Source organism: Arvicola amphibius, chromosome 3 (genome assembly GCF_903992535.2).
Source record: "Arvicola amphibius chromosome 3, mArvAmp1.2, whole genome shotgun sequence".
Lineage (NCBI taxonomy): Eukaryota > Metazoa > Chordata > Mammalia > Rodentia > Cricetidae > Arvicola > Arvicola amphibius.
Genome location: NC_052049.1, coordinates 143,321,299 through 143,392,773, shown reverse-complemented (window position 1 = coordinate 143,392,773; position 71,475 = coordinate 143,321,299). Strand labels below are relative to the sequence as shown.

General features: G+C 46.4%; 1 protein-coding gene across 12 annotated transcripts; it reads right to left on the bottom strand.

Annotated features, from left to right (window-relative positions):
- Positions 1-17,463: 17,463 nt before the first annotated feature.
- On the bottom strand, positions 17,464-70,052 carry Onecut1 (one cut homeobox 1). Of its 12 annotated transcripts, none has more exons than XR_005284588.1 (4): positions 66,976-67,793; positions 66,734-66,813; positions 58,973-59,118; positions 55,618-58,632 (listed from the first exon to the last, which is right to left on the bottom strand). XR_005284588.1 is itself a non-coding variant. In XM_038321510.2 (3 exons), exons 1-3 carry the CDS (start codon positions 53,509-53,511, stop codon positions 24,462-24,464), a joined length of 1,476 nt encoding a protein of 491 aa, XP_038177438.1. In that variant the 5' UTR covers positions 53,512-53,939; the 3' UTR covers positions 17,464-24,461. The 12 variants fall into 12 exon arrangements, 3 of the variants coding, with proteins under 3 accessions (XP_038177438.1, XP_038177439.1, XP_038177440.1); XR_005284589.1 differs by having other exon boundaries at positions 55,618-57,404; positions 66,976-67,792; XR_005284591.1 differs by lacking the exons at positions 55,618-58,632; positions 58,973-59,118 and adding exons at positions 69,410-69,683; positions 69,873-70,052 and having other exon boundaries at positions 63,005-66,813; positions 66,976-67,053.
- Positions 70,053-71,475: the final 1,423 nt, after the last annotated feature.

Below are 71,475 nucleotides of genomic sequence, written 5' to 3'. Positions count from 1 at the left end.
TACCCAAGAGATGCCCAATCATACTACAAAAGCATTTGCTCAACTATGTTCATAGCAGCATTATTTGTAATAGCCAGATCCTGGAAACAACCTAGATGCCCTTCAGTGGAAGAATGGATGAAGAAACTGTGGAATATATACATGCTAGAATACTACTCAGCGGTAAAAAACAATGACTTCTTGAATTTTGCATGCAAATGGATGGAAATAGAAAACACTATTCTGAGTGAGGTAACCCAGACCCAAAAAGATGAACATGGGATGTACTCACTCATAATCGGTTTCTAGCCATATTTAAAGGACATCGAGCCTATAATTTGGGATCCTTGAGAAGATAATAAGAAGTTGAACCCCCCCCAAAAAAGATATAGTAATCCTCCTGGATATTGGAAGTAGACACGATCGCCAGGCAAGAATTGGGAACTTGAGGGTGGGGCGAGACGCGGCCAAGAACCTCCACCTGGCGATAGATGAAGAAAATGATTGAGCTCCACATTGGAGCACTGAACTGAGCTCCCAAGGTCCTGATGAGGAGCAGAAGGAGAGAGAACATGAGAAAGAAAGTCAGGACCGTGAGGCGTGCGTTCACCCATGGAGACGGTGGGACAGAACTAATGGGAGATCACCAACTCCAGTTGGAATGGGACTGATGGAACATGCGACCAAACCGGACTCTCTGAATGTGGCAGACAGTGGGGGCTGACTGAGAAGCAAAGGACAATGGCGCTGGGCTCTGATTCTTCTGCATGGACGGGCTCTCTGGGAGCCTTCTCAGCTTGGTCGATCACCTTCCTGGACCTGGGGGGAGTTGGAAGGACCTTGGTCTTAACATAGAGTAGGAAACCCTGATGGCTACTTGGCCTGGAGAGGGAGGGAGGGCGGGTATGGGTGGAGGGGAGGGGAGGGAAGGGAGAGGAGGGGAGGAGGAGATGGAAATTTTAAATATAAAAAAAATAAACCATGAAAAAAAAAGAAATTCTAAGTCCAAGGGGTGGGGGCATGTAGCTCAGCATAATGGTGCTCGCCTAGTGTGAATGAGGCTGGGGAGTCTGATCCCCAGCATTCACAAACTGGGCGTGATGGTTTGTGACCCCAGCACTGGGGAAGTAGAAGCAGGAGGATCTGAAATTCAAGGTTATCTTTGGCTCCATAGAGAGTTCAAGGCCAGCCTGGGCTACGTGGGACCCTACCATAAATATAAAATAATAAATTCTAAGTATGAAAATATTTCTTGTATACATAGTAAGGTATAAAATAATATCAGACAGTCAGGGGAGCAATCAGAAACTATACCTTAAGCAGGAAAGACCAAAAAATGGCAGATGTATGGAATGGGGCCTGTTATGTAGTCTGAGTTCATGCAACTAGTCTCTGAAGGTAAAATAACAAGTTTTTAGTTACATGCCTAGTATTATCTCAAGCAATTTAAACATATTGAGATATTTAATTGTCAACTTGATAAGTTAGATTTTATTCTATTTGTTTCATAAATGAGGGACTCATGACCCAGATTAGTTTAGCAATTTATCCAAAGTCACACAACCAGTAAATAACAGCACTGAAAATATAGTCCCAAGGAATCCAGAGGCAAGGTTATCTAGCCCAGCCTGACCTTCAACTCACAACAATCTTCCTGCTTCAGTCCTGGGATTATATGCATGCACAATCATGTTCTGCAAGGCTGTGGTCTTAACCATATAGAATCTATTTTTTTTAAAAAAAAAACAACATTTATTTGTTATATATACAATGTTCTGCCTTCATGTATGCCTGCAGGCCACAATAGGGCACCAGATCTTATTATAAATGACTGTGAGCCACAGTGTGGTAGCTGGGAACTGAACTCAGGACCTCTGGAAGAGCAGCCAGTGCTCTTAACATCTGAGCCATCTCTCTAGCCCCAACCATATAGAATCTCAAGCTTCAAGTATGACCACTGATAATAGTAATAATAATAATAATAATAATAATTTTAGTTGTTTTTTCCTTATGTTAAAATCCAAGGTAAAAGTTGGGATATTAATGAGACACATTCTTACAGATCCCTGATGACAATTCTATAGCAAGCCATATCCACAGTCCCATCTCAGTATGCCCTGGATTTTGACTGACAGGCAAGGGGCTGGTTCCTGAAGATTTTGAAAGTTGACTGCCAGCTCACAGCTCATCGGAGGAATTCTCTACATATCGATTACTTAATGTGAGCTGTGGAGACATACCCTCCACTCTAGGCACCAATACCTGCTCCAAGGCCATCTGAAGACCAGCCGGTGCCCTGCAGAATGGCTTCCGCGAAGGCCTTTGGCCACTCCTGTGACAGGTCCAGCCAAACTTTCTCTGTGAGACTTCTCATGTGAAAGTAGGTACAGCCAGGAGGAGTGGGCACCCTGTGGTAGCAGAGGCTAGACTAGCTGGGAGGGGCAGGGCATCTGTTGGCTGGTGGGTAGGGGTAAAATGATGAGATATCAGCTTTGCAGACTTGATGGCTGCACAGCCCATGGGTGACAGGGCTGTGTGGCATCTTGAACCAACCTAAGTGACATTGTCTATGAAGATGGCAGTGAGAATGTGGAGATGTTCTCGTGTGTTCTTGAAGAGCCCATGGACCCTTAGGAGCAAGTCCTATCCACCAAGAGGGCTGTCACCGTTTCCTGTTCTGCGATAATATGTCTATCCAAGATGCAGCAGGGGTGGGGGAGTGTGTTTTAATGCATAATTCCAGGTATAATTCCAGGTTCCAGCCCCGGAGTGAAGTCATGGGAACAGAGACTTGAAGCAGAGAGTCACGTCACAGTCGCAGGCAAGAGCAGAAACAAGTTTTTACTGCTCAGCTATCTTTCCTCTATTCCTGTATAGTTCAGGGCCACAAACTGGGGAGCAATGCTATACACTTTAGGGCTGGCTCTCCCCACATGAGCTAAGGCAGTTATGACAAGCCAGCACAGACATGCACACAGGGCACCCCCTCATCTAGACAGTCTCTCGCTGAGACTCTTCCCAGGCAATTCTACTCGTGTCAAGTTGACAGTCAAAGCTGGCCACGGTAAGAGCCTTTTTGCAGCTGGCAATAAAAAAAAAAAAAAAAAAAAACTGAGCAACCCAGGCACTGCGATCCCCTTCTCCATTTCCCTGCTTCCAAGACTACCTACTCTCAAACAGAGCCAACTCTGTCTGCCAGCCTTCATTTCCAACCTACCTCTGCTGCAAGCCCCTCATCCCTCCTACAGAGGCCTACAAGGAGCTCCCCGTAGGACTCACTTTAGAAACAGAATTTGCTTAAAAAACAAAACATTCTGATGAAGAATTTTCAGTGAGTTCTAGGCTCATTTGCAAAAAGAAAAACCTTTAAAATTTTCTATTAGTATGCTATTACTGCTGATTGGAAGCAGAACATATGGAAATTTCCAAGCTGGGTTTCAGCAAAAGTGCTTGCATAATGGGGACATGGGGCTGAAAAATAGCTATCATGATTTATGAAAACACGGATTCCTTGGGGTCTGCTTTACCTTGGTGAGGTGTCATTCATCAACCTTGATGGCCCCTCAAATTCCATGTCAAAACACACCAGTCTTCTGCATTGAGAGATGCTTAGAATAATGGAGTTACCCACCTTTCTGCTCATACTTAAACTATTAATGCTGTTTCCAGGAATAACAAACACTTAAAAAATTATTCAGGGGTCCCATTGGCACAAAACTATGTTCTTAGTAACATGAAGCCCGGGTTAAAACTCTGCACCTCAAAAATAAATTATTTATGTGCTAGGAGGGTACTGGGGCCCTGGATCTACAAGACAATGTTAGGTTATCTCCATCCTTTCTCCTCTTGCCTCTCTGGCCATCCTCTGCCAGTGCCCACCGCTCTGGCTGCTCTGCAAGATCCTGCTGCCTGCAGCCTCTCTCAGCCTCTCCTTACACAGTGATTTCTGTTGGTTCCTTATACCATCCTGGATGGTTGAATTCGGTCTATTGGAAAAAAGCCCTTACTATTTACATTCTCCTTTCTTCGCATCCCTTCTTTCCCTTCCCTTACACCTCTTCCTCTCTTGTCTTAGAACTCAATCTGTAGTTCAGAATGGCTGCAAATTCTAGTCAATCCTCCTGCCTCAGGCTCCCGAGTGCTGGGATTCCAGGCATTAGCTACCTAATGGTTTGGACAGAGGCTCTCCAGCATGCTGCTGGGATTCCCATCTTCGACTGACCACAGTTTTCCTGTGCCCTGATGTTTCACATCTGCATCCCTGAGAATATTCCCGAAACTTCTATCAGCCCAGTGATGCCAAGAAAGCAGATTTTATGGCAGGTCCTGCTGTTTCACAAGCATCTGAGTATCGCATACTCTGCTGTCTCAGGTGCCTCTGTGAGCACGCTGTTGTTCTAGCTTTGTGATATCAGCCTGAGTAATCTCCCCGTGGGACTCCTACCTTCCTTATGCTCTTAGACCTGGCCATACATTATATGCTACCATTTAGGCTTCCTGAGAATTAGCGACCGACCATTCCCGTGATAACGGAGGTCGACTCTTACAGTTCCTCTCACACAGCCCACGAGGCAATCCCAGCTGCTGGGTCCTCGACTTCATGCTTAACCACCAGACATCTGCTGCTTGTCAGCATTGCGTTCAACAGGCTGCGTGAGCCACAGGGTAGGTTGTGGCTATGAAGTGGGCTAAGTATGTCACAACAATAGGGAGCTCCCGTCTCAGGCCCATTTCAGAGAGCCTCTGAGAAGGCAAGGGAAACACCTTCCTTTCTGGTCAGAAACATTCCTGAAGGAAATGACCTCACAGATAAGGCGGGGAATCCTAAATCATTCACAGGCCCTGGTCTTCTTGAAACCCAGCACGGGAGATAGAAGCTGAAGTTATTGACTCACCCTGAAAGGAAAGCACAGCCACCTGTTATGACTCACACCGGCCGTCTGTCAATGGTTTCCAGGTTTGCCCTCCAATTAAGAAGCTGAGCAAAAGGACAGAGATTGTCTAGTTGAGCCTGTTGGGTAACAGGTGTTCAGACCCTGAGTCTATGATGTCACTCCCAGCATGGGGACTTCATCTGAAGATGAATTCTGATTTTTGAAAGTGGTTAGGTCAGGGACTGGGGATGCAGCTTAGCTGGTAGTGCCTAGCAAGCACACAGCCCTGGGCTCAAGCCTCACTGCTGGATAACCAGAGGCAGGAGGATTCCAAAGTTCAAGAGAGGTCAGCTGCCGGGCGGCGGTGGCGCACGCCTTTAATCCCAGCACTCGGGAGGCAGAGGCAGGCGGATCTCTGTGAGTTCGAGGCCAGCCTGGTCTACAAGAGCTAGTTCCAGGACAGGCTCCAAAGCCACAGAGAAACCCTGTCTCGAAAAACCAAAAAAAAAAAAAAAAAAAAAAAAAAAAAAAAAAAAAAAGAGAGGTCAGCTGCTCAACCCTCAGGGTTCTCTCTCTCTCTCTTTCTGTCTCTCTGTCTCTCTCTGTCTCTGTTTCTCTGTCTCTCTCTGTCTCTGTCTCTGTCTCTCTCTGTCTCTCTCTCCACACACACACATACACACCCCAACACACACATAAACAGGTGGTTGTGAGCTGATACATATTATTTATATATTATATGATATATTTTATATATTAATTATATTTAAAATTACATATTAATAACATAAATAATATAGCACATATGTATATGATATATTGTATATATTTTTAAAATTAAAAAATAAAAATTACTGAACTCTGCTGTGGAGTCTGAACACAAGCGAGTCACTTCATATTGTTAAAGGAATAAACAGGAACTTAAGTGACAGAATCAATGGTTCAGTGGTCATTTCGCTTCTGGTCAGAGCAGTCCCATGATTTTGAACTGCAGACTAAGATACTATCAGATAGAGCACAGCTGGGGAGGTTGAGTAAGGCGGAAGCTGGGGGAATGGGCTGAATAGAAGAGCCTGCAGCTGAGAGTTCTTGGAAGTGTGGAAACAATTCTCCTCCCTCCAGCCTGAGGGGCATCCTGAGGGACTTTAACCACGCTCCTGGACTCTGGAATGAGAGAACCGTGAGCTGTGTTTTACCTGTCCCCTACCCTGTGTGGCAACAGGGAAGTGGCAATATGTCCAGTCCAGAAGCCAGCCTTCAGCTTATATGAAAGATTTTGGAGAGGTCAGCTTGTTTTTAGGCCAGTGTCAACCCCCAAACCTGGACTCTTGAATGGAGTGTTTTCTGCCAGGCCTTAGAACTGGCTGAGTGCGGTGTCCAGGACAGCAACTCCAGCTAAGTAAGAGGTGGAAGGTAGCGCGAGAAATTCAGACGTGAGGCCAGCAGCCTGGGCTACACAGCAAGACAAGTATTAAAAAAAAATCCAGGGTGTTGGAGAGATAGCTCAGCTGTTAGGTTCCCAGCACCCAGGTCACATGGCTCACAAGAATATGTAACTCCAGCTCCAGGGGATCCGATGCTCTCTTTTGGTCTCTACTGCACTTGTGTGGTGCATCCCTGCAGACACACACACGTACAGACACATACAGACAGACATAAACACACACACAGACACATAGACACACAGACAGACACAGAGCTGAGTTAAGGGGGGTCACATAACTTTGTAATCAAAATTGATTTTGTGGTCTTTCTTTTTTGAATCAAAGCCAGTCCCTGTTTGTCTCTATGAATTTTTTTTTTTTTTTTTTTTTTTTTTTTTTTTTTTGCGGGGGCGTTCGAGACAGGGTTTCGCTGTAGTTTTAGAGCCTGTCCTGGAACTAGCTCTTGTAGACCAGGCTGGCCTTGAACTAACAGAGATCTGTGTGCCTCTAGTACCTCCAGAGTGCTGGAATTAAAGGTGTGTGCCACCACCGTCCAGCCCCTGTTGTTCTCTTAAGAGAAAATACAATTGTTACTGACTGGGAACAAACTAAAGTTACTTTCTAGTTCAGCACATGGGCTGAGGGAGTCTTGTGGTGATACACACTTGCTCTTTCTGTACTAAAACAGAACTATCAAAACAGTGTGGTGGTTCACATCTACAGACCCAGATGCTCTGGAGGCTGAGGCTGGGAGAGCATTTTCAGGAATTCGCAGCCAGTCTGGGCAGTATAGTGAGTGCCTGTCTCAACAGAAAAGTCATCTTTCCTTCCCTCTGGTTTTTGAGACAAGGTTTCATGTAGCCCAGGCTGGCCTCGGATTCAGTCTGTAGTTAAAACTGGTCCTGAATTCCTGATCCTCCTGCCTCCACCTTCTTTGTGCTAGGACTGTAAGAGTGTGTCACCATACTCAGAGTCTTCATTCTGTTTTGGGGAGAGAAATCACTAGCCTCCTCCAATCTCCAAAGACCTTTTTTGTACAGCACACCTGCTTCAGTATATGCCCCTATTTTGTGACAATGTGATCAGTTTCCTGTTGATTTGGTTTGTCCCAGGCACGTGCCAGCCAGCCTTATGACTAATGAACACCTTGCGAAGCTCTAAATAGCTGACCTGCCATTCTGGTTTTTTTGGTAGTAGGCCCACGTCTGGTCTCCCTTCCTCCTCTAGCTGAGGCAGGTGTTACCAAGGTCACTTTCCTGTTTCTGCCCCGTGGATGAGGTTAGTTACTTAAGACTCTACTTCTTGTAGAGAGGGCTGGGAGTGTGGCTCAGGTGGCAGAGTGCTTTCTTAGTCTGCACAAAGTCCAGGTTTAGTCTCCAGTACTCTGGGGTATAATCCCAGCACTTAGGAGGTAGAGGCAGGAGGATCAAAGTCATTCTTGGTCACATAGTGAGTTCAAGGTCCTCCTGGGTGACCCGAGACCATCTCTCAACACACACACACACACACACACACACACACACACACACACGCACGCACACACACGCAGGCGTGGGGGACAGGGGAGTGCTTGCAGGCAAGCATAATAAATAAATCTTACTCATAAAGCTCCTGTCCCCATCCTCTAAGGTCTATAACCTGCTTACTGAGAGGTTGGGCAATGAGTTGACCTGTCACCGCCTCCTCCCCACCCCACCGGCCCCCACAGCTTTCTTCCTCATATCACGTCATAGAGAGTACCTGAAACTATGTGTAAGCCAAACACTAAAGCTAAAATAACTGTCAGGAGATCTACAAATCCAACCACAACCCACCACACCTTTCCTTCCAGAAGCATGAACTGCCATCAGAATCTCAGAAGAGTGGGAAAGACTGCATCTCTCCTCTCCCCTGGCAACCAGTCTCCTAAAGCTGTGTCAGTGACAGATGCTTTTAGCTAAAGTCATGCTAAAATATAGATCTTCCCAATAATGATAACTCTATCAATATATTTTAACAACAACAAAAGACCCAACTTGTCATTTTCCAAAAAGCCACAGCGTACACAGTAAAAAATATTTCAACAGTACAAAAGGTTATTCATTAAGATTAATCTTTCTAGCCTGGCGGTGGTGGCGCACAACTTTAATCCCAGCACTAGGGAGGCAGAGGTAGGTGGATCTCAGTGAGTTCAAGGCCAGTCTGGTCTACAGAGTGAGTTTTAGGACAGTCAGGACTTTTACACAGAGAAACCCTGTCTCAAAAAACAAAACAAAACAAAAAATAAAATAAATAAAATTAGTCTTCCTAGATTATACACTAAGTCCCGCAGTTACTCCCTGATCCCTTCCCACCAGTCATCAGAATCATACAGAACCTCCAAAAAATATTCTCCATGTGGGGTACATCTAATATCATTTAGTTGACATTTAGTAACATCTAGGTTGGCATCTAGTGTCTTCTTCTATCACTTTCCATCTTTTTAAAAAAGATTTTATTTTGTTTATATGCCTATATATGCATATATATACACATATACATACATATGTGCATTGGTGTATTGCCTGTATATCTGTGTAAGGATATTGGATTCTGGAGTTACAGACAGTTGTGAGCTGCCATGTGGATGTTGGGAATTGAACCTGGGTCCTCTGGAAGAACAGTCAATGTTCTTAACCACTGAGTCATCTAGCCATCCAGCTCCCCATACACACACACATATAATATATATGTACACACATATAATACACACACATACACACACACACTCACACATACACACACACACATATATATATATATATATATATGTATGTACACACACACAGAGTTGTGTGTGTACTGCCCTTAGAGGCCAGAAAAGGGCAATGAATCCCCTGAAGCTAAAGTCATGAGAGGCTGTGATCCCCCTAATGTGGTTGCTGGGAACTGAACCCATGTCGCCTGGAAGAACAGCAAATGCTCTTAACTGCTAACATCTCTCTAGCCCTTCCACCTAATTCTTTGAGACGCTGCAGCTCACTGAACCTGGAGCTCACTGATTGGTTGGACTAGCTGGCTGGTAAGTCTCCATGAATTCTATTCTTTCCACTCTGCCTGCACTGAGATTTGTAGGCATGGGCTACGTCTTGAGCTTTTTATGAGAGTCTGGGGATGTACACTGAGGTTCTCATGCTTCACCCAGAGTCATCCCCCAGCCCACTCCCAGAAACATTGTACACATATTTAGGCACATGGATGGCACATATCCGCTGCCATAACCCTCCCTGTTTAGTCCATGTATGAGAACATTCTGAAACTCCTCACGCCCACCCCACCAATCTTTATTTCCTTGCCTGCTTTCGAAGTTCCGTTTGCTCAGAAAACACTGTGTGCTGGGGCCTCCGGCATTGCCTGGTTCCCTGCTCACCACTGCAGAGCCCAGAGCTGGCCTGGCTCAAGGATGACTTGGAGGCCTACCCCCACACTCTGGAAACAAAGGGGTTTTCCAGCCTTTGTGCTCCAGAGTGCTGAGTCTTGGCAGCACTAGCAGGTGACCTGTGTTAGTAGAGATACAAGCTCACAGAACAGATTGATTATTCCCTAAAACGTGGTCAAGTGTTTATAACTGGGTTCAGACTAAACTTGGGAATTAGAGACTATTGGAGCCACACATGTAGCTCTGTGGCAGAGTGTGTACTTAGTGTGTGCAAGGCCCTGGCTTTTATTCCCAGCATCACCCAAAGAAGAAAGACACTAGAAACTTTGTAAACCTGGAGAATAAGATATAATGTCTGTCTTAGTTAGGGTTACTATTGCTGTGAAGGGACACCGTGACCACAGCAAATCTTGCTTTGTTTTGTTTTGTTTCAAGGCAGTGTTTCTCTGTGTAGCTTTGGAGTCTGTCCTACTCACTCTGTAGATCAGGCTGGCTTTGAACTCAGAGATCCACCTGCCTCTGCCTCCCAAATGCTGGGATTAAAGGTGTGCACCACCACCACCAGGCCATGAAAACTCTTAAAAAAAAAACATTTAATTGGGGTGGCTCACTTAGGGTTTCAGAGGTTCAGTCCATTATCATCATGGTGGGGAGCATGGCGGCATGCAGGCAGACAGGGTGCTGCAGCTGAGAGTGCTGCATCTTGCAGGCAACAGGAAGTTGCCTGAGACACTGGGCGCTATCCTAAGCATAGGAAGCCTCAAAGCCTGCCCCCACAGCAACACACGTTTTCCATCAAGGCCATGCCCACTCCAACAAAGCCACACCTTCTAATAGTGTCACTCCCTATGAGATTTATGGGGGCAAATTTACATTTAAACTACCACAATGTCATATCCAGCCTCACCTGCCTGCAGTCTCTCACATCTGGGTCTGTCACTTATAGGTTTGTGGCCACTGGAGAGGTTGACCCAGGGGCAGTACTAGGAGTGGAGTCAAGGCTGTGAGTCAAAAAGTAGACACCAAGGGCTGGGGCTGTAGCTCAGGAGCAGACCAGTTGCCTTGTATGTGTGTCAGTCCCTAGTGTTGAAAAAATAAAAAGATTCATGTCCACATCTACCTCCTCACACAGAAACACTTGCACACAGACAGACAGACAGACAGGCGAACAGACACACACAGAGACACACACAGTCAGGCAGGCAGACAGACACACAGACACTCACACAAAGTCGAATCCAAGAAAAAGTTAGGGAGTAGAGAGGCTGAAGAGTTGGCTCAGTGGTTAAGAGCACTGACTGCTCTTCCAGAGTGGCCTGGGTTCAATTCCCAGCACCCACATGGCAGCTCACAACTGTCTGTAACTCCAGGATCCAATGTCCTCACACAGATATACAGGCAAAACACCAATTACATAAAACAAATTTTAAAAGGAGACATTCTATAAATCCCTTTGTTTGAGATAAAAGTCTATTTAATAAGAAAACAAGCTACTTTTAAAAAATAAGAAAAGAAAGAACAAACAAATAAATAAAAATCAGGAGGGCTCTTGTAAATGGTTTTAAATATTCTGGTAGCTTTTGTATAGATTTCTTCCAAATCACATCAGACTGCAATTAGCTATATTCTGAACGTAGTTTTAAGTAGCCCCCTCTTGCGTAGAGTACACAAGTAGGTTTTCCGTTTCCCAGGAGGAAGACTCTCCCTGAGCAGTATGTGCATGTGTGATACTTTACATGATGAATGGATTTGCCTTTATGGATATCAGCTTTTCTGTGCAGTACTTTTTCTACTCCTGGGACATCCTTAGAGGGAGCGAGGATGCGGCTCAGTCAATAGAGTGCTTCTCTAGAGTGCAGGGAGCCCTGGGTTTGACCCACGGCACCCCAGAAACTAAGCGTGATGATGTACATCCGTAATCCTAGCACTCAGGAGGTGGAGGCAGGAGGATCGAAAGTTCAAGGTCAGCCTTGGCTATGTAGTAAGTTTTCCCAGCCTGGGATACATGAGACCCTGTCTAAAGGCTTAAAATTCTAGCACTTCAGAAATATTTAATTATATATATTTATTTATATAAATATTTATTCATGTGTAGACATAACTTCCAGCATGCAAGAAATCAACAGAGAAGTCAGTGGACACAACCAAGTGGCCTGGCACCCTCTGGGTCAGTCGACCCTGTCCCCAGGGAGTCTGGACAGGTCTAAAGGAGCTTTGTGGTTTGAGATGGACATACAGGTTTACAGGCATATAAAAGTCAGGCACATTGTATGATCTCGTATGGATCCTAGTTTTCATAAATGCACTATAAAGAACATTTTTAGAGACAATTTGGGAAATTTTAGTATTTACTGCAAATTATATAGTATTGAGGATATAATTACATAATTTAATTTGGTTAATTGTGAGAGGTGATATTTTGGCCCTAAAAGTGCTTTTTTTCTAAAAGATGTGCACTGTGTTCTAAAAAACGACTTTTTTTTCTTTCCCTGGAATTAATTCTCAGCCTTTGAAAAGGAGGTGACAAAGTGACGTGGCTGTGCTGCCATCTCATTTTCGCTCTGGCTACTGGAAAGCAGGTGGTGTGACTAACACGCTGGGGACAGATTTGTGGGGAGAAAGATGAGCAAATTGATGTCTGTGGACACGCGCACGCACGCACGCACGCACACACGCACACACACCCCTCTCCTGTGCGGCCTCTGTGAGAAGTGAGCTCTACAAAGTCAGCAAGGCAGAGGCTGCATTACGTAAAGCCAGGCTTCTTGCACCACAGTGTAGAGCCAGCCCTCTTACCCACATCCTACCACACTCACTGGAGATATGGCTAGGCACTCTGAAACAGCGAGAGAGGCAGGCCCATCCTTGTTTACACCGTGTGTGCCAGGCCTCTCCCTTCAGGGACCCGCTTCAGAGGTAGCAGGAAGCCCTGAGTTACTATTACCAAAGGCCTCACACGTGGGCGTGGGCGGGAAGGCCAATGAAGTCTCTAGGGGCTTTAGTTCCTCCAGGCGCACAGACCTCAGAGCTATGCCTTTAACCTCTAAAGAACACCTCAGGAAGGAGCACGTATGAACTGGGGCTCCAGTTTCTTGGACTGTGCAGCTTGGAACAATCCTTGAGATTCACAGAGAGCCAGTGGCTCTGGATGGTAACACGAACCAAGAAACAACAGATTAGAACTAATCCAAAAAACCCATCTCTGCTGGCTGTGGTCAAGCACACCTGAAATCCAAGCACTCTGAGGCCAAGGCAGGAAAGCCCAGAATTGGAAGCCAACTCAGGCTTGCAAAGTGAGTTCCACTTTGGCCTATGTAGTGAGACTCTGTCTCAGATGAAAACAACGAAACCAAAACCCCAGTCCGGCTCAGGGCTCCCATGCTTGGGCGGCAGCTAACCTGAATTCTGGCTGACTCAGAGGCCCGGTCCTCTGCCTGGTCTTCAAGGTTTTGCTGGGAGGGTTGGGTGTTTCATGGTGCTGGGAAGAAGAGAGCGGGAAATAGCTGAGTATTCCACGGTTGCTCTCAGAAGGCGGGGATGCCCCTCCACCAGTTAGCAGCAGCCTGTGGATTAGGAGTGGCAGAAAGGATGTCTTTAAATAGATTGCCTTTTGTTTGTTTGGTTTGAGGCTTGGTGATGGAGGTCACTCTGGGAGAAGCTTGGGACGGGGAGAAGGCTCTGGGTAGAGGCTTTGGGCTTAGATTTCACCACCATCGCCCTTCCACTTTAGTGGGGGTGGGGAGCAAGGGGGTACACAAATGAGAAACGGAAGGAATCAACGCAGTAAAGCCAGCATGTGCGATCCTAGGGAAATGCACTTCAGGGCAGAGTGTAGCTCAGTGGTGGGGGCACTTGTTCAGCAAGCGTAAGGCCCGGGTGCCATGTCAGGCTCCACAAACAGAAACGGGACCCACAGCTATGTCTCGAAAAACCAAAAAAAAAAAAAAAGAGAATTCAGTTCAGCTGGTACAACTCGGCTCCTTGGTGCTCACGGCTGGAAAGCATGGGCCTCCTGAATAAAGCCTACCAGGTCTTCTTGCTTTGTGAGCAAGAGATAAATAAATTTATCCAAGGTCCTAACTAGGTTAAGTCCTTCATCAGACACTTAACTTGCAGGGTTTTGTGGGTGGGAGTGGGAGGCATAAACACAGTGTTCTACTATGCATCCCAGCCTAGCCTTGAACTCACAATGATCCTCCTGGCTCAGTCTCCAGTTTTGGTGTGCACCTCCTGCCCAGAGCGCTTAAACAAATTTTTTGGCTTCCCTGGGGCGACTAACAACGAGCTGAACTCACCAGGGCTGGGTGATGACTTGAATAACTACATACTGAAGAGAGCAGATCCGAGGTTTGGGGGAAAATTGAATGAACCCATCTCAGATGTACAATTATGGGGAAAAAAGTGTGTGTGTGTATAGTGTATATGTAGGGCATATATATACATATATATAAAATACAAATACAAACTTATATTAATTTGTTTATAATTTTGTTTTTAAATGACTTAGGAAAAAATGAGAAAAAAATGATGTGGTGTATAGTTTCTTGGACCTAAACATTTGGGATTACCCTTTGTTACTTTTCAGCAATGTGACCTTGTGCACCTGGGGAGCCCTCCTCGAGCACAGAGGAGGAACCCTGCCTAGGACTCCTTGCAGAAGGAATGAGGGTGGAAAAGGGTGGGGTGCATAATTTAGCCTGGCTCATTGTCCGTACCTCATCACTTAAGTGTCCATAAAGACGGCATCTCCGGTAGTGATATGCATCACACAGTGATGTCACCTGCTCCAATGTGAGCAGGAGCTAGCTAACTCATTGTTTTAAAGCTCTTTATTTGAGCCCTGGTCCGTCCCAGTTTTGCTGACAGGCATGTGGTCAAGTGCTGCCATCTAGTGACCAAAATACACATAACTAATCCTGAAAAAGATTAAGGGCCCAGGCATGTCCAGTTTGTAAACACAGTCATCTCCAAAGTTCATGCTGGAGAATGCCCAATCGAGTAATAAAGCCAAACACACACACACACACACACACACACACACACACACACACACACACACAATCACAGAACTCAAAATGTTTTAACATTTCCATTTTTTTTCTTTTTTCTTTTTTGTTTGTTTGTTTCTTGAGACAGGGTTTCTCTGTGTAACAGCCCTGGCTGACCTGCAACTCACTCTGTAGACCAGGATAACCACCTCAAGCTCACACAGATCCGTCTGCTTCTGCTTCCCAAGAGCTGGGATTAAAGGTGCATACCATCACTACCCTGCTGAATGCCAGTTCTAACAGGATCTTTTCCTAGAGTGCTGATTAACAAGGGACGCCATAGCCTATGGATAAAATCCTTGTCTTGGAGAGAGAACTTTTGGGACCTAACTATTTCTCCTAAACGAAAATCTTTAAAGATGAAGTCAAATGCAAAATATTCCTACTTCAGGTTTCCTTAAGACCCTGTGTGTTTCCAAACTCAGCAACTGGAGTAATAGTAGAGAAGACTGAAGTGGGCCGCTCCTTAAACACCCAGAAAAACAGGAGGGGGAGACCTCCCTCCCTGCCCAGAATAGACACAGGGCTGAGCGGCCACATAAGGACTGTTCTCTGCAATCAGAACCTACACTGGTTTCAGTGCTTTAAGAAACAGGTAGTGAGATAGCTCAGCAGGTAAAGGCATTTGCTGCCAAGCCTGATGATCTGAGTTCAATCCTTGGGACCCCCCATTATGGAAGGAGCGAACCAATTCCTGTAAGGTTCTGTTTTCTAACCTCCACAAGTACACTGTGATAACACGGGGTGGGGGGAGAAGAAGAGAGAGAGAGAGAAGAGAAGAGAGAGAGGGAGGAGAGAGAGAGGAGAGAGGGGGAGAGAGAGAGGGAAGAGAGGGGTGAAAGAGAGACTTTTTGTTTATTTTCCTCCCACCCCAAGACAGGGTTTCTCTGTATAGCCTTTGCTGCCCTGGAACTCACGCTGTAGACTAAGTTGGCCTCAAACTCACAGAGATCCACCTACCTCTGCCACCTAAGTGCTGGGTTTAAAGGTGTGCGCCACCACCACCCAGCAAGTGTAATGTTTTAAAAAGAAATATAGGAGACTGTGGCCCCCATAATCCCAATAGAAGTGGTACTATTAGGAGGTGTGGCCTTGTTGTTGGAAAAAGTGCTTTACTGTGGGGATGGACTTTGAGCTCCCCTATGCTTAAACTACTTCCAGTGTCACAATCCATTTCCTGTTGTCTTCTGATCCAGATGTAGCCAGTACCATGTCTGTCAAGGAGCTGCCATGCTCCCTGCCTTGATGCTAAAGGACTGAACCTCTGAACTGAAAACTGCCACCTCGATTAAACATTTTCCTTTATGAGAGTTGCTATGGGACTGGAGAGATGGCTCAGCAGTTAAGAACACTGACTGCTCTTCCAGAGGTCCTGAGTTCAATTCCCAGCAAACACATGGTGGCTCACAACCATCAGTAATGAGATCTGATGCCCTCTTCTGGCATGCAGCAGAACACTGCATACATAATAAATAAATAAAATCTTTAGAGAAAAGGAGTTACTATGGTCATGGTGTCTCGTTACAGCAATAGAAACCTTAACTAAGACAGAAGTTGGTACCAGGGACTGGTGTATTGCTGTGATAGGCCTGACCATGGTTTTGTTTGGAGGAGTTTGGACTTTGATACTGTGGGTTAAACAGAGACACATTAACTATTTCTGAAAGGTTTTCGATTTTTCTTCTGGCTTCTTTTTTTTTTCAGACAGGGTCTCACTATGTAGTCCTGGCTGATCTAGAATTCACTGTGTAGACCAGGTTGGCTTTGAACTCACAGAGATCTGCCTGTCTCTGGCTTCCTAAGTGCAGGGTTTAAAGGTGTAAGCCATCATGCCTAAGAAAGCAATTCTGTTCTTATGTTTAAAATATGAAAACTTGGGTCTAAGAGATGACTCAGAGGGTAAAGGCAGCTGCTGCCAAGCCTGATTGATCACTTTGAGTTCATACCTGGGATCCTTACTGTGGAAGGAAATAACTGGATCCCCCCCACGTTGTCCTCTGGTCTCCAGTTGTATGCTGTTGATGGAAATGTCAAAAAACACTTTAAAAAGGAAGTGCCAACTTGAGAATCAGTTGTTTTCATCGTGGCTGTGCCAGGGATTGAATGAGAATGAGAAGACAAACCAAATCTGCTTTTACCAGGTAAGCTAAGAGCCATTCAGGATTTACACGCCAGATGCTATGCCAAAGTCTGCGTGAGCCCCATAACATCCGTGCAATGCAGGCAGGCCCATGATTCAGAGAGGAAACTGAACCTGGGGGAATCACTTGCCCATGCTCACAGCCCTGGACAGCACAAATTGGAATCAGTGGGCTGTTAACAGAAAAATGAAGGCGTGGTGGGTGGGGTGGCTCTGGGAGGAGTTATGGGGGAGTAGGGTGTGCATGGACTGAAATACGTTATGTGGAATTCTCAAAAATATTAATAAAAATACATTTAAAATTTTGTTTTTTTAATTTTTTTTCTCGAGATAGGGTTTCTCTGTATAACAGTCCTGGCTGTCCTGGAACTTGCCTTGTAGACCAGGCTGGCCTTAGACTCACTGAGATCTGCCTGCCTCTGCCTCCCAAGTGCTGGGTTAAAGGAGTGTGCCACCACCACCATTAATCTTTCTTTAAACACAGCACTGGCTCTCCTTCTTGGCCAAGCTGCCCTCTCACCCCCCCCCCCCACCCCAAAGAAAATCCACGGGCTGCTTCCTCAGGGCTGCAGGCCAAATGAAACCAAAGAACGCAAGAGGTGTCTCCATGTAAAGTGCTGGGAAACCCAACATTTTATTCACTACATCTCGGCGACTACAGAAATGCGGAAACATCGGAACACTGGGAGCGTGATGACATCACCACTTGCTTTTTTTTTTTTTTCCTTTTTCTTTTTCTTTAGCAAACACAGCAGATGATATTGCACGGCATAAAGAGAGAACAGTATTGAAGCTCAAAAAAAAAATGAAAAAATAAAAGGAAAGAAAGAAACCTTAATGCAGTACAAACCAGAAGAATGCCTAACACACGACGCATTTTGTCGCTATGCACGAAAAATACAGAAGAAGCGTCAACAGAGAGAAAGACAAAGTCTCAGCAAATGACTGTGACTGGGTACAATAATCGTTTCATCCGACGTGTTGATGCAGTGTAGGAACTACCACCGTTTTCTAATTGACAAAGAGAAGGACGGTAACATTTGTCTTCTATCAAAAATCTCCTAAGCCCCTCATGGTTAAGTGTGTAGTTAAATAATCATGTATTTAGCTTTTCAGTTTTTTTTTTTTTATTCATTGCTAAGGAAGAACTCCCCCTGCCCTTGGAAGACTTTCTACTCTACTGATCCTTCTATTTGATTTTTACCTGGTGATTGTCTTAGGCACCCTCCTTATATAATAAGCCGTCAAGCTAACTTGAACAGGGAAACTGAGTCACACTCCTCTTTCAATAGCCGAGGTCAAAAGTGTGCTGAAAATAGAAAAAGGGGAAGGGACAGGTCTTGGTGAGTGACAGATGGGCTGGTTCTGGGGGGGAGACAGCAACTAAGGGGGCGAGACATGAAACAGCTAGCAAAACAAGTGGCAGGCAGTGGTTTCAAGTTTATTCTTATTATTAATTGCCAGTTGGTTCAGACGGCAATTCTAAAATGAGCCCAAAATGATTATGAAATAAATGCAGAACATACTATAAAAAATAATGAATGCTAACATAGAAATAGAAGTGTGACGTTATAAAGATAATTCTGCTTTGAAGTTCACTGCCAACCTTTCAAAACCTCCTGTCAGCATCTCGACTTCCGGGGCACTGATGCCTGGGCTGAGAGCGGACTTATTACCCATTCACATACACAATCAGTATAAAAGGGTTACTCTTGACCGGAAACCTGCACTCTCCCCCTCCTTCCCTACCCCAAACACACCTACGAAAGAAAAGAAGACCAAATGCCTACTTTGAGGGGAATGTTGGGGACACCAATGAGTCTATGCAACCTACTACGTCGGGAAAGCTGACCGGCAGAGCCATGGCGCCTGTGAGGGCAGCCCTGGTCCTCGAGGGTTCTGTGTGTGCTGATCAAGGACCAGAGCCGCCTTGGCTAAGGGGCCCGGCCAAGGCTCATGTCTAGGAGACAGAGAGTGAGAAAACACAAATTCAAGTTGCTCTGCGGTACAGTCTCCCCCCAGGACCCCTAGAGTCCTTCCCATCTGGGTAGGGTACACATAAGAAGGCAAGGATGGGGCAGCTGTGGGGAGCAGGGGTGTGGCACTCTTAATGTATTTCCTAAATTAAGGTGGACATTAAGCCAAGTGAATTTGTTTTGCTTCTTGCATGGGCTGCTGGGGAGTTAGTGGCCCCCAGTCCCGTCTTTTTCTTAAAGACAGTTTGGTGGGAAGGCTGTCTTGGTGGAGAGGCTGTCACCCAGAACGGCAGAAACAATAGCGTTGAGAGAGTTTCCAGGTTCAAGTTAGCTTGTCTCTTTAGGTTTTTATACTTTGACTTCTTATACCCATGCCTGGATAGTTAAAAACGAACAAAAGCAGGGTGGAGCAAAGTATCCCACAGACACAGGTACTGCGAGACACCGGGGAAGAAGGTCTTAAGCTCTTTGAAGTTTCAGGTCTTACCTGCAAAATAATTTTTTTCTTCTGAAAAATAATAATAAAATAAAGAGAAACCACAGGTAATGCCTTCCATCGTTCTACCTTGGTACACTCATTTGGCATGTACACGTTTTCCAGGGGGAGCTGGCAGTGTTGAGAGCACGCGCGGATGTGCTCAACAGGAACAAACTAAAGCTAACACTTCGAAGGCAAGAGAGGCTCTTTCTCCAGCTTAGCATCAAGAACAAAAGAGTTTGTAACATAAAGTTTTGGCCATTTCATTGTACTATATACACCGTAAAAACTACAAGTCATAAATTAATGAAGTGATTAAATAAGTTCATATAAAATGTAATTAAATTAAAACAAATCACAGCACGTTATAGAGAAAAATAGGAACCAGTTTCACAAAAAGATTATATATATATATATATAATTTTTTTTACCCTGTGGAAACAAATTTTCTACAAAACACAAACTTTCATAAGTAATGATCAAAATGAAAATCATTTCTTATTCCATTCTTGCATTTTTACACAACCCTTAACTTTTAACCCACTTGGGGAATATTCCCAAAAATTAACTCTTCCTTGAGCAACTGAGAAGTTCAGCCAAGAAAACAAACCCCAAACCAAAGTGGGAGGGGAAAGGGAACACCCAAACACACAACTACAAAATAAATAAGAATTATAAAGGTTTTTTTTTCTTTAAAGTAACCTTAACAATTAACAAACTAGTAAGTTCTGCCTTATCACATAGACTCTCTATACAACATAACCCTAAAGTTTTATTACTATGAGGTATTTGAAGGAATTGGTAAAAGTGACACACGGCCTGCCTGGGGAAGGGACTCCGGGAAGAGGTGGGGAGGGCCTCAGGGAGAAGTAAGAGGAGGAGCTTTGGTTTATCAGCAAGAATTGGGGGTGGGGGAAGTCATCCTTTGGTATCAAAGAAAGTTTCATTGCATGGTTGCGCAGAAAAAGCACCACGGTGAATAATTATTCCTTTTTTTTTTTCATTAGTGGCCTTTCTAAGAGGCTGAGGTATTCAAAGAGTATAAGGTGAGAGAGGTTAACAGCGGTTTAACACTTTGGTTCAAGCAAGGCACTCGTCCTAGGAGTTTACAAACTTTGCAACGTGTTTGCCTAGATATTTCCAGAAGTAGCAGGAATAAGAGTAGGCGTTCCTAATGTCGTTGTTCTCGGTATTGTGTTGTTAGAAAGAACGAAGACAACTTTACACACTGAGTGAAGAGGGAGAAGGTGGGGAAGGGGTGGGGCGGAGTTCCCTCTGCAGACCATGGCCGTGCATGAAAATATCTTTGGTATTCTTTGGTATATCAATGTGATTAAAATCACCAATGGAAATTGAGTGAGGTAGCGTCTTTGGTTCACACTATAAATAGTAGATCTTTACACTTTTTTCTCTTTTTTTTCTTTTTTCTTTTTTTTCATTTTTTTAAATCTTTTTTTTTTTTTAAACACATGGAAGTAGCTATTTCTTACCTTCTGCTTCTTTGTCCACACTATTTGGGGAGTAGTTACCAAATGCACTGTAGAGCAAACCCACACCACAGTTATAATCCAGAAGGCCAAGTGCATCCCCCAAACAGCCTCTGGTATTTGAATGCACCCTAAACAACTAGATAGAAAAGGGAGCCGTGCTTTCTCTTTGTTTGCTAAATGCATAGTTTCATCCTGTATGTACAAAGGAGGGAGGACGGACCATAAGGAAAGTGTCCTTAGACTCTTTGGTATAGCAAAGTTACAATTAACCTGCAAAGACGGGTTCTTCACCTGGGGATAGCAATGGGAGAGGGGTGAGTCCAAATGTAGGGATTGCTTTCATGTTGTTCTGGGAAAATAATTACGTGTTTCTGGGGGACTGAGGAGCGTGATGAGTGGCAAGTTCTGTTAGAACTTGTGGATCTCCCCATATATTTTCTTTGTTCTTTGGAATCAATTCCCAAGGCGCTCGGAGACAGGAGTACTCAGCTCAGGGCATCCAGAATTCCTCTATCTGGACAGTCACTGAGATCCAAGTTTTATAAAGTCTCCATACTCCAAACATTCCTGCTGGCTTTCAGCAAAAGCTTCCTGTTATTTGAGGACCTGAATGACATATGGCCAAAAACACTAAACAAAACAAAACACTAAACAAAACAAAGAAAGAAAGGAAAGAGAGGAAGAAAGTATGGTGTTTGAAGTTGAAGTCTGGTTCTGTTTGCAATGTGGATAGTGATGAGGGATGAGCTCTTGAAGTGACCGTGTGAAAGGCCTGAGGGGTGACAAGATCCGCTCTGTAGAACATGAGCAGAGCCATAAAACAGGAATGGAAACATGACCTCTGAATGCTGATTCCAAAGCAAAGAAAGAGTTGTTCCTACAGGGTGTGAGAAGGTATTGCTTATGAAAGCTGCGTGTATCTGCTATGGTTTCTAAGAAGCAAAAGTTTGGAGTATGCTCGGTCAAGTAAGAAAATTGCTCTTCAGGCTCTGACTTGTGCCCTTGTTTACGAGAAAATATATCTCTAGGCCCTGAAATTGTGTAATTGGTGCAAATTTAATGCTGGTATGAAGTCATCTTTGGTGTCAGCAAGTAGGGTAACTGGTTATTTCTCAGATAACCATCATGGTGGGATTTTTAAAACGTAGTCATATTTTTTTTGAAGACTGTGCCTTCACAGTACCAAAATGATTGGCTTGAAAAAAACTGAAACATGCAGTTGGGTTAATCATGGAAGTAACACGGTAAAAGCCAAGCTAAGTCTCAGGTTGAGTGAATCTTTTTTTCTTTTCTATTTTTTTTTCTTGGAGTATTGAAAGTTGGTAAGACTGTGTAGACACAGTTAGGTTTCCCCTGAATTTTTAATTCCCTTGTTTTAAGTAAATAAGGCTATGCCCCCTCTTAAGTTATAAATGTACCTGTTCCCCCCAGCTCACTCCACTATGAAGAGAGAAAACAATATTTCTATTTTTAGCTTTTGTTTATGCTACTGAAAACTTCGGCAAATCTCGAAGAGTGGCAATTTACTGGCTATTCATGATTGGACTAGAATTGTGCCATATTTAGAAGTAAAACTTTCAAGTTGCAATTTTGGGCAAACTTTTAAAAAATACCACGACAAAACATGGCAAGGTGCCTGCTGATTTCCTTTGAGCAATCGCCAGCAAACGGAAAGGAGACCGATGGTTCGCTGGTTGGCTTAGGCGCCTCTCTCTGGGTGCCGACCCTTGGCCCCCAGGAGTGAGATTTTGTGTTATATAATTTTTGCTTTTTAAAATTCGTTTGGCATTTTAGTGAATTTCAATGGACAGCTTACTATTAGGATAGCTTTCGGTGTTACATATCTAGTTGGGTGTGACATTAACTGAGGGTACCTCATTCCTGACTTCCCTGTGCAGCGACTGTCTGCTCACATCAGTTGTAGTTCAGCCGAGTTCAGACAGAGTATTTCTGAGTGTCAAATGATTTCTAGAACGTTGTGTTTGCTTTCCTGCCTTGGTCTGTGCGGCCCCAGTTAAATGATTTGGAAAAAGTCAAAATTTAAAACTTTGATTAGGAAGCTTAGGTTTAATTTAGGTCCCTGCCTGAGAGGAGAAGCCATGAGATAAAATTCCAGGGTTGTTTATAGCGGGAAGGAATGTAAATGCTTTGGAGGCTATGCTTAGTAAAATACATCTGTTAATTCCGAAAGAACCAAAAGTCTTGTGTGAGGCTGGCGCTCTAGCTTTTTCTATGCAGGCCTCCTATGTTCCCGCTTCTCAGTGGCACCTGTTGTTTTCCTGATGTCTGCCTGATATGACATCTGAAACCAACAATAAAGTTAGTCCAATTGCTTTTTTTAGGATGGTTACAAAATATGGGATAACTAATTATTATTAATATTGATCTGCTGTCTTCATTAGTGTTTAGGAAGAATTTAAAAAAAACATTTGGTGCTAAGAAAATAAAGCAATTTAAACAAAATTAGTCTAGGTGTTTTTTTTTTTTTTAAGGAGGGCATTTACTAAAAATGATCACTTTGGACAATTTTTAAAATTTAGCTATCTGTCCTGTTAAGCTTAGTTTCTTAGTGTTTATACGGGAACCTACTCTGAAAGGGTCCTCACATCTTCTTGGCTATGAGTAGATTATGCGTTTTGTCTTTTCTCCGTGTAGGTGACATTTCCAGATCCCATGTGCACCGCGTCGACCTCTCTGCCGTGGTGGTAACTGCTTCCCTGAAGCTACATTCTTCCTTGCCAGTCTGAAAGCTCACATCTCAAATGCTTCAAGAGTCATACGCAATAGTTCCTGCATCTACGTGGCATGTGGATTGCAGCTAGGTCAGTTCATACGTATAACTTTACATAGTATCTTGTGTAAAAATAGCTTTGGATATTAAAATCATTGCAATAAAATACCTGCACTATAATATCGTGTGTTCTTTGGTACCTGGGTGATTTTTTTTTTAATGGATGAACTCTTGTTTCATTTTTTTTAAAAAATATCTGAACATTTCTTAACAAACAAAGAGAGTGCACTGGTTTAGGCGCCATTCAAATTTCTTTGCTGGGTTTGAATCCGCATTTAGGTTGTGGGCCTGGCAGGTTCAAACACTAGGCTAGATGAGAGAAATCACACCTTCCAACCAATTTAGAAATCCCACACTGTGTTGGTCACACTCCTACGGTGCAACCCTTCCTGAAGACCGGCGCTGCCTGAGTCCCTAACCACTGGTGGTGGCGGCTGGGTGTGCGGAGGACCCACACACCCACCCACACAAGATATTGAGACACTATACACCTTCGTGGCGTGGTGGAAGAGATGAGAATATCTGATCTTAAAAGATGACCGCTCGACGGCTCAAACATTACTGTGCTTGGAGCCACGGAGCAGCCACGCACAGTGAGGCGCTCAGGTTGAAGGCGTGAGATCCGATGTTTTTCCGATCATGGTTGACTTGCCAAGCCTTGCCCCGCTGAAGTATGTCTCTCGGAACAAAGTCAGAATGCAGGTGAGCTTCAGTCTTTGGTTTCTTTGGACTATAAATACCACTTTTATTTCTTCAAATATTTCTAAGTATAAACCTGCTATCTTGAGGTCCTGGTCTTTAAAAACTTTTTTTTTTTTAATTAAATTTAAAGCTTTTCCACCGAGGTTCGAGTCCGTGGTTCTTCCTTCATGCTTTGGTACAAGTGCTTGATGAGGATGATGAGTTGCCTGAGCTGGAGCTGCCCTCGTCCTGCCACTTGTCCAGGCTCCTCCTCCTCGCATTCATGAAGAAGTTGCTGACAGTGCTCAGCTCCAACCCCAGCTGCTGGGAGATGGTTATTTGTAATTCTTTGGACGGACGCTTATTTTCCTTGAATATTGCATGTAGAGTTCGACGTTGAACGTCTGTGAAGACCAGCCTGGGCTTTTTGGGGGTGTTGCCTCTATCCTTCCCGTGTTCTTGCTCTTTCCTTTTGCAAGCTGCAAAGAAACATGGAAGATGTTTAGAACGAAGTCCCTTGGGGGGATTGGCCAGCCTTTCCTCATAACCTACTTTTTGATTTGCTGAGCCCTGACTAAAGAACCAAGGAAGGCTGGGAAGGAGTGTAATAGAAGTACCGAGAGCTGAAGTATGGGCGGAATTTTGTACACTGTGGGTGGGTCCTGGCATTGGTCAGTTTCTGCACTCTGTCTTAGGTAGGTCAGGTAGCTCCACCAGGCCTCTGACTAAATGAACTGGTAGGTTTGAGTTTTTATTCTAAAAGGACATTTAATTTTTTAAAAATTGTATGTGTGTCTGTGTCTGGGTATGTACACATGAGTGCAGGAGCCAATAGAGGCAAGGCGAAGGCATCAGATCCCTTAGAGCTGGCGTTACAAGTGGTGGCAAACCACTTGACACAGGTTCTGGGAACCGAACTTCAGTTCTCTGGAAGACCAGCCAATTTTCTCGACCGCTTAGCTGTTTCTTTAGCTCCTAATTTGAATATCAGGTGTTTTTATTTTTAAAATTATATTTATTTATTTTTGTGTGTGTATGTGTGTATGTGCACGTGTGTGTGTAACTCCACCACACTCTGCTAAGCTCACCCTTCCCCCACAGTCATAATTCTCTAAGGCGCTCTCCATCTCCTCCCAGTGTGTGAATCTCTGAAACACCAAGGCTGTCTCCCACAAACCCTGAGCAGAGACGGAAGCCAGGTGACAATATCTGCAGGGAAGACCTAAAGTTAGGCAGTGGCAACTGAGGAGAGGGACGCACTTCTCAAGAGGTGGAATTCAGAGGACATCCTGACAACCTGACTGGGGTGGGGGTGGGGGGCAGGGGAGTGGTGAGCTAAGGAGGGAAAGTTTAAAATATTCCCAGGTTTCTGGTTGGATGGTGGGGCACATAAAACGGAGTTTTATGAGGCTGTAATTACTTGTATATAGGACAAAGTGTATTGGAAATGCTGGCTGGGCATTCTGCTAAAGATCTCCGATAGGTAGCTGTCCAGAAGACAGCAGGATATATGGAGCCTGGAGCTCGGGGGAGAGGTCTGAGCTAGAAAGCCAGCACTGGAAGTCATTAGGGCTCCAGATGATAAATTATACAACACATGCTTATGGAAAAGTAAGTAACAATATTGGGCAAAGTCTCAACTTATCTATCATTCAAAAGACAGAGCTAAGGAAAGTCTCCAAAAAGAGACGTCCATCTGCCAGTGAATCAGGAAGCACATTTGAAGGACTTTAAGAGGCCCTGGGTACTTGGCAGGATTCTGTGGCCTGAAGCTACCCACAGCCAGTGTTTTCCAAGTGGCATCAAAGCTGCAAGAGCCGGGTGGTGGTGGCGCACGCCTTTAATCCCAGCACTCGGGAGGCAGAGGCAGGCGGATCTCTGTGAGTTCGAGGTCAGCCTGGTCTACAAGAGCTAGTTCCAGGACAGGCTCTAAAAAAGCTGCAGAGAAACCCTATCTCGAAAAACCAAAAAAAGAAAAAAAAAAAAAAAAAAAAAAAAGCTGCAAGAACCTCTTCCACAGAGGTTCTTTGAAAGGAAGGTTTACAGGTCAAGAGCACTTAGAGAAGAAACCTTACCCACATAGCCTCTTCCCCAAGACTTACAATGTATGCTAGCTTATCTGTTTCTCAGAGCCATTCAACACAAACCCTTTGTGGTGGAGTATGTCTAATCATAAATCATATGCTACTCATCATGGGGATATGGGTCAGTATATTTTGCACCAGGTTTTCAAGAGCTGTAGATATTGCAAGGTCAGAGACTGGGAGGTGGAACACTGCTGGAATAGGGACTCCCCCTTCCCCCCGGCAGAGCATCCTGAGAAATGCAGGCTGGATGGGAGCTTAGAGCCTGTGGGGTTATTAGAGATGGTATCTATAAGTGTGTGTGCTTATATCTGTAGAGAACATAGCAAAAGTCAGAACTGCCAAATACGAAGGTCGTGGTACCAACAGAATAGAGAACAGACAAACTCATGTGGGATCATAAGGTTACCAGAGGAAAAGAGAAACAACCAGCCAAAATAAAGTCATACTTCTGGAAGCTTATGTAGAATTATAACCGTTAGAGTCCCTGAGAAACCATATGAATGAGAGAAATACTCTGGGAGACATTGCAGCCTAGAGACAACCCAGGTCAAGACAAGAAAGCTGCAGCTAGGGGTCTGAGTCACCACACATACACAGAATGGGGGTGAAACAGGAACAAGGGGCCAGGAACACTGTAGTGCAGGGAAGTACTCCCATAGGAAGGTGTACACAAGATAGACACAGGCCATGGGAGGGGGGCAGAACTGGGTTTGGGGGTTACTGAAGATACATGAAGTCCCAGTTTGAGTTCCCTCCAGGAAGGAGGCAAGACAACGTGTCTTCAGGATTCTGTGGCAAATTGTAGTGGGAAATGCCTCAGCCAGACGGGTAGCTTTGATCTTCAAGGGTGTGGCCACTCATGAACACTGTGCAGGAGGCAGGAGTAGGCACGGATTGTGCACATTGGGAAGAAAGAGAGAAGAACCATGTTCAGGTAGCACGCATCTGTAATTACAGCACTCAGGGAACGGAGGTCGGAGGAGTGGGAGTTCACGGTGGGGAAAGGCCAGAGGCATAATGGCTGGGGTCTTGCTTTGCTTACAATATGCAAAGCAGAGCCAAACGTGTTTTGTAAAATATGAGTCTTCCGTGAACAGAGTTGTGAGGTCAGGTCAGTTTGGAAATGCTAATTGATCAAGTGCAGCTGTTATTTAATTCGGACGCTACCACTACCCCAAGCCTGTAACATGGGAATGTGCCCAGCTCACACTGTCAGGAAGCACTCTCTGCAGGGAATGTTGGGACTTGTTTCCCTTGGAGGAATGCTTCTCAATATGTGGTTGGCTGCCCTCAAGCTGGTGAATGAGCTGTTGCTGACCTACAACAAGATCACGGCAGGAAACTGGGAGTGGCCAGAAAGGACCGTTTATAGATGCTTGACATTGTTGGGATATTCAAGCATGAGTGTGTTCCTCCCAGTCATTTTTTTCCATATTCTAGAACTGCAGGGATAAGACACACACAGTTCCTTACAACCTAGATTTTAAGGCACTTTTCCCTGGAACATTTTAGAAGCATGATGTGTAACGGCATCCCAGAATTAGCTCGGGGCCTGTGTCCTAACACCACCTTGTCTATTTTCCTTCCTTAAGGACCCAAAGCCCTATCCAGCCTGGAAAGTGTTGACTGATGGGGCTGGAGAGATGGCTCAGCATTAAGAGCTTCTAATGCTCTCACAGGGGCTGGGAGCTGGCTCTCAACTCACATCAGTTGGCTCACAGTTGCCTCTAACTCCATCTCCAGGAGATCGGATACCCTCTTTGGGCCTCTGCAGGCACTGTACTCAAGCGTGTATACCCACACAAGACACACATACATACACATACATTAAAAATAAAGTAAGTTGGGCTGGAGAGATGGCTCAGAGGTTAAGAGCATTGCATGCTCTTCCAAAGGTCCTGAGTTCAATTCCCAGCAACCACATGGTGGCTCACAACCATCTGTAATGGGGTCTGGTGCCCTCTTGTGGCCTGCAGGCATACACAGAGACAGAATATTGTATACATAATAAATAAATATTTTTTTTAAAAAAATAAAGTAAGTCTGAAGTATTGGCTGAGTTGTGTAAAAGTTTATCAGGAATCTGTCTGGGAGTATGTGGGCATAAATATCTTGGCCTAGAGGACATTTACAAAGTCAGATGGGGAGCCAGGCCATGGGGGCGCATGCCTTTAATCCCAGCACTTGGAAGTTCAATGCCAGCCTGGTCTACAAGAGCTAGTTCCAGGACAGGCACCAAAGCTCCACAGAGAAACGCTGTCTCAAAAAACAAAACAAAACAAAACAAAACAAAACAAAACAAAGCCAGATGGACATGGGCTACTTGTTAGATGAACCTGGTCTCAGAAGATACAGTGGATAGTCCTGGGGCCACTAAAGACATGCAGATCTGTGCAAGTCCCTTATTGTTCTTTTTAGCTTAATGTCTCCGTTTATAGTGGGTTTCTTACTTCCCAGGATAAATTTTTAAATAAAAACATATGCATAGATGTGATTAAAACCTTGAGTTCTTAAGTAGTGCAGAAGTTTGCAAATTAGCAAACACAAGGCTCTGAGTTCAATCCCCATCACTAAGTTCTTTTGCATATGAATTTACCATGCTTTGCTTCCTCCTTTAGTCAGCGTGCTAGACACTGGGCTCAGGTCTTTGCTGACCTGAACTTCTGTTATGAAGCCGGCAGACCCTGGAGATCTCTTTCACTGAGCAGAGAGCATGGCGAGGCCTCTGAGGACCCTGGAACTACCACTCAGAACTGAAGCTCCTCTTCTGCTTTCCAAAGTCTATTATGACCTTAATTAAATAATGTTCAAGGTAATCCTTCTCGCTGTCGGGGTGGATAGCTCCTTCAGTGACTTCCATTGTACCATCTATGACCTGTATGGATTTTTAATTCCTTATTCTTATGGTTTGCTTGTTTGTTTGGGACAGGATTTAATTTCTTAGGCTGACCTGGAACTCACCATGTAACTGAGAATGAGGATCAGAGGTCCTCCTGCTTCTTTCTACCTTTCAAGTTTGGGGTTCCCAGGCATATGTGCCACCACATCCCATTTGTGTAGTTCTGGGGATCGATCCTAGCTTCATGCATGCCACAAAAGCACTTTACCCACTGACTGCATCCCCAGACTCCTTTGCACTTTACCCACTGACTGCATCCCCAGACTCCTTTGCGGTTTTTGAAGAAGAGCAAATAAGCCACGAGTCGTGTGGTACACACCTATAATCTGTCCAAGGCCACACTGGGCCACAAAGGAAGATCCTGTCCTCCTCCAATGAACGAATAATGATAGCAACAACAAAATAAACCAGTGACGGCTGTGCAATCAGCTAGTCCGGATTCAATCTCATGCAGATGAAGGTGGTAAAGCAAAAGCTTGCTCCTCATGAATCATGAATACAAGGGCTTAAAGAAATGACAAGCACCACAGGCTCCATTAACAGCTCAACATTGTGTCTTCTAGACTGTTGAGTCATTAAAAATAGAGGCTGGAGGGATGACTCAGCAGTTGAGGGCACATGCTGTTCTTGTAGGGGACCTGAGTTTGATTCCCAGAGCCCGTGTCAGGTGGCTCACCCCTGTACGTTTAGCTCTAGGGCACCTGTTATGCTTTGCTCTAAGGCAACTGCACTCATGCACACCTACACATAGACATACACATAAACCTAATTAAAAGTAGTCAAACCAAATCTTAAAGTATCTGTGCACACACACGTGTTATATAGGTATATGTGTGTCCTTGCTCTTTGAAGCTGAGTTTCTACTTTTGCATTATAGTTGTAGATTGACTGTTTGAATGTGCTGGTTGGTGTCCTTAATATATCTGTCTCAGGGCTGGCTGGAACACAGCAGAGTTGTGGATAGAGAGAAGCTCTTTTTCAGGGTGTATGTGCTGTGAATTCAGAGGGGTCTGGAGGGCCCATCGGAAGAAAAGCACCCCTCTGCCAGAAGCCTCATTTCTGCTGCAGAGCTAATAAAATCCTTCTACCAACCTGGGCCATGTTCTTCAAGGGAAAGAATGAAATGTAGCTCCATGACCTGATAATGCCAACAACCACCATGACCTTGGGGCACGGCAGGCAGGGCAGAGCCGGTCGGATACTGACAGATCTCTGTGTAAGATATGGGCAGCATGAGCCCGGCCTGGTGGCACACGCCTGGAATGACAGCACTTAGGAAGTTGGGTTGTGGGGATTGTTGAGGGTGGCAGCCCCAGGCTACATTACAAGATCCTGTCTCCACCCTCACCCCAACCCAGAAAAGAATGAATTTCTCAAGAAGTATGAGTTGAACTGCCATTGAACTCTTGGATAAGCTGGTCAGCCCCTCTGTTCCCTAGCCTCTTGTCTCACTGTTCACATAACTCAGCCTCAGCCTTAGTCCTGTAAGCAGAGATGAGCGTGACGTGGGACATACTAGGAAAAGAAGCCCTTTTAGCATCCATGTGGAAGAGGACAGATGGGGAACTGAGGACTTTATGTCCACATACATAAGCATAATTTAAAAATATTTAAAAAGCCCTTCTATCACTGGGAGTTCAGTAATTGGTGTGGTTCTACAGTTACGATGTTTGTTTTACAAGTCAGTTAAGATATATAGCCGGCCTGATGAACTACATGCTTACTTTGCATTTTAGCTTGCATAGGTCTATTGTGAATTGTAAAATTTATTGATCCACTTTTTATAATTAGTACTATATATTTTATAGTACTCATAACAACTATATATATTATATATACATATATATTATATATATATATATATATATATATATATATATAAAAACTACACTTTCCCGGGAATGGAGATGACTCAGCAGGTAAGAACTTTTGCTCTACAAGCATGGGGGCCTGAGTTTGAATCCCCAACACTCACATAAAAAGATGGATGTGACAGTATATGCCTGTAACTCCAGTGCTGTGGAGTCAGGGGAATTTCTGAGGCTTAGTGATTGCCAGTCTAGCTCCAGGTTCAGTGAGAGACTGTCTCAAGGGGATAAAGAGTGAGCGAGCTGGGCAGCTGATGTTTTCCTCTGACCTCTGAGTACAGACAGCATGGCTGTGCACAGCTGTGTACATAAATGTATACACCATATACACCAAAATTTTAATTAAAATAATCTCCTATAGTTAATTTCAAACAAGTGAAGTCTGCCTTGTTCGTATTTCTAGAAAGATGCCTATATATCCACACTGCAAATGTCTATAATATGCCAATAATGTGCATGAAAAATGAACTTCACAGAAGTCTCCCGAACACACGAAGAAAGCTCAATGACTTCTCTACCTCGGTGTCCAAGGATCTTGATACTCGGACCTCAACCACTCTTTGTCTTTCTCTCTCCTATTGTCCACCCACTCACTGCCCACCATGTCCACCACGCCCACCATGCCGCTACACGCTTGGAGGCTGTGCTTGGATGCACTAAGCACATTCGCGCTTCTACACCATTGTCTACACTGTTTCCTCCACCCAGGATGCTGCTTTCCTTTCTTTCCATAGAAAGAATTCCTTATACAGCTAAGACCAAATTCCAGCATTTCCCTTTCTTCTATGCCTTCTCTGTCCCAGGGAAAATTGTTGATTCCTGTGATAACAGAGCACCTCACATCAATCTCTCCCACTGGAGTGGACACAATCTATTATATAGTTAGAAGAATAAGAATAAGAAGAGAGAAAGAAAGAAAGAAAGAAAGAAAGAAAGAAAGAAAGAAAGATCAAAAGGCTAGACCACAGATTTTAATTTTTTCGGCATTCTTCTTATGTAAATGAGCTTGATGTGGGCCTGTATAAAGTAGAGACACTTAAGACAAAATTTAACATCAAATTTTTAAAATCCTTTTTCTATACAGTTACCCTTGAAACAGGTTACCACTACTGAGGAGCTATTTCTAAAGTGCCATTAGAAAAATCAGCGAAGGGCTGGAGAGTAGGCTTAGTGGTCAAGAGCACATGTTGCTCTTTGCAGAGGACCTGCATTTGAATCCCAGCACCCTAGTGGTGACAAGACTGTCTGTAACTCCAGTCCCCTCTGATCTGCCACCCTCTTCTGGCCTCTGCAGGTACCAAGTGCATACATATACACACAAACATGCAAGAAAACACACTCATGTACATAAACTAATAAAACAAATAATTCCAAAAAGAAATAAGGGAAAAGAAATCAGTAGAAGTCAGCTGAGTCCTTGCAGGGAAGGAAGTTGAGATGCCCTGAATCAGAAGGCAGTTCAAGGCCAGGCAGAGAGCAAGTGGGAAGGATGGAGCTGGAGAGACAGAAGGTGCAGAGGAATTAAGCTGGTCTGAGACCTCAAATGAGTTGAGAATGAAGTAACCGCACCTGTCACAGACAATGTGTGCAGGTTCAAGCTCCGGGCCGCAGAAGGCTAAGATACACTACGATCGGCTTTGCTAAGTCTGGAGTGTAACTGATCAATATATGCCTAGTTAAGGGTACGGAAAAAAATAATTGGATTTTTTTTCTCCTAACACAGGGTCTTTTGTAGCTCAGTCTGACCTCAAGCTTGCTATGTATCTGAGAATGACCCAGAACTTCTGATCCCTCTGCCTGTACCTCCCAAGTGTTGGAATTGCTATGTTCAGTTTTTTGCAGTGCTGGGGAACAAACCCAGCACTTTACCAACAGAGCCATTTCTTTAGACCAAGAATTGGAATCGTGCTTTTGGACTGCACTTATGTGGTTCAGCGGGGTTTGTAAGAAGCCAAGTGATGCAGTGGGTATGTTTGACGAAAGAGCTGAGAGTTACTCCTATCAAAAAACAGGCTTGGAAACAAACCTGCTACAGGATCAAACAAATATTGTGTGTGTGTATGTGTGTGTGTGTGTGTGTGAGCATGAGTGTGTGCATGCACACGCACACATGCGCATAATGCACACAAACGCATATGAGAAAAATATAATGATAATTGATAACTGGGTGTCAGACTTCTGACTGTAGACTGGACGATATATAAATAGGGCATGAGAAACAGCAAAAATTCATGGGAGCTGGGTGGTGGTGGTGCACGCCTTTAATCCCAGCACTCGGGAGGCAGAGGCAGGCGGATCTCTGTGAGTTCAAGGACAGCCCGGTCTACAAGAGCTAGTTCCAGGACAGGCACCAAAGCTTCAGAGAAACCTTGTCTCAAAAAAACAAAAACAAAGAAACAAAAATTCATGGGAATATTTCACAAATGTGTGGGTGTAGATATTAATACAAATTTATGATTTTATACACACACACACACACACACACACACACACACACACACAGCCAGTAAGGTGGCTCAAAGAGTAAATGAGCTTGTCATCAAGTCTGAAAACCTTAGTTTCATCTCCAGGACTCACATGGTGGAAGGAGAGAACTGGTTACTCTGCGTTGTCCTCTGAACTTTACCCCAGTCATATTATGTACGTATGTTCATGAGGACAAGCACATACACATAAAAATAAATGAATGTAACACAAATATAAATATTAAGGGTATTTGTGAATGTGTCTATGCATAGCTGTGTGTATATACTCTTCCCAGCTTTACCTGAGAGAGTGGAGAAACAAAGCCATGCTAAAAGCTCATGCATACATAGTACTCAGCTCTTCTCAGTCTCTAACACCTTATCAGCCAGCATAAGCCACGGTTCATCAGAGAAGGGGCAATCCAAAGCTTGGGGAAAGGAGGGTACCAGATGAACTTAAAATGTCTTTTTTTTTATGTTGGAAAGTTTTCAAAAAATAATGAGAACATGTCACAGAACATAGAAGGGGCTCACATCATTCAAGGGTGTTAAAGGGACTCCCACCAGTCACATGTGGGACAGCTTGAGCTCCAAATAATTAAAAGCAAGTAACAGTGCAAATTGTTGATTAAAAAAAGGAACATGTGAGTCCACACCAATAGTAAATGGGTAAGTAAGTGGGGGTGGGGGGGAGGAGGACTGCCTGCCCAACGTGCAGAAATGCTGAGGATGGAAAGTTAGACAAGGCAAAGCTCAGCAGGGGCTAAATAGAGAATTCTGAGAGAAGTAGACTAATGCACTGTCTTAAAATATCACCCATGGATTTCTTTTTAATTGGAAGGAAGGGGAAAAGTGTCCAGTGATTACACAGTATAGGAATTAGACAAGACTTTGGGTAAACAAAACACACTCACCAGGTAAGTGGGGAACAGACAGTTGGGGGCCTCCAGATGTGATCCTCAGAGAAGGCACACTGCCACCCATGCCGCTTTCTGGGTAAGAGAGCAGAAGCTCAATGGAACACAAGGAAACAGAAGCACACACAGGAGAATGAGCAAATTCTAAGGGGACTGATAATAAAGGTAACTTGACCGGAGTTCAATTTCCAGGACCCACACGTTGGAAAGAGAGACCCAACTTCTGCAAGTTGTCCTCTGACCTCCACATAGGTGCTCTGGCATGCTCGCACCCCCACACATACACACATGCATACACACCTACAAACAGACAAACGAATGAATGAATGAATGAATGAATGAATGGATGGATGGATGCAAACAAAAGATAAAAATTTAAAGGAGAACTGCATTCCTCAAACGTGCAAGCTTGGTAAAAGATAGAGGAAGATGGAAGAGGAGCATTTGACAGTAAAGGGGGAAAAGAGCTGTGGCAGCGGAATCCGAGATGGAACTCTGTGCTGGAGAACCATGCTCTAAGGACATCACAGAGTCACTCGACAAAGTTGAGCAGTGACCAACATGAGAATATTCCTGTCCTTAGGAAAACACTTAGGTATTTTGAGGTAAGGGGCCATGATGAATGTAGCCTGCCTTCAAAAAAAAAAAAAAAAAAAAAACCTACATGGGAAGAGAGCAAACTTGAAGCAATTAGGACACTAACCACTGGTCAGTGTTCACTGGTGAGGAGGGCGCCCCGATAGCCTTTGTTCTATATATCTTTGCAGATTTTCATAATTTGGAGTGAGCTTCAAATGAAGATTTTAAACAGCTTCTGTGCTCCTGAATGGTATTTAAGGACACTGAGGCATGTTTGATTGTAAATACTCTATCAAGTTAATTTTGCAATAAAATAAAAACTTAAGGTATATCTTATTTATTTTAATTTTATTTTTATTGTATTGTATTTGTGTGTGAGAGAGAGAGAGAGAGAAAGAGAGAGAGGGAGAGAGGGAGAGAGGGAGAGGGAGAGAGAGAGAGAGAGAGAGAGAGAGAGAGAGAGAGAGAGAGAGAGAGAGAAAGTAAGTAGAGGAAAACTAGGGAAGTTGGTTTTCTCCTCCCACCATGAGGGCCAGGAGATTGAACTCAGGTCATCCGACCTGTAGCAAGTGCCCATTTACACACATGCCATTAAAAAGCTAGAAGGAAGCCGGGCGGTGGTGGCGCATGCCTTTAATCCCAGCACTCGGGAGGCACAGGCAGGCGGATCTCTGAGTTCGAGGCCAGCTTGGTCTACAAGAGCTAGATCCAGGACAGGCTCTAGAAACTACAGGGAAACCCTGTCTCGAAAAAACCAAAAGAAAAAAAACTAGAAGGAAGGGGCTGGAGAGATGGCTCAGCGGTTAAGAGCATTGCCTGCTTTTCCAAAGGTCCTGAGTTCAATTCCCAGCAACCACATGGTGGCTCACAACCATCTCTAATAGGGTCTGGTGCCCTCTTCTGGCCTGTAGGTATGCACACAGACAGAATATTGTATACATAATAAGTAAAATATTAAAAACAAAAAAAAAACAAAAAAGCTAGAAGGAAAGAGTGTGGGCTCTAGAGGTTAGGGAGGACGGGAGGAAAACAGCATCTTGTGGACATGGCAGGACCCCTGCACTCACGTGCTCATGGCAGCTATGGCTGCCAAGAGAAGACCTGCACAAGACCAACCAGCCAACACCCCAGCAAGGACTGGGAAGGGGTTCCCAAGCCCCCACCCCTAACAGAGGAGCTATGAACAGTTGACAGCTTCTGGGGGAGGGAGAGTCAGTTCCCTTTAAGTGTGGGGTCCTTGGTTGGTTTGCTATGTTCTAGTGGATGGCCTCACACCCATGAGAGTGTGGGCAGCATAAATTGGACTCAGTGGGTTTTTTTTTAATAGCGGCCATGAAGTTTGGAGTGTAAGGAGAGTAAGGGAAATCTTGGAGGAGTTAGGGAAATCTGGGTGGGGATGATATGATTGAAATCCAGTGTAGGAAATTCTCAAAGAATTAACAACAGTGTTACAGCTTTTTCAAGCAAGAAAGAACTAAACCAATATATAGAAAGGTATTCTCTCTTGGTTTTAGAATAATGAAAAATTTTGCCCTGTTTCTTTGTTATAATCTTATATTTTCTAAAGTTTCAATGTGGGCATCAAATGCTCAGAGGGAAAAAACATCTTGAAAATCAAATCTTTGGTAAAACTTCATCTATAATACTGCAGGCTGCTGTGTCATTCGATAATGCAAAAGCCCTGAATACAGTGAAATATTCAAAGAGAGGAATGGTTGTTGGAGAGGACATGTGAATTATGATACTTCTAAAATATAAAACCATAAAACTTTATTTCCCTGAACAGTTTATAGACCAATGTAAGTGTCTAAAAATAGGAGATTGATTAAATAAATTATAGCACAACTATAAAATAGAAGATTCATAAATGTTTTCTGGCATTAAGCTCCCTGAGAGCAAAGGCAGAATGTGTGCTGTGTGGTCTTGCATCCTTATCTTTACATAGCTATCAAATGAATAAATGAACGAATGAATGAATGAATGCTACTCATATCAGTTTGGAAAGGGGAAATGGTGGAATTACTAGGGATTATTATGTCCCCTGTTATTCTTCCATGTGTTCTCAAATATTCCACTGTAAATGTAATGACAGGAGACATTTTTATTTATGATTTTTATATTGAATTGTGTGTACACCTCTGTGCGTCTGTGTGTGTGCATGTGGCTGCAGTGCCTGTGGAGGGCATTAGATTCCCTAGAGCTAGAGTCACAGGTGATTGTGCGTCAGTTGACACGGGTGCTGGAAGTCCAACTCCTCCGCAAGAGAGGTACACGCTCAGCCTGCGAGCCGTCTCTCTAGCCCCTGGGCAGCTTTTCAAAGATAACCTGGAATAGAGGAAACCCTGTTGACGTTGGGACCACTTTCCGTCTCCCTAGAGCATGGCTTTTCAAAGATAACCTGGAATAGAGGATGTAGGTGTTGTCTTCTATCTGATGATTTCATTGGTTAATTAATAAAGAAACTGCTTGGCCTGATAGGTTAGAACGTAGGTGGGTGGAGTAGACAGAACAGAATGCTGGGAGTGAGGCAGATGCCTCGGGCAGTCGTCATGCCTCTCCTCTCTGGGTCAGATGCCATGGAGCCAGCCACCAGGTCAGACATGCTGAATCTTTCCCGGTAAGACACCACCTTGTGGTGCTACCCACATTACTAAATATGGGTTAAAGTAAGATGTGAGAATTAGACAATAAGAGGCTGGAACTAATGGGCCAGGCAGTGTTTAAATGAATACAATTTGTGTGTTGTTATTTCGGGGATGAGCTTAGCCAGGCAGCTGGGAGCTGGGCGGCAGGAACACAGCCCGTCTGCTCCTCACTACAAGAGGAAACCCTGTTGACGCTGGGACCACTTTCCATCTCCCTAGAGCATGGTCATCTTGCACTGCTTCACTGCTTTGTCACTCAGCCTGCTGCACTGGGACACTGCCTGATGTGGAAATAAACATTTCTAGAAATGTTGAAAGAATTAAAAGTCAGTCAAAAGAATTAAAACAAGATGCATTCTCCATTTCCCCTAGAAACTTCTAGATGGAGGGATGAAGAAGCCTTTAATTATTTACAAAGAAGACCACCCTCCCTACACACACACAAACACACACACACATACACACACACACATGCACGTGCACACATGCACACACACATACACACAAACACACACACACACAGGTTCTCTTTGGAGATCACAGAAGAATCAGGTTCAGAAGTCCCCTGCCTCACCCCACATCCCTGTACAGATAACCAACCGTTTTGGTGAATGAATATCCTTCTAGCTATTCCTGATGGGATGATACATGCCGAAATTTAAAGTGTTATATTATTAGCTTTAGTATGGAGTACTTGAAAAACACATAAAAGTATAGTGACAACCTTAATAACAGGAGAACGGGTTAGGAAGAAAACTTTATATGCCTATTTATGTTTTACTTTTTAAAATTATCATTATAAGATGTATATGAAATGCATATTTATTAATTGTAAACAATCCTTCTTTCATTTGGGGGCTCATGGGACAATCATGCAAGTAACTAAGGTACTGGGTAGTTTTGTGAACTAGACATAAGCCAGGGTGATCTGGGATTAAAAATCTCTGGAGAAAATTCCTCTATCAGACTGGCCCAGAGACGAGTCCATGGGAAATTCTCTTGACTGATAGTGGGAAGGCTCAGCTCATCGTGAGCACCCTGGCCAGGTGGTCCTGGGTGTGTGAGAAAGCAGGCTGTGCAATCTATGAGTTAGTGATGGTAAGCAGTGAGCCGCGCTCCCTCAGTTTCTGTTTTGTTCTCTGCCTCTAATTCCTCCCTTGACTTTCCTTCATGATGCACTGGAAGTTGTAATATAAACTCTTTTCTCTCCCAAGTTTGTTTTGTATTTTAATAAGGGTGGGCTGGCCTGGAACTCACAAGAGATCTGACTGCCTCTGCCTTCCGGGTGCTGGGGTTAAAGGCGTGCACCGCCATGCCTGTCCCAGTATTTTATCACAGCAGTAGAAAGCAAACTAAGACAACTAGATGAAAGAAAAGCAGAATTCTCTTTCTGATGAAATAACGCTTGTGTTTAGAGTGCTGTTCCCACCACAGGGTGACTCACAAGCCAACCAAGACTCGCCAGCACTTGCCCACCGCACACACATATGTAGCCTTTGCTGACAGATTGGTGCCCTGTTCTTGGGGCTACTTTTGTTCCTCTAACAACAGGGGTGGGTGTGTCTGGTCCCTTGTACTGGCTCTCTAAGAGCCCTATGTCCTCAGAGGCAGCAATTGGCTGGGGTGGGAAGGACTGACTACCACACCATCACAGTTGATCTGTGGGTAAATGTACCCGAATGACCATCTTCCCAAGGCAGGGTCACAGGAGTTACTCCCCACCAGACCCGCATCCAGGATGCCTGCTCCAGCTTACTTTAGATGTAGCTCTCAGACTTTACTCCCCGCCCCCATGTTTGCAGCCCATGTCTCTTAGCTACTATTCAGCTGTTCATCTGCCCCCTCCATTCCAGGATGCTTTCAAAATCGCGAACCTGGTCGATTCATTTCACAACTGGCCACAGCTGCCTTTAGCCCCGGCTGCCAGAGGCCCCTGACCTTGTACAGACACACAAGGTCTCTAGCAATACTTTTAAGGTTCCTCTTTTGTGTGCCTGTATTTTGTTCAGTGTCTGGTGCACGAGTGTCTCTAGCCAGTCAGTGTTTGGGCAAATAAAGGAATAGGGAAACGCTGAAGGCTTTTCTATAGTCCTTCTCAAACTACACACAAATAGGAACCTCCTGGAGACCCTGTGAGAATACAGACTCAGATGCAGGAGGTCAGGGCTAAACCCAGAGTTCCTAGGTGATGCTGCTGGTCTCTGAGACCCAGAGAAGAAAGGATGCACAGAATCAGGATAGTTTTCAGTTGCAAGTGTGTGTGTTTGGAATTAACTCTTCCTACAGGGATCTTGAAATCGTGAGTGAACTTTAGAATTGAAAGATGAAAAGAAGTTAGAGATTTTATATACAGTCCCTGTGCACACCGACCAAGGCTATGGGCTATTCCAGAAGTAAGAGAAAGTAAATAAAAGTCACTTGGTATTAAATTCCCAGGACCAACTTTTTAAAAATCAGGGTCTTACATAGCTCGACTGGTTTTGAAATTCTTCTTGGTCCTCTTGCCTCAGCCTTAGACTGCAGGGGATACAGACGTGTATCATTACATCACGCTGCACCTGGGAATCTTTTTTTTCCCCTCTACTTCTCCACCAATCTGATATTCTCCCCTGGAGAAATGTGAAATGTATGGTACTTTGTTCTCCATTACTGAAGTCAGAGACTGGAAGATGCTTTTGTTGCTGATGGGAAGGTGTTGCTGAGCTGGGGGAAGAGAGAAGCTGCCAGCTTTATACTAATTCAGATCCAAGAACTCTGCAGAGAACAAAAGGTATGGGCAACTCATGGCTGTAGTTTTAGCATTGTGGAGGTGAAGGCAGGAAGACAAAAGGCTCAAGGCCAGCCTGGGCTACAGAGTGAGCCAGAGATCAGCCTGGGATACATGAGAGAAAATTATTTTAAAAACAAACGAACAATCAACTACAGAGGGATTTTAGCTCAGGCTCCAAGCATTCTGTTCCTGCCGTCCTGACTTCGGACTTAATCCCATCACATTCTCGAGGTCTTTGGAAGTTTCCTTTCACTACACCTAGACTTCTTCCTGCAAGACACATTGAACTGAACACCCTCAGCTCCTAGAAGAAGCATATGAATAGCCTGTTGTCTCTCTCCACCAGTCCTATTGCCTGGACAAGCGTGTAGTGCCTTTGGGTCTTCCTTGAGCCGACTGCTCAGGTATTCAGCAATTCTTCCCAGACCTTCTATCCCTCCCTATACTTTGCCCACAATGGGCTACCTTTCCCTGACAAAACTGGTATCTAGTAAGAATCAAGTCCTGAAAAAATGGCAATACAGAATGCTCAGGATGTATTTGAGAAAAAGTAGGTTGAGTGGTCAGACCAAAAAACCACCCCAAACAAACTAACTCCCCAAACCACCTTCTTCCTCCCCAATGTTTATACTATTTAATACTTAATGCTTTCAAAAGACTATGTATCATGTATATAGGATCTGAAAAGGTTACAAAATGAACTCTTTTTTTTTTAAAAAAAGATTTATTTATTATGTATACAGTGTTCTAACTGCATGTATGTCTGCACACATGCCAGAAGAGGGTGCCAGATCTCATTATAGATGGCTGTGAGTCACATGTGAATGCTGGAAATTGAACTCAGGACCTCTGAAAGAGCAGCCAGTGCTCTTAATTTCTGAGCCATCTCTCCAGCCCCAAAATGAGCTCTTAAACTCATCCAGCATCCAACAACCCAAAAGGAAAATTTGAACACCTCTGTTGTATAAAGACATAGGGAATTTGTTTTTCTTTTTGTGATGCCAGGGATACAACCATAGTGCTTGAATAAGTACTCCACTACTAAGCTACATCTATGTTCATTGTCTGTCTGTCTGTCTGTCTGTCTGTCTGTCTGTCTGTCTGTCTGTCTATCTATCTATCTATCTATCTATCTATCTATCTTCTATTGTTTATCTATCTATCTATCTATCTATCAATCATCTATTTGTCATCTATCTATCTATCTATCTATCTATCTATCAATCATCTTCTATTGTTTATCTATCTATCTATCTTCTATTGTTTATCTATCTATCTATCTATCTGTCTGTCTGTCTGTCTGTTTGTCTGTCTATCATCTATCTATCATCTATCCACCTATCATTTATTGCCTATCATTCATTTACCATCTTCTGCCTACCATCTACATACCTATCTATTTACCCATTCACCTATTTATCTTCTATCTTATCTACGTTTTAAAAATAGTTTGCATCACATATCAACAAATCTCTAGACATAGTTGTTTAGCCTTGCTTGCTTTTGAGTTTTGCCTTATGTAAGAACATTCTGCTTCATATGTGCACACCTTATGTTGGACTGTTCCGTTTTTTTTTCTCTTCAGAGTAAAGATTGCAGCAGCTGTCTTTTCACATTTCCAGAAATGCCGTGAGTTTAGAATTACACAAAAGAGTGGAATTACTAGACACGTGTGGACCCATGGTTATATAATAATGACAAATCTGTTGTAGCAAAGATGCTAATTTACACTCCCACGATAACATATAGGTAGTGTATATGTGTCCATGAAAATCCATGTTATCCCTGTCAGCTTGTATCCCTGGAACACAGGCAGTAGAATCTTACACTGCAGCACTTCTGTGCCGAGAGACAATGCTCTTGACTGCATGGGCTGTGCTGTTAGCTCCCGAGCACCTGACAAGAGAGGTGAGCCAGAGACTACCATCCAGATTGAGCACCGTGCCCCACATCTTGTCTAATCCTAATACAGGTGGACAGGGCACTAAATGGAGATAGGAGATGAAGGTGTCCACTGGGCTTTGCCATGGTCCCACAGTCATGATAGGAGGCAATCAACGGCAAAATGAGACCTGGAAGGGACTTGAAGGCCAAATCCTTCATTTTACATTTAAGGAGATGGAGGCTCACAAAGGTTAAATTACTTGACAAGGTCTAAGAACTAATTACTGCATGAACCTCTCTCTAGGGCACTTGATTCTTAATCCAGAGTTGCATACTTTTAGTAATTTAAGACAGCATGATGTCATGTATGAGTTTCTCAAAGAATGACTAAAATATTATATTAAAAAGGCAGCATGACATGATTCATAGTGATCTTAAATATTCAAATAATCGATTTATTTTTAAAGGTAATTGTTTAACTTAAATGACTGATGAATTTGGTAATGTGCACTTGCTTATGGTGTACACTGGAGTAATATAAAATGGGATGAATGGAAGAAAGAGACAACCTCAATTATGGTTTCAATATGCAAATTTAACTGTACTAAGAGACACAGGTCTCTTGAGCAAAATAAAATAATCCCCAATTAACTTATTGATGATTCTTATTCTTGGATAACGTTCTCAGGAAAATGTGAAGGCACCTCCTTAAAAGAAGAGAGAGAGAGAGAGAGAGAGAGAGAGAGAGAGAGAGAGAGAAACAAACTTCAAGTTCTTAAGTTTCAAATTCAACTCTCTTTTATGAACATAATTAAGCTATCCTAAGAGGCTGGGGGCCGTGAGATTATGGCAGGACAGTCTCAGTGAACTTCTGCTTTATAATGTGACACTACTTTACACTGGGACATGGAAAACTCATTGAAAAGGGACCAATTTGTAGGAGATACTTAGTTCTCTTCAGAGTGAGCATAATAATTGATCGTGCTTGTAACCCAGTGCAGGCGACTCTGACTCCCTCCCTACAGAGAAAAGAATCCAGCTGGGGAGGGGAGGTTGAGCACTTAGGGTAGCCCTAGGAATCTGCACAGGAAGTGGCTCCTGCAGCCTACAGGGGAAATGCTCACTCATGTTTACCTTGGTTCCTCTCTACTCCAGGACACTCTCCTTTTAAGAACATTTCTTTAGGGCTGGAGATGGCGCTGACTGGGTCATGTGAATGATCTGGATTGGATCCTCAGCGCTACATAAACTGGGCATGGTGGCATACCCCAGCACTCAGGAAGTGGAGACAGGAGGATGAGAAGTTCAAGGGCATCCTTGGTTACACAGGGAGTTCAACACTGGTCTAGTATCTTATGTAAGATACTGCTGCCTTCTTTTTAGGGGGGAATGTTTACATTTAACAATGTCTTTGGTTTGATAATAAAAGCCTTCTGTGTGCCACCCCCCTTTCAATGATAGAATAAAGCTCACTAGGTGTTCATTACTTTGGGGCGAGGGCTTGGAGGGAAAGAACACCTACTGATTTTGCCCAAGAATGCTGACTATACTATCCTGAGTTACTTCTTGCTCAACTTTTCCTCCTGGCAGCCATTTTAATCAGCACTTCTCCTATTTAATGAGCATGTAGTGCCATTACATAATCACCCAGCTCGCCAGATTAATGATGAAAAGAGGAACTGATTTTTCCAGCTGCATCATTTGAAGTAAACGTTAACTTTCTTTCCGAGTCCTTCGTCTATCAGCATTAGCGTGACAAATATGTCTTTCTCTAGCATAAGTAATTAGAATTTAATCACTTTAACTGCATCTTAATTACCCCAAATGAATTGAAAGGACATTTAATAGCAAAGATTAAATTGCCTTAATGAACGATTTTTGTGACTCCATCAATACTGGAATCATGGTAGCCGCTCCTCACCCACTCACCAAGATGCCTGTGATGAGCGCCACTGTCACTAGGTGGCGTGCTTCACACGCTTGCACATTTAGCCCCCCCCCACCCACAATTCCTCTGCTTAAGAAGGCAAGAGGAAAAGAAAGTGAGAAGCTCATCGCTTGCTGCGTTCCTCTGACAACCTCTCTTTGAGACTATGCGATCACTGTGTTAAAAGAAAGGACTTATGGCAGAAACTGTCCGTTCTCGGTACCCGTGACATATGCAAAGAACGATGGGCGGCGGGTGCCCGAGTGCCTGATTGAAACCAACATTCACGCAGAGCTTTCTGTCAGTTTGCTTTGTATGTGTGTGTGTGTATGCGCGCGCGTATGTGTGTATGTCTGTGTATACGTGTAGTCATAACGTATGGATAATAGGCAGGCGTTGTTAGAACAGAGCCCAAGGCAGATGAGAACATCGGCCTTGGAAGCATGGGTGGTCTTGGGCCTTTGGGCCTTCCTCCAGGCATGGGTCCCAGAGGGCCAAGCTTGCCCGCAGAGCACATCTAATGAGATGGGCCTTTCCCATCAATAATTGTTTAAGTGAACAAGGAGAGAGAGAGAGAGAGAGAGAGAGAGAGAGAGGGAGGGAGGGAGAGAGAGGAGGGTAGGGAGGGAGAGAGGGAGAGAGAGAGAGAGAGAGAGAGAGAGAGAGAGAGAGATCGCTATCTCCGCTATCTAGTCTCTGTACGTTCTCTCTATTCTTTTCGTTCTTCTCTCCTTTTCGCTCGTCTCGCTGAGATAGAGAGCCAGCTATGAGAGATAGATTATAGAGAGAGAGGAGCTTCACGTCTGTTACCAACCACTCTGGCTGCTTCCTTGGAGCAGAGAAATTAAAAGAAATCTTGTCTATACATCTGAGAAGAAAGAATGTTTCAAAAAATTTTCCTTGAGAGCCCAAGAAGAAAGATTTACTCTCTAATTTCAAGAGCTTTATGATGCCTGGACCTTGTTAAATGGATACTTTAGAGGTTAGGCTGGCCCGTGGTGGCGCAGCCTTTAATCCCAGCACTCAGGAGGCAGAGGCAGGCGGATCTCTGTGAGCTCTAGGTCAGCCTAGTTTACAGAGTGAGTTCCAAGACAGCGAAGGATACATAGAGAAATCCTGTCTTGGAAAAAAAAAACAAGAAATCAAAAACCGAGAGAGAGAGAGAGAGAGAGAGAGAGAGAGAGAGAGAGAGAGAGAGAGAGAGAGAGAGGGGAGAGAGAGGAGAGAGAGTCAGATGTCCACATTCTGAGTGCATTGACTGTGGTATGGAACTGTCCACAGAAGCCAGTGGTGAAGAATATGCTTGGCTTGGCTAGTACCTTGGGGAAACTGAGCCCAGGGCATCAGTACACTCCAGTGCAGTGACCAGAGACAGATTATTTCATCCCACTACAGAGAACATTGGAGAAAGCAAAGGAAACGACCACACCCCATATAGATTCCCAGACCTCCACGCACATTAAGGTCACCTGGGAGCCCGGGTCACACCCCACTCAATTAGACTGGAATATCTGGTGTTGCAGTCAGACATTAGTTGTTTAAGTCTTTAAGTGATTTCTATGTGCAGTAAGACTTATGAGCCATTGGCATAGACAGAGTATTAAATGGCAAAGTCTACCGCAGCATGCAATAAATAGAACAACCAACTTAAATTCTCTCCTTTTTTCATTGGTATGACAGACCTGACGAATTGTCTTCTAGGGTTGGGCTCTGCTCAGCTGTTGTCTTATTAAATCTACACATTAGAGGGATGTTCTAGAAGCCATTTGTTCCATTGTAACATCTTTGGGAAGAAATCTATGTAGCGGATAGAACATTAAGACCTTGATAAATAATTGCAAGTTTGTCTCATATGGTCATATTGTCACTTGGCTGGCCTAGTCACCTGTCACGTCAGCAAGAAAGTAAGCTTTATCAGAGGGAATATAATAGTCTTAAAATAAAACCCCGTAAAGTGGATGAGATAGGAATGGAAGACTGTGTACTAAACTAATTTACATTTGAAATAAGACCTTCCTTCTTCTCGGACTGCGAGACTGACATTTTCAGTCAGTCTGAATGTGGCTCTCTTCTGAAGGTGCTCACTGGTCTTATTCAAATGTCGACACACAGAAAATAACCTGTGATGCATATGGATTGAATTTTATATTACAAGTGTGTTCAATGACAAGCATAACTTCATGCGATTCTTTTTATGTAGCAACCTTTGGTGGGGGGGGCATTCAATTTTACCAAAGTGTGGAAATCTTAGTACTTAATTAGGGTCTGAAATGAAACCAGTTATTTCACTTTTGAGCCACTGGGGTTGAGTTACAAAAACAAGCGTGTGTTTAAATACTTCATTATATGCAGTTTACAGAGAACACTGGGCATTACCACTTCAAGGACGTGGCTGCCACTGACTATGGAAGCCCAGGAGTGAGACACCTGGGAACCTCCTTCTAAATTACCCACAGCCATTAGAGTTGAATATTTCCTTTTCTTGACAAGAAAACCAAGAATGGATTTTTACCAGTATGCTCTGTAAGAACTGTTGCTTGGGAGAACTTTGGGGACCAGCGTGTTTGATTAGCTGAATTTGCCACGGATGTGGAAGATGATGACATCAAACAGCTAGTGTAACAACCTCCTTAAAGACCTCGTAGATTAGAGATGACTATAGATTTTTCCCTAGCACGGATCAAAGGGACTGAATTGAACGTTTTAGCTTAATGATCCAACTCTTGTCACACCCACAGGGACGCAAATTCCAATTTTATATGCTGGTGTGCACGTGCCACGCCACGTGGGGACAAACCAATCAGCCCCTGATATTTGACGACGGTTTTGATCTTTTTGACGACCCGACAGGGCCAGTGTTTATTCTGGGAGGGGCCTCCCGCTCTCAAAAACTTCTGAATATTAGCTATTAATGTTTCTTTGCTGCAGCATGGTATCCTGTACCATCCCAGTTGCCTCTTTAGAGATGGAGTCCAGCCTTAGGCTGCAAGGCGGTGGGGATCTGTCCAGGGTCCTGACTCTGGGCCAGGGTTCCATGCCTGCAGGCTCTGACAGCCCTTTCACTCACCCCACGGGAAAGGAAAACAAAGGCTTCCAAGCTTAAGGCCTGGGGGCTGCGTTCTGACTCACTCTGGACAGTTTGCTGGGAAGCAAGCCAAACAAAGGAACTGTTAATCTGTGCTGACTATATTGGTCCCAGCTTTCGACTTCAGACTGCCAGGGTCACCTCTGCACTCATCGTTCCTCTTAGGTAAAAATATGTCAGAGAGCGTAATTCCGGCATGGAACAGAAATAGTCATCCTTTCTGGGTAGGTTAGAGGTCGGGTTGTAATTGGTAGGGAAGATAATCGTGTCTTCCGCGATAGGAGCTTTTGATAGGCATCCTCTTCCTCCTCTAGGCCTTCTTACTACCAAAATACTGCTTTAAAATAATCTTTAGGACAAGGATGCTCTAAAAACAAAGCCCCGGCCAGCCTAACGTCTATCTCCTGTCCCCCCTCGCCAGGAGGCCAGTAGGGGGCGCGCGCAGCGTCCTCTGCGCTGTCATCCCAAGCTGCAGCAAAGCTAACCTAGGTTCCGAACTCCTGGCAAAGCCAGTTCACCCCAGTCTCTGCTGAGCTCGCAGGGGGCAAAAAGCGTCAAAGATCGTCACATTTTAGGTTTTGGAATGGCTTTACTGCTACGATCTACCTGTACTCTTGTAGTTTTAAGAGACTGGGTCTGGAGTGACCGCAGTACCCTGACCCTGGGTATTTGGGGATAACACTCGAATTATCCAAGGATCTCCGGGTTGCATCTTGGAGAGGGGGTGATAGGTAGGCACCTTCTGAACATGCCATGGGGTTTGTTTCTGGTGAGCATCCTTCTTTGCCGGCCAAAAAAATCACCACATCGCAGCCACCGGGTCTCCTTCAGCCTCAGAAAGCAGGCTTAACCCGGTACAAAAACTACAATCGCTAATTAGCGCCACAGGCACCCATCAACCTCGCTGCACTTCCTCTCCTCAAGGGATGCCATTGCCACCAACAAAAAACGCACAAAGGCAACTATTGTCCCACCGAGGGGACAGATAGTCTGTAAGAAAGACGTCGCTCAGAGCCTTCTGGTGACTGTCCCCAAGTCCTTTAGACTTTACATCCGCTTGGTGTGTGTGTGTGTGTGTGTGTCTTCCGATTACCCCAGTTCACCCCCACCATTCATCCCTGGAGGCTCTGGGACTCTCGGTTGCCTTCTGATAACGGGTTATCCCTTAGCCACGCTGGGAGAAAGCAATCCCAGGCCTTGACCCCAGCCTCCAAGGCGGACACGGTCGGTCGCGCCCTGCCGGCCCCTTTGTTCAAGCGGCAGAGGGCTAGGAGCAGCTGCACCACGGGACAGACACAGTGCAGGGCGCCAGGGAATCAGTGTGGCTGTGCCGCCTTCCCGTCCCACTCTGGAGCCCAGGAGCTCTTCCAGCCCTGGCATCTCTCATGCCCAGTCCCGCCCCCCCCCCCCAACCCCAGTCTCTCCACCCAGAATTCTTCTGAGATTGAACAACTGCGGTTCTTCAGGGCCAGTCTGGCTCTCCTGCCTGGCTCTCGCTGCCGGGGCAGCACCGGACACTTGAAATGTCACTGGTCGGGATAAATATTAACACAAAAGCAAATGGACGTGTGCAGAGCCAGTTATCAATCAACCAGGCCGCAAGGCCACTCACAGCAAACACGGCCCAGGTTGGGTTGGGCAAGACTTTCTCAGGGCTACTTCCAGGTAGAGCACCCCCCTTCCAGCCTCTAGTTTAGATCTGCCACTAGCACAAAGGAGCAAATACCCGACCGTAAGGGGGCGAAGTACCGGGTGCCGAAGAGCAAGCCATCTTCACGTAGGGCTCTGGAGGTCTCCTCACCTCTGGCAGGGCTGAGTGCCCAGCACACAGCCTTGCCTGGGCTGAGGACCTGAGCCAACACCACCTTCTGGGTGCACAGTGTTAGTCGCACTCACTTGTGGGTGTCTCTTGCAGTCTCTTCCTGTGCTGCCAGCTCCCGCCGAGGGGCCAAAGCCTTCTGGAATATTTAATTGGAAGCTAATCTTCTCCTGTCTTGATAGACGCCCACGTCAGAGGCGGGGCACCCAGTTTAGCTTCCCCACCCCACTCGGGACCAGAAGCGGCGAGCGTCTGGTCACGCTGCGTTTTAATGAGCAGCAGCAAGCATTACGTTGAGGCAACATATATTGATTTTTAAAAGGTAGTTAATTTGGTGAGAATTTCCTCCAGTCTTTCACCAGCGCTTGTAATTTATACATTCTTCTGGCGCCTCCCCAAACATACTGCCACGTGCAGAGGATTTTGACCCTCCAAACATGCTGCTCGGAATGCGGGTCCCAGAGAGGCAACTGAAGAAACCACTCTTCCACCGAAGAGTGAGGGAGCTCGGTCAGGCCTTACAAGGGGCTTGAGAAAAGATGAGGGTTAGTCTTAAGGGATACAGCTAGCCAAGCTGCAGTGGCTGGTGATGGGGAGCCGGCCCTGAGTTCCTGCGGCTGCCAGGGCAAAGCATCAGACTATCAGTCCTCAAACTCCATCACTGAGGCCTGCAAGTCACCTTCCCAAGGACCAGAGGCTTCTCTTAAGAAGGGAAGAAGAAGAAGAAGAAGAAGAAGAAGAAGAAGAAGAAGAAGAAGAAGAAGAAGAAGAAGAGGAGGAGGAGGAGGAGGAGGAGGAGGAGGAGGAGGAGGAGGAGGAGGAGGAGGAGGAGGAAGCAGCAGCAGCAACCAGGTGGACTGTACTTTAGTTACTCAAAAATGGGCCTTAACTTTCGAGGCAGAATGGACGGTTCTGGGTTTCTTGCATGAGCACCCTACCCCTCATGGCAGACTTAGGTTCCAGTCTTCTCACTCCTTTTTGTTCCAGAAACAAAAATGAAAGAGGTGGTGCTCCACTCCGTCTCAGGACACCCAGTGTCCTTGGGATCGGATCGGTGTCAGCTCGAGCCTCCTATTTTCCACACATTCTAGGAAAAGGCCACATGCTTGGAACCAAGAATAACAGAGCTAGTCATTTGGACCTAGTGTAAGACACCCTTTGGTGACCTTCTGGGTCCCATGAGCACCTGCTCAGCACCCAACTCATGCCTTTGGTGTGCAGGTTCTAGAACTTAGTCTTCATTCACAGGGCTCCCCAGCACCAAACACCAGCCCCTCCCCAACTCAGCCTTCTTATCTGGAGGTCAGGGGGCTTTGCACAGGATAGACAGACTAGGTTTCCAGGATGAGGCACCCAGCACAGGACCTACCAGTCCCTCCTTCCAGGGTGTGACAGAAGACCATGTGGGGTGTCGCAGATATCTGGAGTGTCTTCACCAAGTGGTGGGATGGGACTTTCGCGAGAGAGTATGGCCTTTTTATCCACGTTTCAGCGCCCCACACAGGTTAGCCTCAGAGCCCTCCCTACCTGCCTGGAAGTCGGGAGCCCTGGCTTCAGGCGAGGGTGCAATGGAAGGTTTTGAGGGAACAGTGGGAGAGCAGCAAGATCAGCTGCACCGCGGGGACTCAATGGGCCCACCAGGGGCTCCAACACCACATAAAGTCTTAGTGGAACCGTGAGGCTTAGGCACGGCATTCCGTCGGCCCTCGGCCCGGGTCGCCTTGTCCTTTGCCTCACCTCACTCCTCGGCATAATAACCCTAGCCTGCCTTGGGAACTTTAGAGCAAAGGACCGCGTGAGTTAGCCTGGAAATTCCGGGCGGCCAGATGCTGAAGCAGCGTGGCACCTACCACCGAAGGCCTCTAGAGCCCAGATGCAGGGAACACTAGGGTAGCCCGCGCAGGCTAGGATCCCAGGCTAGTCCGCACCTGCCTTTCCCCAGCTTCTCATTGGTAGGCACCGGGTGGGGGAGGGGGATCGGCCTCATGCTTTGATTTTAGTCGGTGAAACGCCTCAGTGCCCTCGGCTCAGAGCGGATTGACTGTCTCTCGTTCTCTAGGGACGAATTAATGGAGAACGATCGGTTAATTAACAAACCCTCATTCCAGCGTTTACCTTTCTCTTCACCAAGACTCAGACCTGGGCGCAGGGCTCAGATGAGGCTGTGTGTGGCTTGGGTGGGGGGCGGGGTGGGGGGACTTGGACACAGGAGTCAATCAACTCGGTAACCTCCACCCAGGTCTCATGAACACAGACCGCCCCTGGGCTGCCCTCTTCTAGCCTCTTCAAGGGTCGCCAAATGTATCTGAATCCCTGGCGCGGTTCATCATCTGGGCTCAGCTGTCCACTAGGTCTCTTGGCCCACTAAGGAAGTCAGGCATAGTGCCTGCACTTGGCAGCTGAGACTTTCAGTGCTCAAATTCAAACAACCTGCTAGGGGTTTGGAACTGGGAGACCCGCTTGCTAATTTGGGGAACATTTACGCACTCCCACCCAAGAGCACAGAGACTTAGATGAAAAATCACGAAAACGAAAAAGCGAGTTGTCAGCGGTGGTCCCTAGGCACCTGGTAACTGTCTGTCTCTGTCCCTCTCCTTTCCACAGCCGGTTACACGCGCAGCCCATGTGTGGTAACCCTGCCGAAGCAGCCCGCCCTGCACACATCGTCTGCAGGTTTGGAATCTGTGTACACACCCTACCGAAGTGCGGCTCACTGGACGTGCGGCGCCAATAAAATGGGGCAAGAGTGGGTGGCCACAGCCAGCTCAGCCAAATATTGACTGGCAGCTTAAGTAGCGCCAGTCCCGCGCCGGGTATGTGCCTTGTGCAACCGGAGCTAGTTTTAGGTTTTCTTCGTCCCTTCCTAAACCCGCTGTTTTCTGCTGAGAACCACACAACCAGTGTTCCACCAGGTTCTAAGAGTCTCTCGGCCTGAGGCGCAAAACCCTACAGTTCTGTCCCCGAGCACAAATGCGACCCCGAAGCCACGGTGGCCGCCCTGTTCAGTCTTTGAAGCCTCCCACAGCCCACTGCACCGAGCCCCTGGAGGAGAAGGTCGGTTGCCTAAGCTGGTTCTTCCATGTCTAGGAAAGAAAGGGGAGGCGGAGCGGGACGAAGCGCGCCCAGCCTTCTCTCATTCCCTCCCACCTTCAGTCCCTTATCTCGCCCACGCGCCCGTTGGCTCACCTGCTAAGCGGAGCGCGGACATGCGCTGGAACTCCGGCTCCTGCAGCCACTTCCACATTCTCCGGAAGGTCTCCCGGCCAGACTTGAGTTTGCTCCAGGGCTTGGGGTTTCGCAGCAGGTCCGAAAGGGTCCCCTGGGAACGGCAGAGCACCCTCTGCGCGAAGATGGCCTGTGGGATGCTGTAACGTTTGAGCTCGGTGGTGATACGCTGAGCCACCTCTTTGGTATTGATCTCTTCCATCTGCCCTGAATTACTTCCATTGCTGACCTGCGAGCCGGTCACCGAAGGGTTGGGCTCCCGGGCTGTGCCCAGGAGCTGTCCGTGGCCCTGGGCATTCAGGTGGGCATGGGGATGGTGCGGAGGAAGGCCATTGATGGGCACCATGCCGGCCGAGGTGGGCGTGAGGTGCTGCTCTCCGTGGCGACCGAGCATGGCAGGGTGGTGGGCTTCAAAGCCATTTGGGGTGAGCATCTTGTCGGTGGGCATAGCCGCTCCGGGATGAGCATAGTGGGGAAGCCCTTGCTGGGAGTTGTGAATGCTGCCCAGACCGGAGCCAGAGAGGGGCGAGAGGCTCTGGCCCATGCCAGCCACGTCCTTGTGGTAAGGGGTATAGAGGTTATTCATGGAGGCTAGCCCGCGCTCATCCCGCATAAGAGTGAAACTACCACTCACGTTGCCCGCCAGGCGCTGGTGGTGGTGTGGGTGGTGGTGGTGATGGTGGTGGTGATGGTGGTGAGGGAACTTGTCGGACACAGTGGAGATGGGCGGCAGCGGCTGCAGAGGGGTTAAGGTGGTGTAGGTGGTGGGCATGCTCATACCTGGGGGAGTTTCACAGGCCATGGTCATGGTGGGGTGCAGGGGGCCAGCCAGGCTGTGCTCAGGGGCGCGGTGGTGGTGGTGGTAATCGCTGCCTCCGCTGCCGCCGTCCAGCAGGGACGCCATGCCCATGGAACGCGGGTGCGCTGGAGGCAGGTGGCTGCCGCGGTGCCCCACGGAGCTGCGCGCGTGAGGGCTGCCGCCCAGCAGGTCGGCAGGGGCGGGCACCGGCTCATGGCTCACCCCGTGCAGCTCTCCGATCGCCTCCATGGTCAGCTGCGCGTTCATCGTGATGCGGGCGAGCGGGCTGCAACATCGATGTGGCCGGGCAGAGGCGGCGAGGGGCACACGGAGTCCAGTCTTCACATCGGCTGCCGGCGACCGTGGCCTTTCTTTCTCTCACTGTGGGTATCTGTGTCTCTCGCTCTTTCTCTGTGTGTCTCGCCTTCTCTCTTGCTCCCACCTTCCCCTCTGCTTTTTTTTTTTTTTTTAAATATTAATCTCCAAAAAGGATCCGCGCTGTTGGGAGAGCGCGGTGCCCCCTAGCCTGCCCAGCCTGGCCCCCTCTCGCCCCTCTTCTTAGAACCGTGCTGCCCCCAGCTCCCTTAACGCAGCCCGTGCGCCTGCCGCGGCTGCTGTTTGCCTGCGCCGCCCGCCAGCTCGAGCCATGGCTCGGTTACTGTTGCAGACTGTGGCCGTGATTCGGTAGCCGCCGCCGCCGCCGCTGCCCGCCCTCACGCCCGCCGGGCGCAGCGCGCATGCGCGCTGCTAGGCCCCGCCCCCGCGGTCCCAGAGCAAGGGCTCCGTGACGTCCCAGTACAAATGAACGGGGGGAGGGGGGCGTGGGGGGGCGGCGGCGAGCTTTCTCGGTGGCGCCGGATGGCCCCGGAGTGGTGAGCACGTGCACGGGACGCGCGCAGATCGCGATCTGGAGCTGCTGCCACAGTCCCGAGAGGCTTGCTTTCCCCTTGGTCTTCCTCCCTGCCTCCCTCTCGTTTCCCAGTCACAGACTCTCTTGCCTGGCTTCTGTCACAGTGGGTCAGCTAGATTAGAGAGTTAAAGTTCCTGGGTCTGAGTGGCTGTTTGTCTGTGCAGGTTACCCGCGAGGGGCCGGGAATTGTGCCATGGCCCTAGCTTACTCTTCCACTCGTACCCCCCCCCCCCCCGGCTTTATTCCCTGAAAGGTCACTGGGGAGACAGGCTCACTCCCCATCCTTAAATGCCTGGGCTACGGGTCCTGAGAGGTGTATACCTTAAAGGCCAATTTCAGCGTGGCCGCAGTTGAACTGGCACCTACGATCCTCCTGGGTACTCCTAGATCCACTTTTCCCCATCTGAGCCAAGGGCAGAGGATTATACAGTGCCTTGAGTTTGGATCGAGGCCACACCTCGCTGTCCCAGACTTCAGAGGAGGTCTTCCATTATGCTTCTAATTAAGGCGGCTCTCCACTTCCGTTAACTCTGCTTGGAGGATCGTGAGGTGGACTAAAGAGAGTGCCTGGATGGGCTCTCTGGTTAACATCGGGGGATGGTCTTTTAGTTACTCTAAAGCCTTCATAGAAAAGCACCTAGAAGCTGCTGCTATTCGGGAGGAGAACCCACGCAGGCAGAGTGCACGCAGCCGCGCTGGTCTCTGCTTGTCCCGCAGGGACGCTTTCCTCTTCCCGGCGTCCCTGCAAGAAGCCTCCAGATTTGAAAATCAATTCAGCTCTGAGCATAATTGCGCCCCTGTCACAGTCACGCTCCAATCCGGAATTGAACCCGGGCCTTTAGCCTGGTGGGGACGCGTGGGGAGGCCCCCAGTGTGGGACACACACCCGGCCGCCACATGCCGCGGCTTTCTTTTATTTACAAAAGAAAGAAAGAAAAAAGTCCGTAACAAAAGGCAGAGCCTTGTCTGCTTAGGTGCTTTTATCCCTTGGAGAAAGGACAGATGTGCCCATTGTCAGGCCCTTGGCAGTTATGGCCGGGTCAGCGCCGAGCCTCAGCCCCGGGCTAGCGGTGTTCACAATAAGGGTAGCCTCAGAGCCGGGCTTTCAGGGCTCAGCTACTGAACAAAGTGTCTGAGGCCTGCTATGCGCCAAACACAGAGCGCATCGCCTATAACTGTTTTTCAGAGGCTAGGACTGAGGCGTGGTGGTGGGGTCTCTGAGGAAAATTTGGTATATGGTGAATCCTGGGGCCGAAATCCCATCAGCTAATGCACACATAGGCTCATCTCTTAGCCTAGGTCCCTGCCACCAACAGCCCAAGACCATTGCAGGCCAGTCAAGGTCAGTGGGTACACCAAGACTCCCTAGAACACCGGGCTCTGGGGCTGAATTTGCTGGGTCTCATCATCAGAAAGCCCCCATCCTATCCAAATAACTCCTGTAGATCCTACTTTTTGTCTATTTGGCCATGATCATTTAGGAATCGGGAGTCCACCCCCTCCCCCAGGAAAAAGTCTTTGGGGAGGGGAGGATACACTGGCTAAAACTAAAATTACACTAATTTAATTTATTTTTAAATCATCTCTTCAGACACATTCAAGGATAAAATATTTTCTATCTAGTAAATCAGCTTCAGAAGCCAAATCCACATTTCTTTATTATTTTTGAGCCCCTTTCCTGTAGTATATAGAGTACTTGCCTCTCATATAAAAGGACCAAAGGATGAATTAAAGCAATCTAAGCTCAAGTGTTTCTGCCATCATATTTTAATTCCATTGAAATGATTGCTCTGCCCTTATGACCTTCTCTTCCTGAAAGACAGTTCGTTTAAAAAAATAAAGAAATTAGTATACAAATTGTTCATCCTACAGTCTGTTAGAGACTCAGTCTTGGAAGTCCTCCTTCATGAAGACTCCTGACTGAGGCCCTGGAGCCCACCTGAAGAAGGGTGGGATCCTTTGAGCTCAACTCTGCCCATGCAGCAAGGGGCTTCATCAAAAAGGTGGCTTGTTTCAGCTTTGGTTCCCAAGGGAGAAAGGGAGTTCTGGAAGGATCTCTTGACCTTGCTCACTTCAGTGTTTGACACCGCACTCCTCACAAAGGGACTCTGAATCTCGCACTGCAGGACTTGGTTCCTGAATCTCCCTCTTCCTCCTCTTCCATTTCACACCTATTAGTGAAGCATCGTTTTCCTGTAGTTGCTGAGTCAGAAGCGCGGTGTCTTTTGACCTCTCAGAAACATTTCTTGTTGCCAAGTATGGTGTGGAGAAATCATGCTTTTCTCCTCTGGCCTCTGAGAGATTGTCAAATGCTAGGGGACTGGAGTTATCTTTTGTTATCTTGTTTCCTCTTCTCCTCAGAGTGCCCAGCACAAAGCTTGGCCCCCTTAGGTGTACTCCAAGGAAAGAGAGAACAAGAGTCTGCAGAAGAATTCCTTGAAACTGGAGAGGTAAGTGTGTGAGGGGAAGGGAAGGGCTTCAATCCCAAGCAACTGCAGGAGAATTAAAGAAAAAAAAAACAATGCCAAAAATTATATTAAAACATACGTGTTTTAAAAACAGGAGCTAAAGGCTCAACTAGATGCTTGTTACATGTATTTTCATGTTGGAAATCAGCTTTTTTTGCTACTGAGGATTGAACCTAGGGCCTTGAGCTGGACAAAGACTACCACTGATGTTTATTTTGTAAATGTCTTAAGTGCCTGGGAGAGGTAGGTAAATGAAATTTGTCCTCTGATAAATAGACTTCAGTTTGCAGGAAACACCCTCAGACTTGGGGAAAAGGCCATTCTTGTAAATGCTGGCCACACAAGATTCTCTAAAAAGGGTCCATGCAAGGCAGTCAATGGCTTACTTTTCTTCGTGAGTAGTAGAGATTTAACATATGGACCACTCCAAAGAAATGTTTCTAGGCTCTCTGGACCATCAAGTGCTCAGTTCCTGTTTGGTGTCTGGCAGTCCTGGGGTTCAGCAAATACCTCCATCCTGGGCTTTAGGGTGAGAGACCCTTGGATACAGCTTCTGAAGCCTCCAGCATTTCTGAAGCTTCCGTGGAGAGCATGAAACTCCTGGGGAGGGACCTGTGGGCAGCATCTGGTTACAGCAGAACCCTTGATAAATGGGGTGAAGGATTTGATTACAGATGCTTCCAGCAGGGTTCTACTGTCTTCCTCTAGAGTCTTTCCATCTCTGGAGAAAATTTATTCAGAAAATTGCTGTTTGTGCTTCGAATAGAATAAGTGGTCTGGTGCTGTATTATTGAAAAATTAAAACAACAAATTAACTTCCAGTTCCTTGCAATGTGACACACCCTCCCAAATCCGGGCCCGCTCCACGAGGGGGGGGCGGGGATGGTGACTTCTCATTCTGGTGGAGGACATGGGAACCAATGATTCTAGAGTCTCTCTTCAAACTTTGCTCCTGTATTTATTGTCTATATGGTTTTTATTCGTCTATCCGGCTAACCTCCCTCCTCTTTTTCCTTCCTAAATATTATTGTGCGCATGAAAATGATTTTAAACTCAGCATTTTTATTTTTGCGCCACCCATTCTTTCATCTCCCGTGCCCCTCATAGTCCCAAAGAAGATGCCTGCGGAAGGGCGGTCAGCTCCCTCCAACCCCAGCTTACAAGGAGTTCCAGGAATTGTTTGGAGCCGCCTCGGTGGCGGCCGGAGAACTGACCTCGAGAGAGCATCTCTGGTTACTTCCTGGGCAAGGAAGAAAACCGCCTGCTCTCCTGAGACCCTGGGTGAACTATCAACGGATTTTTTCTGGGTTGAAACTCTTTCTGGAGGTCGTCTACTTTGGTAAAGGCTCTGCACGTCTTCAAGCCAAGAACGCTGAAGGGGTGTCACAGTGACCCTGGGACTGAGGGAGAAGTTTCTAACTCCTGGGTGACAGGTGGCAGGGCCCAGCTCTGGACAAGGTTAGCCTCAGTCCCTGGAAATTGGCCTTCTGTAGTCTGACTTTCAGTGGGTTTTCTCTTTTGGTTAGAATTCTATATTAATGGAGGAGAAACCCTGACCAAGATTGCGAGGGAGCCGGTGAGGAGACGACGGAACTTTTCAGATTTGGGGCCGCGGTGAACACTCCTCTTTTCCAGTCCTCGTCTTTTGGAAGTCCGCGAAGGATTAGCAGTGGCCGTCTGAGGGTGGGGAGTGTCAAAGCTGGGAACTGGAAAGGCAGGGCTAAGAGTGGGGACACTCCTGTTGATGTCATTCAAAGCGACTCAAAGTAAGGAAAACTCAGAGGGGTGGACAGAGCGCCAATTGTATTAGCGATGCTCTCTAGTACGACATTCTTCTCCGACGTTGGAGATAATTACTAAAGAGCAGAAGTCACCAGCCACCACCCAGCCGGGAGCCTCAGATGCGCAGGGCTTGGAGCAGCCAACCTACCCCAAGCCCGGCCCCGACGCACGCCTACTTGGCGAACTTCACCGTCGCCCAGCAACGCCGCCGACGCAGGCCCAGAACAGCTGCACTTGGGAAGGAGGAAAACTCTTTAAACAAATCATTTTGGTGTCTAATCAATTAGTGTTTGCGCAGTCAAGTACCATAGATTTAACAGAATAATCGTTACTGCCCTTGTCTTTATTTGACCCGCAGACACCTAGAAGATTTAAAAATAAAACGCAGGTGTTCTGAGCGCCTGCCCTGTTGCCTGCACCTCCCTCCTCGGCCTGCTCCGCTGGGTTTGGCTTTTGGTTTTACCAAGACGGGGTGGGGTGGGTAGGAGGGATTCATATTTTTCTTTGTCCTTCACTTTCCTACTTCACCTTCCCCCATTTCCAACTTGGCCCTTCACAAATCAGTCACCTTATGATGTGTCCCCATCCTCGATCTCTGACTCAGAGACTCTGTGCCGGGGCCATTTTGCCTGATGGTGTAGGATTATGGAGTGGACCACAGTCCGCTGCTCCACCCCAGTCTCCAGACCTCGGCCTTCATGCGCCTTTCAGAACCTGTCCAAGACACAAGGGGTCTCGTGCTTGACCTTAAGTTTCTATGGAGTTGGGTAAAGACCTTGGCCTGATCCTGGGGTCTTGTATGCCTTAGGAGTCTTGCTCCATAAACACAACCCGTTGGTTTCTCTCTCTCCCCTCTCTGCTCCCCTCTCTCCCATCTCTCCCCCACTCCCCCTCTCCACCTTCTCCCTCTCTCCCCCACTCCCCTCTCTCTCCCCCTCCCTCTCCTAAAGGGAAAAAGAAAAAGTAGAAAAGCTTTGGTCCCCATCACTACCCGACTGGTAAGTAGGGTATGCCAGCCGGTGGGACTGAAGAAGAGCCAAGCCAGAGGATTGTTAAGGTACAGGGTACTGCCTATCGGAGGGAGGCTTCTCTAGGCTGGGGGCCATCCCAAGGTCTATGAGTCTGTCTGGAAAGTCTCCAGACTCTTGTGCCTTGCTTCCGAGTCTTTTACAGATTTCACACGCGGATCCTGTGTGTGTGTGTGTGTGTGTGTGTGTGTGTAGTAGCTGGTTAGATACACTAATGTGTTTCCCTATACCTGAGATGAGGTCCCAGACTACTGAAAGACGCCAGTAGGGCCTGTGGGAATATGTCCATGCAGGTGAGAAATTTTGGAAGACCCAGGCTGCCCAAATACTTGCAAGCACAGTGGAGCCAATGCACCTAGGTTGCCGGTTTTGTTAAATGCAAGGCTGTAACTTCACAAGCAGGGCATAGGAGGGAGGTGAAACTGCAGGTGAATCTACCTTCCAGCCACCTTGCCAGTCCCTCCAGTTCCATATGCCCCAAACACTCCAGAGTGTTGCCACCTGGTTGGAAATGCCTGGCGCCCCAGTTTCCAACATCACTAGAGGAACCTTCTTTTCAAAAATAGATGATTATAATGTGCTTGACTAATGTCCGTATTTTCCTGTTTAACATACATTAATCCAAGGAACAAAAAAAATCAATATTGCTAACAACATTGCAAACAAATTCTAGTCCATCTCACAGAAAAACCTCAGATTTTCAATTACTCCTATCCTCTTGAATTTGTTAATCTCTGGGGATACCAGTAGGTCCTGACTGCTGTGGAAATCAATCCTAACTTTTCAATACCGGTCTCTAAAATCCCATTCTCCCCCAGTCTTTTATCATGGGTATATATGGGGAGAGCCACCGAAGGCACCCTATAGCCTAGCCACTTCTCTTCTGGAGCTATTTCAGAACCTCAAGTTCTCTTAATCCTGTCTCACTGGCCACCAGGAGAAAGCCTAAGGTCACTGGACAATATTACAGGTTTTGTTTTCTCTCCTGAACAGAACCCCATAGGTAGCAGAGTCCAGCATCTTCCCAGATCAGGGGATGGCACACTTCCATCTTCTCATGTTTTTGTGTCTGTCCTAACTATCTGAACCTAATGTTAGCTGGTGGTTCTTGTTGGGAGTTTATTGTAATTATTATTCTAAAAAACTGGTGTTTTCTACCAGGAGGAAACAAACTAGAGGGGCTGGCTAATGAAGGAACTTAGGTTTGCAAAACACTGTAAATAATTTATTATTGTATTTCAAGGGAAAAAATAGCTTTCTTAAATCATCCCGCAATATAAATGGCAGACTTACAGTATGGTCCTGGTAAGTCTAAATTTTTAAAGGAGCAATATTCAAAGAGACATAGATGTCTGTATTAATTATTTATTCGCCGGTGCCTTCCTTCGTTTCTGACTTATTATTAATTAGGCGCCTCTAGTCTTTCACAGAGCGCTCCACTGAGCCGGTTGCAGCTTTAAATATGAATTAAAAGCAAATCCAAGCTACTGTAATGCGAAAATTATTCCGTGTCTTGCATGGCAGAGATGAATAGCTGCGTGGATCAATACCGTGAAACTCGGCTCCCAACGACAAGGTTATTGATAGTTCGTAGTAATGACATTAATGATGGAAAAAGGGGAATAACCACCCACCCCCCCTTGGAAACTTTTTAGCCACTGAAACCCCGCAATAAAAATGGGAAGGGGGCAGGAATCGGTCTTAAGTGTAAGAAGAAAATTATTTATGAAACCCGGATAAACGACTTCGGAACCCAGATGCATTTGAACCTAAAGCTCTTGGCTTCTGGCGGCCCTGGCTCCAGCTGGGGAGACCGCGAAAACCCCAAGCAGTGGAGAGCTGGGGGCTAGGTGCGCTGCAGCAGACTTAGCCTCCGGTGTGCAGCCCCTCTGCCCGGTTCCCCGCTGGGAGAGCCTGGTGGAGGCGCCGAAGACAGAAGCTTCTGGAAGTGGTTGGAAGGGGGATTGGCGTGAGGCCTGTTCCAGCTGTCCGGGAGGCTACTGGAGGCCGAAACTCTGCGGTCGGGACTTTGGCCTGGGTTTTACCTCTGGTTGGCTTGGCAATAGTTCCCGAAGAGGGGGTCAAACGCTGCGGCCTCGCGGGGGCCATTGGTTCTCTGAACAAGGCTGTCGCACCCGGCTCGCCCCGGCCCGAGTGACGGGAAAACTGTTTGAGACCCCACAGGAAGCCCAGGCCCCGCACCCCCTCCTCTCCCTGCTATCTGCCTGGTTAACAGGGTCTTGGCCTGCGTTTGCTCTATGATGCTGGGTGCTCCGGGCCTGCAAAGCCCGCGGGCTCGGGTCTTCACCCACATCGGGTCCTCTGTGGTCACCGAGGCTGCCAGTCCCAACATCGGTCCCTCTCACTGTCCCCTAGCCGACGCCACAGCCAGAGAGGACACGTGCAGCGGGGACGCGAAAGGTTACATCTTGACCCGGCGGGGCTGCAGAAAAGGTCAGCGCCCGTGGGACCGTAGCAGGCCCGTGGTCCCCTCCCCCTCTGCAGGGCGCTCTACCGCCCGGTCCCCTCCTCCAGCACGAAGACCCGCCTCTGGAGGCGGAGGTCGTGGTGACCCTGACAGCTATCCGAAGGTCTGTGCAGAGGCTGCGGGTCGCTGCTGGCGGGCAGGCCTGGACGAGGTTTTGGAGCCTGTCCTGACAAGTATTTTGGGTTAGAGTGGGGTGTTGGCACGTTTACTGTGGCCCCTGAAAGAGACGAGAGGATGCTCACTGCTGGGAGAGTGGAGGCCACCATATTTGCCCCCGAAAATATGAGTGATTTTGTATTGTTGCCTATTCAGTCTCCCTCCCTCTATTTTCTCCCTCTTTCCTTTCCAACACCATCATTCTTTCGTCCTTCTCATCCCTTAAACTTCTCCCATTTTATTCCTTGTAACCCTCCCCATTCATTCCCCTGCTTCTCTTCCCTCCCACCCTAGTACTATTCGGTGCCTCTAGCTTCCTTCACTACCCCTCTGCTGGGGTCTGCTACAGTCCTCACCTCTAGGCTTTCATAGGAAAGGCGCCAGTTCCATTTAGCACCAACATCAAGGAATCTTGTTTTTGAAGAAGGAAGGGCAGTTGAGCAAAGGGATCACCTGCTCTTCGGTGGTCCCTTGCTATAGCCCGTGAGCTTCTCTGCTAGGTTTTAGCTACTGCCAAGGTTCTTCTGGCTGGAGCCTGGGTTTGTCGGGGAGAGTTGCGATGCCTTGCTAACCTCCCGACACTAGCAAGACTTGTGCGTGCTGCTTGCTTTTCTTTTACTTTATTTTATTAGTTAAAGGAGGATGTTAAAATTAGTCGCAGAGGTCATAACCACTAAAATCAACAGTTGAACCTTAGCTTTATTTCAGAACATAAGAGTGGCTAAGTTGAAGCCGGTCTCCGGATAGTTAAAACAACCCCGAACTTCCTGCCACTGAGAAAAGTCCATAGTCAGGTTCGTGTTTCAGAGAAACACCCTCCACACACACACACTGAATGCACGGGCCTCATTCCCGCAATGTCCACAAGCAAAGAGTGTTTTCAGAAAGGAAACATAACAGACTGCAAAAGAAAAAAAAACACACTTGATTCTGGAAAAAAATCAATATCAAAATTAGATTTATTGTCTGCTTATGCGATTAAAAATGACAAAGTGTTAACTTTTATTTTCATAAAAAGACAGAAGGCTGAACAAAATAATTTACTATTGAGTTCTTTGAGTTTCATTTGCCTGGCAAAACCCTGAGGGGGCTGATAAGGCAGTTGGGAAGTGTAGTGCCCCAGTCAGGAGTCCCCTGAGGAGAGGCAAGAGCACTTTTTAACCCCCCCTCCCAGTGATTGCTGCTGTTCCTAGAAGACATTTCTCAATCTCAGATCCAAAGCGATTGCGTCCCACTGAAAAACTCTCAGTTCTGTCTTGCTCAAAAAAAAAAAAAAATAATGCTGGGTGACCCCAACATGACCTCAAACCCAGGTCTCAAGTTTTGTTTCCCAAGGTAACTTCTGCATTCAGGATGATCTACTTTGCTTCTTTGGGACTCTACAGCTCCGGAACTCAGCAAGCCACAGGTATAGGAACAACTGTTTGAAGTCTTTCTCTTTCCCCTAGGTCTCTGTGTGTGATTTTGTTTGTTTGTTTGTTTGTTTGTTTTGGCTTTCAGAGCTGCTGGAATGTCAAAATGTATGTTTGTTTGTTTGCTTGCTTGCTTGCTTTCCACACCAGCCTAGGCTAGTAGATAAAAGTGTAATGGCTGGGGGTACACGTGAGGAATATACTGCATTGAACATCTCATAATTATATCAACAGCCGGGTTCTGTTCGTTTTTAAGTGTTTTAAAAGAAAAAAAAACCAAAAGAGCCCACAGTGTGTCTTTCCCTCTACACTCCCCAAATTCTCAAGCTGAGTGTCAGAATCCTCGGGAGTCTCTTCTCTTTCACTCCCTGCTCTGCATGCTGTCTGCGGTGCCCACTCCTACATTTTCACTGCCTTGTTCTGTAACAACAGGGCTTCTTGACAGTGGCTTTACACACTTTTCACAACATCCCGAGGCCAGGTCCCTTAGCGCCCTTAAATGCACCTTCACCTTCAGGTTTTGCATCAGAGCTCTTTGGAGGTGCGGCACGTGCTGGGGCTCATTTAGAAAACCTTTAATTGCTTCTTTTCATTGTTGCTGTTGCTGTTCTCGAAATCAGCCAAGAGTGCTTAGCTCCTGGTACTTGTAGAAATGAATGCCTCTTCCTTGGACCCTCTAGGCGGCAGGGCTGAAGGAGAAGGGTATGAATCGGATTGCTAGTTCCTTGGAAATAGGACAGGCTCTGTGCAGGGATCCAATTGTGCTTGCTCTCTTTTGAGTGGAGGTAACCTTCCCCTATCTGGAGGCAGTGAGGAGGTCCCTCACTAGGCTACGAAGGAGATAGGCAAGCAGCCTTTGGCAGGTCAAGTCTTTGGGTCTCCTGATTCAGAGTGGCATCAGTTCCTGGAGATCTGGTAGGCATATTTCAAACCCAGCTTCCAGAAGCACTCATCTGGCCTTCCCCACTGCCATCAAGGCCCTCTTCTCAGACCTCATTTTGGGACCAGCCTCTCCCTAACAACCTGGGGTGGTGAGTTTCAGGGTCAAAGGTCAGGTATTCTCTAGGCAGAGGTTCCTTCTTTACCACAGTTGGGCATTGTAGCTGTGGTTCCTGTCATGGAGGCTGGGTGCCCACTGCCAACCAGATTCATTGCAGGTTGCTCAGTCCATGCTAGCCTCTCTGTAATGTTGTAGGGTCTTGAAAGAGTGGGAGGAGGATGAAATTTAGGAAATGATATTCTTACATAAAAATCAAGAACCTTTTGTTGAGGGTCATGGTTTAATGCTTCTTTAAGTATTCCTGTTGTGAGCTAGCTTCGCCCAAAAGCCAGAGGAGAAATCTTCCATTGTCTCATTTCCTTCCCCGGGCTGGCTAGAGCTGGAAAGAACTTACCAACGAATACCCAGCCTTGCAAGTAGCCGTGCCTGTTCCAAAGGGACTGACCTTTTGCCGGAATGGGGGCAAGGCCAGAAGAGTAAAAAGCAGGCTTCTATGCATGCCCACGTGGCTCCATGTCACCCATACACGTCCATCAATTCCTGCAGGGCAGAGCTGGATTTACATGTTTCCAGCCTCAGCTCTGAGCTCAGAGCCATCAGGAGTTAGAATTCTCCCTCCCGACGAAAGCCATGGTCAATAGAATTCTGAGTATCAAATGAGCAATAATTTGCTGTGGCTACATGCTGGATAATGAAAGATGTTAGTGGGATCAATAAAAAATGAAAACACTTTTACTTACATCTTGAGTTACAGTTTTAGGAGAGGGAGAGAAGCAACCAACCCAAGGCTGGTTCCGAGTCTCCTATCTGTCCCCAGAGCTGCTGGGCTTCTCCACCACCTGACTGGCCCTTCCTGACCCCCGGGGCTTCTACTTCCCCTGTGCTGACAGGAGAGTAGACTATTTGCATTAAATTAACTCCTCAGGAACTAGTAATAACTGCCAGACTTTTCTTCTCCCCCAAAGGCAGATATAAAATTAAAATAGTTTCTCCGCCAGAACTAAAGGTCCCCTAATTGGTTGTATGTAGTTTACTGAAAATGTATGCAAGTGTCTCGAAGTGAATCTGTCTTTTAACATCCTCGAAATGCACACTTGATCAAGATGGCTTTGGGCAGGCCTCTTGTCTTCAGTTAGATACACAAGGGCAAGCCAATGTGTTTAATTCCTTTGGCTTCGTTTGTGTTGGGATTAAAACCTAGAGATTTGAGCTTTTAAACCTGCTTCCCACACAGATATTAATTGCTCATATCTTTTTCATAGTTTCGCTTGCTTTGCCCAATTTGCTTTTAATTTATGTAGAATTTATTTGCTCCAACCTGTTTGCTTTTCTCGACGTTCAATTTCTAACATTTACTGTTTTGGATTCCTAAGAATCGGTTAGGAAAAGAACAGAGAAACAGTCTGTTTTTGAAAGCTATCAAAACAAACAAACAAAAAAAAAACAAGAAAAATATTCCGTGCATCCTGCACAAAGCAGGGACCGTTCAGCTCCCTGCCCGCTCGCATCATTGAAGCAATATGAGAAGAATATTTGAAAATGTGTTTGGCTATGTCTGCAGGTTTAAATATCCTACGTCCCCCTCCAGTACATAAAAACAAAACAAAACAAAACAAAACAAAACAGCACAAATTTAGTCACTGCTGAAGAGAACGAGGTGATTTTTTTGCCACAACATTCTGAGTGTCAAGGTCGGTGGATGGGTTATCTTTAGAAGGGTTGGGTTAGATTCCGAGGAACAACGGAGTGACCTGGGCGGTGTAGAAACGTCAACTAGAAGTGGGGAAGAATAGACAGATTCCAGTTGGTGGCCTGCTCAAAGGAGTGGATCTTGCCCACTCCTTTGTACAAAACGTTTGCCGTTGTACAAAAAGCACAAAGCAGGTGCGCGGGGCCGCGGCGCGCTGCTCGGAAACAGAACCGCGCGCAAAGCTCAGCAGCGCGCTCGCGTACCCGCCACTCGCGTTTACACCCCGCTCCGAGGCCAGCTCTCGGTTCTCATTTGCTGCTTTAAACTCGTGGAGGAGGACCTCTTACCCACGGTGGCGGGCAGACAGTCTGGGAGGGGGCTCCCCCTTTCCGTTTCCCGGGCGTGACGCGGGCTGTGCCCTCCGCCCCCGGCTCCCACCCTATATGCGTGGCCACGAGCTCAGCAAAGGACTCGCGTGGCACACCCTCGAGCACCTGACTGTGATGACTCCCCATTCTTAGTCCACTGCGGCGTGGACCTACGTGGCTGGCTTACCGCGGAGGGCGAGTCTGTGCGCATTAGCGGATTTCACGGCAGGTTGCTTCTGACACGCGACCAGGTTTCAGCTTTGCCTCCTAGGAGAGAAGGAGACCCGAGTCAATTTGCATAATTTCTAATAAGAAGCGAAGAAACGAGGAGACCCATTTTAAACTCCCAATCCCACCCCTCACCTGTAAATCACCCCTCGCCCTCCCGGTGCAGAACCGGAAAAAGTAACCAGTGTTCGTCTCAGGTACCTTTCTTTGCGTTCATTTTAAAGACTGGGACTCAGCGGCCGTCACTTTCTCCAAAGCCGCTCTCAGTCCTGAGGATTCCTGCAAGGTCGCGGTGATTAGGGAAGCGGGCAAGAAAGCCCACTGGCTCCCCATAGGCACCCAGGGTCTGAATCCCACTCAGAACCCCAAATCCCCTGCACTTCTTCGTCTTCAGCTTTGAGTCCGGGTAAACATCAATTCCCTCCCTCGTGCGCTGTCTCTCTGGCTTACACGCGTTTGCAGTCATAAATAAACAGTTAATTCAGGAACCGAAGAGCGAGGAAGAAACCGGGAGAAAAGAGGTGACCCAAAACCCCAGCGTTGGTCTCGGCTCGCCCTGCGTCGAGCCGCTCCTCTTGCTCAGGCCAGCCGCGCTTTTGGGGACGCAACTTGCATTTGAATAGCTGCCTGCGCTTGTTACGGACCCGAGAAAGCTCTGAAAGGGAATCACTATGCAAATTGTCCCAGTTACAATCGAAAGGTTCGATCTCCCGGAGCTGCCTGACGGAAGTTGATGTCAGCTATCTGTGCATTAGTCTTACGTTACCGCCTTCCCCAGCCTGCTCGCCACCCCCGCTTGCGCCTGTAGGGAGGATTATTTTTGCTTATGTGTATATTTTCCCTAGTAATTAAAAAAAGCATTTAAAAGAAAAAGAGGCTGAAGGTGGTTGTCTAGCTGGCTCAGGCCTGGGAGTCCCAAGGGCACCCCAGGGAGGTGTGGCGACTGGGCCCTTTTCTTTTCTTTCCTTCCCCCACCTCCTTTTTCCCCCCTGCAGGTGTTAATAGTGTGTCTGAAATCAAACGTTTAGAAACGCACGCACACACACACACACACACACACACTCGCACTTGCACACACACACACACACACACACACACACACACACACACACACACACATTTATTTAAAGAGCTTTGCGGGACCAGGAGATGGAGGGGTGGTGGTGGCTGGGCTGCACGTCTGCCTCCGCCAGTCTGCTTTATCCTACAATGCAGGCTGCAGATCAATACCCGCTCACTGTAATCCCAGTAATTGTAGGGCTCGCAGCTTTTATTTTAAAGAAATAGGACACTAGGTCACGGGCGGGCGGTGGAGGCTCTGGGGTTGGGTTATGGTGCCTCCAGGAGTCTTTGGGGCTACCTACCTATCTATCTATCTATCTATCTATCTATCTATCTATCTATCTATCTATCTATCTATCTACCTACCTACCTACCTACCTACCTACCTACCTACCTACCTACCTACCTCTTTCAAACCAGGGAATTCCGGGAGCTCTCTACAATAGGGTGGAGCCCTACCCGAGCCTTGCCAGGCCATGAACCCCACCCGGGACTTGCCAGGCCTTCGTGGTTTCTGCAAGTGATTGGCAAATCTGGAGGTAGGTTCGCAGAGAAAACAGCTCAGGGTCAGCCTTTCTGCAGACCTCGTCCGGGCGGAGTCAGGTTGGCCTGAGTCTCTTAGCCCTGGAACTGAGCCTGGGGTGCACACGTGCCAGATCTTGTCTACAGAGGACCCAGGGCGCCAGACTTTGGCCTAGAAATGGAGGGTCAGAGGCCCAACCAGTACTGGACTGCGTGGAGCTTGGCAGGCAGACAGGGGCGCTAGGACCCGGTTAAGCGGCCCCTGAGGCTACGGCCTCTTCTTAAAGCAGGGGCAAGCCAACGAGTGCAGCCGCTGAGATCCACCCTGAGCCCTCAGGCCCCGCAGGCCACCGGCTGCCTTGGCCGCCCACACCCGGCAGGCAGAGCCCGAGCAAGGCCGCCCCGTCCTGAGCCCCTTCCACTGGCCGGTGCAGCTTCTGGCGCCCCTGAAAATGACCATCTGTCATTCAATTAAGGTTTCAGGGCAGCTGATGGGGGAGCGAGGGTCAGCGACCCCAGGACAAAACGGCCTGCTGCCTCGGATAGGAGAAGTTCAAATGTTAAACGCAGAACATTGTGTCCTGTCCTGGTCCCGGCCCCCACCGGGCCGCAGGTCCGGCCTGTGGACAGCAGCGAGGTGAAGGGCAGCGGTCATTAGACTTAGATTTCAGCTCTGGGCTGGGGCCCCTTCTGTTGGGCTATTTCGACCAGAGAACCTTTAACCCTTTCCCGCCAGCCCTCCCCCTAGGGTAGGACAGATTGTGGGGAGAGAGAGACAGATGTAGTCCTATAAAGGGATCGGCTCACTAATCTGTAGGAAGTGCAAACGACATACCTAGAAGAGAGATTAATAATCACTATAGCAGACTAACTCAAGGGTCTCCCCAAGTCTTACTATTTTACTTATTTATTAGAGTTTTCATTTTAGAAAAGGGATGTATCTATGAAATGATCGTGATCCAGTCAGACCAGTGTGTGTGTGTGTGTGTGTGTGTGTGTGTGTGTGTGTATAAAAATTACAAACTTCCTTTTGAATTGTGTGTACCCATACCTGGATGAGTGGAGATGAGCTCAGCTAGCCAGACAGCTCCTTCTGGTGAAGGGGTCTTCTGTGCAATTAGTCTCCTTTATTCTTGAAAACATGTCAGTTGCCTTTCTTGTTCTAGACTTCCCCATAATTAAATGAGATAAGAGGGGCCGAAGAGCTACTAGCTCAGCACTTAGGAACACTGCTGCTCTTACAGAATACCCGAGTCAGGTGGCTCATGACTGCTACAACTGCAGCTCTAGGGCATCTGATGGCCCCTGCCGGCTTCCTTGGACACCTACACTCACATGCACATATACAGACAGGCAAATAAAGAAAAACAAATAAATTCCGTTTGTTAAAGATGAGATAAAGAATACTTGCTATTCTTCACAAGAATAATACCCATTAAGCATCCAGAAGCCATGGGCATTTAGGCATTCACACTGGTTTTTCCACACAGGACCAGGGAGAAGCAGTAACTTACCTAACAGATTCAATGGAAGATCCAATTACTCTTCTTAATTACTAACCACGAAGCCTAAAAACAGCTCTGTTATCAAGGTACCATTGCAAGGTGTAGAAACACCTAGGTCTTCTGCAGCCTGGATAGCAGTAGAAAACACAAAGGACTTCAGCCTCTAGTGTCCCACTGTCCACATGGAGTCTAGCCTCAACTTTTTGGAAATAATTATCAAGTAGTCAATTAATCAATCAGGCATTCAGCATGGAAGTACCTTAGCAAATTTTTCACTAGGTGATGAATAATGCATGGCCCTCCAGTCTATTGACTGTGGTAAATGATTTAAGGCAAGGTGCTGCAACAAGTACCTTTAAATAAAATCAAAATAAAAAGTTTACCACAATCATAATCAAGTGTTCAGTCATCTTCCTATTGACCCACATAGCATCTTTCTTCAGGGACATTTGGAGTTACTTCTTCCCCCTCTTACAAACAGACCAGAACAAATTGATGAATTGAGCTTTCACTATGCTAATTTAGATATTATAAATATTTAATTCACATCTCTAATAGCCAGACATAGAGGGCCTCCGATCTACTTTACAGTGTTAGTAATCTAAAGTAAATGCTTTCCCCGTTAATAGCCTGATGCCAACTTAGCAGCCTCCTTGCTAAAAAGGCTCTGTTTAGCCCGAAAGGAGAGGGGTACTAAGCACTCTTCACCAGGCAGGGGCTTCTACCTTGTCTAGTTTTTATATGAGGCTGTGCTAAGAATAGGGCAGATTGTTCCATTTTTCAAGGCAAGCCAATCATTTGAGGTTGCACTAGGATATACATTTTACTATATGCATTTTAATTTTATTTATTTATTCATATTTATATACATGAGTTCATTTTTTTTTGCCTGTGGATATATATCTGTACCATACACGAGCATGGTGCCCATGGAGGTCAAAAGAGGGTATTGTCTGATCCCATGGAATTGGATTTATGGATGCTTGTAAGCCATCATGCAGGTGCTGGGAAAGGCCTCTTGTCATCTATAAGACCATCTTTAGTACTTAAAGTGCTCTAAGTACTAAACCACATCTCCAGGGCCTTGTATGCATTTTAGTAAGGTACATCCTACAGTAGATTACAGATCATGTGTGAAAAACTTCCCAGCATGGACTATGCTAGTCTTTCTGGTGGGGAGTGGTATTAAAAAGAAATCTGAACCTCAAAGGGTCCAGGTTGAGGTCCAATGGCACTCACTTGCGGGAGGGCTCTTGGGTAAGTAAGTCTCTTTCCCAAGTGCCTTAAATTTCCCCTTTAAAATAGAGATGTTAGATGAATGTCGGTGGTCCCTCTCCGGGCAGCTGCCGCAAGGAAGTCAGGACCGTGAGGAGTGCGTTTACCCATTGAGACGGTGGGACAGATCTAACGGAAGACCACCAAGTCCAGTTGGAATGGAACTGATGGAACAGGGGACCAAAACGGGCTCTCTGAATGTGGCTGACGGTGGAGGAGGACTGAGAAACCAAGGACAACGGCAATGAATGTGAACTCTACAGCATGGACGGGCTCACTGTGAGCCTTAACCTTCACCTGGCGATGGATGGAGATAGAGACAGAGCCCCACATTGGA

What these genes read in the sequence shown, in the direction of transcription:
- Onecut1 (XM_038321510.2), bottom strand. Translation starts at nt 53,511, where the DNA reads ATGAACGCGCAGCTGACCATGGAGGCGATCGGAGAGCTGCACGGGGTG. An exon ending in GTCCGCGCTCCGCTTAGCAG is followed by an intron (nt 34,587 to 52,406) that starts GTGAGCCAACGG and finishes TCTCTTACCCAG; the next exon opens with AAAGCGGCATGGGTGGCAGT. An exon ending in GTCTGTTCCCCACTTACCTG is followed by an intron (nt 24,755 to 34,508) that starts GTGAGTGTGTTT and finishes GTTTCTTTGCAG; the next exon opens with CTTGCAAAAGGAAAGAGCAA.